At 39.8% G+C, this 72,089-nt stretch overlaps 1 long non-coding RNA gene across 1 annotated transcript; it reads left to right on the top strand.

Annotated features, from left to right (window-relative positions):
* The first annotated feature begins 14,153 nt into the window (after positions 1 to 14,153).
* On the top strand, positions 14,154 to 68,887 carry LOC131380892 (uncharacterized). Its single transcript, XR_009209168.1, has 3 exons — positions 14,154 to 15,200; positions 61,572 to 61,696; positions 68,838 to 68,887. It is a non-coding gene; the product is annotated as an uncharacterized LOC131380892 (long non-coding RNA).
* The last annotated feature ends 3,202 nt before the right edge of the window (positions 68,888 to 72,089 follow it).

Genomic DNA, 72,089 nt, shown 5'->3' with positions numbered 1-72,089 from the left:
AAAACGAAACTAAAAGGCTAAAAAAAGATGAATAGGGCAACAAGGAAAAAAAAAGAAAAGATAAAGTAGTTTGAGAAAAAGACACAGAAAATAAAACCCATCTTTGCTAAAATCTATAATAAAAATTTATGTAAAAAGATGAGAATTATTAAAATCCAAGATCTAACTAAAACAAAATCAAAATATGTTCCAATATATTTTTTATATGGTATACTTCAGAGACAAAAAGCAATTCTATTCATGGTCATAAACTCAAGGTTATAAAAATAAATTAGCACAGCCCCTAAGAAAATTCACCCACTGACATACATTGCAGCCACATAACTTACCATTAAACCAGATAATGTAGTGACACTTCTGGCATGCATTAAATCAGATAATATGGCAACACTTCTAGGGTGCATTAAATCAGATAGTATGGTAACACTTCGAGGATGCATTAAACCAGACAAAATAGTGACATTTCTAGGATGCACCTTGCCCTCCCACCAGCCTGATCATTGCACAGAGGAGACTCAGAGAGTTCTTACCTTTAATGTAGATTCCAAACCTTATATTGGGGGGACCTTGTACATGCTCTGTAACTCTCTCAGCCTCAGTTTCCTCATATGCAAAATGAAGGAAAAATATCTTTCCAACCGAATTCTAATGTTGATTACATAAGCCAATATGGTATAGTAAATCCTATACATTAAATCTTATACATTAAATTATATGCCCTAAATTATAATGTTTGGACTATAGTAAGGACCTTGTTATTTAATGTGTGGGATTTACTATAAGATTAAGTATATACTATATTATAATATGAAATATGATATGCATTTATATAAAATATTTTACACTATATGTTTTATAAGTATTGGGTTGGTGCAAAAGTAATTGTGGTTTTTGCCATTGAAAGTAATGGCTTTTATTACTGGGCAATACATGTAATATATAATTTATAAGTAGGATTTTATACAGTAATTAAATAGTATTAAAATATTATTAAATAGTACTGAAATATTAAATGCAAATAGTATTAAAATATTAAATGAAATTATCAAAATTTTCCTTGTCCTGAAGTCACATAAAGAAAAGCCTCATGGAAATGGAATGTCTTGGATTATAGACAAGTCATCTTCTCCAGAAATGGCAGTTGCCATGTGCGTTTGGCAGCACTTGGCAAGGCGGGGATGGTCAGAGAAGATCTGTTGGAGAAGGATCCACCTACTGTAGTGGGCAGGAGAGGAAATTTCCAGGAGGAGGGAACCAACCATATGTTATAGTCATGGATGCAAGTGTGAAACCATAGTAGACAGCTCTGGAAGGTAGGTGGCCAGAGATTGCATGCTCAGCCTCTGAAGGAAGATGTTCAGCACTCCAATGGCTCTACTAATGGTATGAGGAGGCAGCTCCTTCCAGCATATGACTGTCAATTGTTAAATTTTCAGGGAATTTATGAGCCAGTCATTAAAGCCAACAATTATTAGAAATTAATGGTTATCAACTTATAACTATATAAATCACATTTAAAAAGTAAGAAACGCTCAAAACTCCTCACATTCTAATTATTTTTAGTGCATCGAATTACTGCCAGCTCTAGAGGTTGTTTGTGACTAATGTATCTGTACACTGGGAATCCTGTAAGACCATGTGCTAATGTGAAGCGCATTCTCTTCCCAGTCCCGTATTCCGTGATGTCAAGTTAGTAGTTTAAAGTCAGCCATAGTCGTAGCATTTGCATAGTATCGATACTATAAGAAGTTTCGATTTAACAAATATAATTTGTATGAAGCTAAGAAAGACTCCTACAGGAGAGCACATGGATGTACCTTGAAAACATTGTGCTAAGTAAAAGAAGCCAGATAAAAAGGTCACACCATTGTACAATGCTACGTATGCACAATGTCCAGAATAGGCAAATCCATAGAGACAAAAAGCAGATTAGCAATGCCAGAAGTGAGAAAAGGAAGGATGGGGAATGAGTTGCTCACAGGTACAGAGTTCCCTTTGGGGTGATGAAATCATCTGGAATTAGATAGATGTGATGGGTTGCCCAACTCTTTGAACATAATAAAGACCACAGAACTATACACTTTTTTAAAATTATACTTTAAGTTCCAGGGTACATGTGCACAACATGCAGGTTTGTTACATATGTATACATGTGCCATGTTGGTGTGCTGCACCCATTAACTCATCATTTACATTAGGTATATCTCCTAATGCTATCCCTCCCCCGTCCCCCCACCCCATGACAGGCCACGGTGTATGATGTTCCCCATCCTGTGTCCAAGTGTTCTCATTGTTCAATTCTCACCTATGAGTGAGAACATGCGGTGTTTGGTTTTCTGTCCTTGCGATAGTTTGCTCAGAATGATGGTTTCCAGCTTTATCCATGTCCCTGCAAAGGACAGGAACTCATCATTTTTTATGGCTGCATAGTATTCCATGGTGTATATGTGCCACATTTTCTTAATCCAGTCTATCATTAATGGACATTTGGCTTGGTTCCTAGTCTTTGCTATTGTGAATAGTGCCGCAATAAACAACGTGTGCATGTGTCTTTATAGCAGCATGATTTATAGTCCTTTGGGTATATACCCAGTAATGGGATGGCTGGGTCAAATGGTATTTATAGTTCTAGATCCCTGAGGAATTGCCACACTGTCTTCCACAATGGTGGAACTAGTATACAGTCCCACCAACAGTGCAAAAGTGTTCCTATTTCTCCACATCCTCTCCAGCACCTGTTGTTTCCTGACTTTTTAATGATCGCCATTCTAACTGGTGTGAGATGGTATCTCATTGTGGTTTGATTTGCATTTCTACGATGGCCAGTGATGATGAGCATTTTTTCATGTGTCTGTTGGCTGCATAAATGTCTTCTTGCTCATGGATAGGAAGAATCAATATTGTGAAAATGGCCATATTGCCCAAGGTAATTTATAGATTCAATGCCATCCCCATCAAGCTACCAATGACTTTCTTCACAGAATTGGAAAAAACTACTTTAAACTTCATATGGAGCCAAAAAAGGGCCCACATTGCCAAGACAATCCTAAGCCAAAAGAACAAAGCTGGAGGCATCACGCTACCTGACTTCAAACTATACTACAAGGCTACAGTAACCAAAACAGCATGGTACTGGTACCAAAACAGAGATATAGACCAATGGAACAGAACAGAGCCCTCAGAAATAATACCACATATCTACAACCATCTGATCTTTGACAAACCTGACAAAAACAAGAAATGGGGAAAGGATTCCCTATTTAATAAATGGTGCTGGGAAAACTGGCTAGCCATATGCAGAAAGCTGAAACTGGCTCCCTTCCTTACACCTTATACAAAAATTAATTCAAGATGGATTAAAGACTTAAATGTTAGACCTAAAACCATAAAAATCCTAGAAGAAAGCCTAGGCAATACCATTCAGGACATAGGCATGGGCAAGGACTTCATGTCTAAAACATCAAAAGCAATGGCAACAAAAGTCAAAATTGACAAATGGGATCTAATTAAACTAAACAGCTTCTGCACAGCAAAAGAAACTACCATCAGAGTGAACAGGCAACCACAGAATGGGAGAAAATTTTTGCAATCTACCCATCTGACAAAGGGCTAATATCCAGAATCTACAAAGAACTCAAACAAATTTACAAAATCAACCCCATTAAAAATTGGGCTAAGGATAATAACTATATACTTTTAAATGACGAATATTATGATATGTGAATTATATCTCAATAAAGCCGTTATGAACAAACTATTCCTTCTGAACTTCCTTAACTATCTTGCCTACCTGGAAATGCAGTGAGCATCTGGGTAAATTTTAGAGAAATAGGGAGTATGAAAAAGGAACAAAATATAAAGTGGCCACCTTTTCCTAAAAAGAGGAGTTAATAAGTTATTTCATCTAATTTACTTTTATCACAATAAAGATACCATGAATGTGTCTTTGAATTTTTAATGATTAATTGTGTCCAGATAAAGGCTAAAATGCTATTTAGAAAGCAATTTAAACAATAAAAACCCCAAAGGCATGATTTCAGAGCAAGTTAAAGCAGCCATGGAGTCAGGGAGAACTTTTACCTTATGTTTGTATATTCATTGTCTTTGGTTGTATAAATCATTGGTCCCTGAACTTGACAAAAAAGATATTATAGGATGTTATTGTTCTTAACAATACAATTCAAAGGTAGACATTATATATGTTATATATAATAATATTTATATATTATGTATGTAATATAATATATATATACTATACTATATTATACTTATATACTGTAATATATATAAAATGTGTATATATACATTATATATATATAATGACTCTCTCAGAAAACAGATTTAAGTCAAATATTGCAACACATCTTAGGTTTCCATTGATTTGTAAACATTTGTACCAGCACCAGCTGTTGAATGCCTTTCCAAGGGCTGCCACGCACATAGCTAAATTTGGCAGTTTAAAACAACAGAAATGTATCCTCTTTCCAATCTGGAGACCTGAATTCCTCAATCAAGATAAACAGAAGTTGAATTCTACCAGCCTATAGTTGATGCTTATTTCCTTTTCTGTGGATCAGAGAAACTTCAATGGTTGCATGATTTCTATGTTTTTCTATGTCTGTGAAGCCATGCTCAGTGTGTAAACCAAGAATTATTGAAAAACCTAGAGCAGGGGTCCCCAACCCCTAGGCCATGGACCAATACCAGTTCGTGGCCTGTTAGGAGCTGGGCCTCACAGCAGAAGGTTAGTGACAGGCAAGCATGACACAAAGCTTTATCTGTATTTACAGCCACTCCCCATTGCTCTCATTACCACCTGAGCTCTGTCTCCTGTCAGATCAGCAGTGGCAATAGATTCTCATAGGAGTGCGAACCCTACTGTGAACTGTGCTTGCATATGAGAGATCCAGATTGTGTGCTTCTTATGAGAATCAAATGCCTGATGATCTGTCACTGTCTTCCATCACCCCCAGATGGGACTATTTAGCTGCAGGACAATGAGCTCAGGGCTCACACTGATCCTGCATTATGCTGAGTATGTAATCATAGTAGAAATAAAGAGCACAATAAATGTAAATGCACTTGAATCATCCCCAAACCATTCCCTGTCCATGGAAAAATTGTCTTCCATTAAACTGGTCCCTGGTACCAAAAAGGTGGGGACTGCTAACCTACAGTACTAAGAATTCATTTGTTGCCTTCTAGTTTTCAGGCATCTGAGTAAGAAAAACATTTTCATCTTGTGATCCTGGTTAGGAGATATGCACTCAGAGGAGAGGTGAACAGACGCACAGGGTCAAAAGCACAACAGTAACCTGTGTTCCCTTTGCCCACTGAGGTGCCTTAGTGCACACTGTGCTGAGTGGGATTGTGTTGAGCAGCAGCTGGAAATATGCTGGACTCATATGAGGACCACAGGCCTGTGGCAACGGGACTTAGAGCTCATCTGAGACTGGGAAATTAAGAAAGGAACCAGAACAGTCAGTTTGTCCAAGTCCCTGGAAAATTATGTTTTCGCAAAATGTCACTAAATTACCATAGCCCAAACATTCCCACAATTACATAAAATAAGTATGTTAACTCAAACTAGTAAAGTAGTTTCATGCAAGATATATGCAATGAATAAAAGATGAGCCTTCTTCTTCAGCTATACTGGTTCTTTCAAATCCTAATAATATGTATTGCTTTTATTCAAATGAAAGTTTTTATTCCAGTTTTAAAATTATAATCATGATTTGTTGGGACTTCTGGAATGGTAGAAGGAAGAAATCCTCTCTCCAACAGGAAAGAAAAGACAGACAAAGCCATAAAAAAAAACAACTCTTTCAGAAGCCTCAAAGCTCATAACCCATTGTTGAATGAGAATGCTGATCACATGTCTTCAGTTTTGGTTTGCACAGCTTCTTATTAAAATAAATTTATTATTAAAATAAAATTTTTTACCAGAGTCAAAAAAAGCACCATCTGCTCATCACATACTTGTTAAGTCTATTTCCACAATACCAACCATTGTTTCTGCAAAATATCATTACTTCCTCTATGATTAGGAAGCTAGGTCTGCATGATGTGAATATAGAAACAACATCAGGAAAGAAGAAATACACGCTATTTTCTTAACGGCTTTGTCAACTTTTTGATATGCACTGGAAACATAATGAAAGCAGCCACAATGCATTGAAAACAGTCTCTGTAGAGATTTAGGGATTGTGTTTGTTTTTCCTCTCTTTTCTTGTTGCCTTTTTTTTTTTTTTTTTAACACTGCATTTGCTTGGCCAGATGCAAAGTTCTTAAATACCCACCAGCACTGAATCCTCGCAGGGAACTCAGTGTAAGGAAGCATGTGGGAAGCCCCTGGGTAGAGGACAGTGCAGGTTGTGCAAAGATTATTTATAATGAATAAAAGCCCTAGCAGAGGCAGATGGTTTATCTGTGGCATTTGTACAGTATACACTGAGTGCACTTAAATGTAACAAGGGAGCTATAATATGCTAGTCAATTTCCATCTAGTTAAAAAATCATGTGCAATTAATTCCATCGAAATATTCTCTCTAGCTTTATAATTCTCAGTGCAATGCTATGTGCAAAAGGCTCACCAGTGAATTTTCTCTTACTGTATTTCCCCAGGGAACATGCTTAGGAGTTTTCTCCCTACTGTTATTGGGTCTCTGTTCCTTCCCGCCCCCCTTGTGAGTAATCAATGACTAATAAGAATTATAGACAAAGGACTGAGTTTTTCTCTCATGTAAAGAGAATAATGGGAAAAACACACGTTTTTATTGCCTTTTCAGTATAGATCTGCCTGAGTCACCAGGAAATTACACAGAGGCCTGTAGGTATAAAGCCAAGACAAGGTGTGGGCTGCTTGGTTGCTAACAAGTGAAGTCAGGTCACTTATATGGCATTGAAGATACAGAATAAAGTCATTGAGGCCACAAGATGCAAGTTAGTTATCACAAAGTTGAGGGTATAAACAACCTCCCATCACAAACATGATTTCCACCATAGGTGACAAGCCATTTGGCCATGTAAGTTTCCTTATTCAACTACTATCTCAGCTTTTCAGTTTCCGTCTTCAACTATAATTTCTTGCCTAGCCTACAGGCTATAATCGTCCGCATGCTGAGACAGCCTAGAACTACAGCAAGAGAGGAAGGACGGACAGGAAGGTCACTAGATTTTAAAGACTCATGTCCTTTTTGCAGTGCAAATAGAAAAGTTATGATGTCTGGCCACAAAAGCAAATTCAACAGAAATGAATAAATATAATAAAAATTCCAGCTAGATGCTCATCCCTGAGCCAGAATGGGTTCTCCATTTGTTAGAGAGGGGGATTAAAAAGTTAAAAAAACACACCTTCACCAAACAGATTTTCTGCTTCATGCAACCAGGCAGGCTAAAGGAGAATTATAATGGGAAATGGTTTTTCACCATATGGTTTAATATCATTTAATATGGAGGCTGGTGCCACCTAAAATCACCTCTCATTGCAGCTGAGGCACACACTGTCTACCTAGGGGCACAAGCAAGCTCTAATGGCTTCATTTTACTAAGAGAAGTGATTTATCCAAGATATACGGAAGATGAGAACACACGACGCTAATCTCCAAGTTGATGGTGGTTCTGCCATATTAATCATCTTTAAAAACACCAAGACATTTAGGAATTTTAAGTATTAGTACCCAGAATACCAACTACTTGGAGTATGCAACGACATACGCATTTGAGTGCTAGCTATGAGCTCAAGATTCAGGGGAGATATTGGTTTATAGAATAAGTATGATACCTGCAGTTTTGGAGTTTTAAACTTTGTGTTTGATTAAACAGAAAACAATAGCAACAACAACAAAGCCCAATTTGAAGGCAAAGCAAAAGCATGCAATTTTCTTCAAATACAGTAAGACTCAATTTGTTACTGAGAACAGTTCTTGCCTTCATCAATTCATAGATCTCATTCACTGAAAACACATGGTCCCTCAATTTGACTCAATCCCTTCATGATGAAACTGCATCATTTACATATGTTGAGTATGTCATCATTTAATTGAACAGGCAGAGGATAGTAGTACTTGATTTTTAACAATATAGTAAAAACACATTTAATTGCCCCCTTTTGACCTATAGAAAATCAATGTAATTTTACATTAAACTTGATTTCAATTCTGTTAGATTGCTAAACACATTTCCAAGAGTATGGTTAAGGATCTGAAACAACACATGCAATATTAAAATGTATCCAGACAGGGATCATCTCGCCCAGATCCCAGGACACCATTTGCACGTGGAACTCTCATTTGCTTAATGGGAAAGATGCCCCTGCAACAGTGAGGAAGCTGCCTGCAGGAAGGAGGAAGGTAGGAGGAAGGGTTACAATTATGTTTTCCCTATCATTAGTCTTCATTCTTGAATTCATAAGTCAAAGCCGAGGTTTACATTCCTCACAATGCTGAGACATTAGTGGAGTGTGGAAAAACATCCCTCCTCTTAGACTGATAATGTCCTTAATGTGCCAGGAGGCTTTGTGTGCTGTGTCTCACGGCCAATTATACAAGTTCATTCTTCCACGCCCGCCTCTAGGTTCAGACGTGAAGTCCGTGTTGTGAATGTAAAAGCAGACCCCTATGACCTTCATGAGATGGGTTTCTAAACATACTTATAAGCAAGCCCCCACCCCCACAATCCTCACTGTACACACAGAAAACAGACAGCTCTCCTGGGATAATTCAGTATAGCCCAAATCCTAAACCAATCCCCAAAACTAGAGGTTTAAACTGATAGCTCGAGGCCATATTAGCCCCCCATGATTGGTGTCTCAATCCTTTTGTGTTGGCTTGTTCAAAGTTTAAAAAAACTTAATTACCTATTTAAAATGAGGAGTGGGGTGAAAACATCGTATCAAATTCTAGGTTTCTGCCTTCTCTTGTGAAATAAAAACAAAAACATAATATTTGCTCATGATACTACATTGCTGCCTGGAAACTACTAAGAAAAAAAAAGAGTATTTATTACCTTTGCACAGGGCTTAGACTGTTCCTATTCCCACTGTCTCCAGTCTGCATGATTCCTTTAAATCAATTGATCAATCAATCAGAAGATCACAAACATGCATATTTTTCATATACTTCCTTCTTACATGACTACATAAGTCCTTCTACTTATCTCATTTATTTTATTTATTCAATTTGAGCTGTCTCCTTGGAACACTCTTCATGGTTAAGCATGGAAGCTCTACAGTTCAGTGGCCTGGGTTTGAGTCCTGACCTTGATTTGTATCTACGGCATGACCTTGGGGAAGGTCCAGAAGTTTGGGGAGCCTATTTCTTGAACGGTAACATGGGGATAATAATAGTAGCTACCTCTTTGGGCCACTGTGAGAAGCAATGAGATACTGTGTAGGAAACAGCACCAGGCCCGGGGAAATCCTGCAGTGTCTGCTGCTGCTGCTGATGTGGCTACTGTCCCTGTTGCCATTCATTCTCTCATAAAGTCGGTTTCAAAAGGAAGGCTCAAATGCACTATTGTCCTTCCCTCTGCCTTCATCAAGCACAGAAACAGAGGGAGACCGACAGCCACACCTTATGTTTACCATCCTGACACTGTCTTCCCCGCAGCCTTGGGCTCTAAGCCGGAGGAAACCGGCAGTGTTTTCTTGTGGGGAAGATGGGGCAGGACTGCCAGGCAAAAGGGTTTTAATATAGCAGCCTAAAAATAAGGTTTCTCAAAAATTATGATGGAGAAAAGGAGAGATTCTGTATTAGGTTAGTACAAAGGTAGCTGTGGTTTTTGCCATTATTTATTTTATTGTTATTATTATTTTTTGAGAGGGAGTTTTGCTCGTTGCCCAGGCTGGAGTGCAGTGGTGTGATCTCGGCTCACTGCAACCTCCGCCTCCCAGTTTCAAGCGATTCTCGTGCCTCAGCCTCCTGAGTAGCTGGGACTGCAGGCGCCCACTACCACGCCTGGCTAATTTTTTGTATTTTTAGCAGAGACGGGGTTTCACCATGTTGTCCGGGCTGGTCTCGAACTCCTGACCTCAGGTGATCCACCTACTTCGGCCTCCCAAAGTCCTGGGATTACAGGCGTGAGCCACTATGCCTGGCCTATTTATTTATTTAGAGACAGAGTCTCCCTCTGTCCCCTAGGCTGGAGTTGAGTGGCGCTATCTTGGTTCACGGCAACCTTGCCTCCTGGGTTCAAGCCATTCTCCCACCTCCACCTCCTGAGTAGCTGGGATTATAGGCATGCACCACCACACCCAGCTACTTTTTGTCTTTTTAGTAGAGACGGGGTTTCATCATGTTGGCCAGGCCGGTCTCAAACTCCTGACCTTGCTTGAAACTGGGAGGCGGAGGTTGCAGTGAGCCGAGATCACGCCACTGATGCTCAGGGGAGGTCATTCTAGGGGCAAGGAGACTGCAATAAGCAAATAAACTAATGATATTTCAGATACTGGTGAATATTATTACAAAAATAAACTCCAGACAATAGTTTTTAAAGATTCTTGGTGAAGGTCTCCCTAAGGAGGGAAATCTGAATGAAGAGTTAGTCAGCCATGGAAAGACCTGGAAGATGAGACTCTAAGCAGGTGACCCAGTGCAGAGGCCCTGGGGTTGGCACCAGGTCCCATGTTCACTGATCAGATGGGCCTGCGTGGAAGATGCCAAGCACACATTATCTCATGCAATTGTTCCAACAACCCAGTGAGATGGATAAACTATTATCCCCATTTTGAGGATGAAGAAACAGAGGTATGGGGAGGTTAATAGTTCCCCTGTAAGTGAGGGAAAGAGAAATTCAACTTAGGTAGTGTGTTCTTCCTTTCAGAAGCGGGATGTTCAGTTACTCAGCTCTGCAGGTCAGCTTCGTATTCAGCTTCCTGCTGGGCTTCTGTGAGCCTAGCATCCCCACCTGACTGACCCACCGTCAGCTCAGCCCTTTCCATGTCCACCTCAGTTCCAATTGCTCCATGTCTGGCGACCCCCATGAAACTCACCAGTTCTGATTTCTGTTCAAATAACCTTGGACAGCAAAGGGACTGCTACTGGAGAATGAAACCATGCTGAGCGCAGACTTCAATAAAAGATGGATCTCATGTTTGTGCAAGAATATTCCAAAGAGGTACACGGGGGCTATTTCTATTTTTTTTTTTTTTCTGTTCAGCCTTCATGGTGTTTCCCCCAACTCTGCGCATGAAGACTGTAGTTAGCTTTTATAAAGCCTAAATATGCCATAGCTATACAAACTTCTTTTTCCCTTAAAACATGGGAAGCCTTAGATGTAAAAATAGCCGTTAAATCTTTATTATTTCTACTACTTGGAAGAGGAGCTTGCATAATCCATGCATGTGTATACATGATCACCACCCCTGCTTAGTTGTGAATTGTCTCAAGAAGAAAATATTGGATACTACCCACTAATCACCCATTAACAAGCACATATGGGTTGTGATACAAAGAGCTCTTTAAGTGGATTAATTGAAAGCGTCGCAGAATGAGCTGGAGGATTTCAGCTAATGACTTTGAAAAAGCACTTGAAACAATTAATGGTGACTAATGAAACTAAATAGTATAATAAATACTACTGTTGACATTTTGATAGGAAAAGTCACCAGACAGAGGTCGTCCTTATTTCAGAAAGTAGAAGCAGCACCCAGGAGAAGCTTAGTCAGGACAGTCTAACAAAATGATCTAATTCTTGCTTACTTAGTCCCAAAAAGGCAGGCTTTCATGGTCTGGATAAAAAAGTGTGGGGTACACATCCTAGACCCCAGTCAAGTCCGTTCCTAGCCTACAACCTTTGTTCTGTTGTCTTGCACAGTTGGGAAAGGCATCTTCAGTCTCTGAGCTTCCCACGCACGTTTTCTGGAATTGTCTTTCAAGGCACAGAAGCCTAAAAATCTGTGATGATTGGCCAGGCTTGGTGGCTCACGCCTGTAAACCTAACACTTTGGGAGGCCGAGGAGGGCGGATCAATTGAACTTAGGAGTTCGAGACCAGCCTGGCCAACATGTCGAAACCCCTTCTCTACTAAAAATACAAGAATTAGCTGGGTGTGGTGGCAGGTGCCTATAGTTCCAGCTACTCAAGAGGCTGAGGCAGGAGAATTGCTCAAACCTGGGAGGTGGAGGGTGCAGTGAGCCAAGATTGTGCCACTGCACTCCAGCCTGGGCAACAGAGCAAGACTCCATCTCAAATAAATAAATAAATAAATAAATAAATAAAGCAAAACAACCTGTGATGCTCTAGTAGGGTCTCCTTAATCCTCTGGAGCCTGACATGGAGTTCCTCTTAATGTCTTAGATCTCGTTTAGACTTATAAAATATTTTAGTTTTGTTTTTATCTTTTTTTTTTTTCAAAACAAGATCTCACTCTGTCACCCAGGCTGGAGTGCAGTGGCAAGATCTCGGCTCACTGCAACCTCTACCTCCAGCAGAGGATTCTCCTGCCTCAGCCTCCTGAGTAGCTGAGACTACAGGCATGCGCTGCCACTCTGCCTGGCTAATTTTCGTATTTTTGGTAGAGATGGGGTTTCACCATGTTGGCCAGGCTGGTCTGGAACTCCTGACCTCAAGTGATCTGCCCACCCCTCAGCCTCTCAAAGTGCTAGGATTACAGGTGTGAGCCAGCATGCCCAGTCCCGCCCCTGCTTTTTTTAAAATTTAGCTTTTATTTTAAGTTCACAGGTCATGTGCAGGTTTGTCCTATAAGTAAACTTATGTCATGGGGGTTTGTTTTATATGTTAGTTTTTTTTATTTCATTAATTTTTGTCCATCTTATTTCCAATTGTGTTCAGTAGGAGTTTTGGTTCTCTGAGAATTACAATTTAAAAAAAAATATCCAGTTATTCATATGCTTATTAGCTATTTCATCTATTTCCTGATAATTAAATTTTTGAATATGCCCTCAAGTTGAAATTAATAAATCCAGTAGCATATTCCAACTACCTCTTACCTCTTTATCATCTCTGAGTCAGTACAAATACATATCTGGGCCATGAGAGTAATGGGTGAGTGTGAAATACAAATTGAAGCTCATTTTCACAATGATACAAATAATAATAAGGCCAGCCCGTCCTGTCTCAAACATTTTCCCCAGGTCCTGAGGATGCCACCTATTTCCAAAGTAGACTGGCCAGTTCAGAACAGAACAGATATTTTTCAGTCACTGCAGTTGTTGGGGCACTGATGTAGGGAAGATTAATAAAATCCATAGATTAAAAAGCCACTGCCTTTTTTTTTTTCGTTTTGCCATAACTACTGAAAGAGTTACTAACAATCACCAGTATTTCATGTTTCGGGTTTTGTTTCCTCCTTAAAAGTTGACAGATTTTAAAGCTCAGAGAAGTGACAGAGCAGACAAAAGGAGTAGAATCTTAAAAACAAACAAACAAACAAACAAACAAAAGTCTTGTGATGAGAAAGCAGAGTTTGAGTCCACTTTAAAAAAAGGAAATTCAGGGCCGGGCGCGGTGGCTCACGCCTGTAATCCCAGCACTTTGGGAGGCTGAGGCGGGCGGATCACGAGGTCAGGAGATTGAGACCATCCTGGCTAACACGGTGAAACCCCAGCTCTACTAAAAAAAAATGCAAAAATTTAGCTGCGTGCGGTGGCGGGCGCCTGTAGTCCCAGCTACTCGGAGAGGCTGAGGCAGGAAAATGGCGTGAACCCGGGAGGCGGAGCTTGCAGTGAGCTGAGATAGCGCCACTGCACTCCTGCCTGGGCAAAAGGGCGAGATTCCGTCTCAAAAAAAAAGGAAATTCAGATTACCTTGAATAAGCAGCTTCAGCAGTATTTACATATCAGCAGCTGATCTCCGCACAGTTTTCCTAAGTGCTCTCTGAAAGGGGCCGGGCGGAGACCAAACTACACCGGTCGCCGTCAAGAGATCTTTATTGGAGGTATCGAGCGGCACCACGCAAGGAGAAGGAAGAGAAGAGAGAGAGGGCTGCTGCTGTGCTGGGTTTTATATCCCTTGGGCCTAGGTGGATTGGGCTAGGGGCGGGCCCAAGGGAAGGCGGGAGATGCTTCTTTCTGATTGGCCCTCCTTTGGCGGGTTCAGACAGTGCCCGGTCAAGGAGGGGAGAAGAACCCCGAACCGGCCCCATCTTAAGGTACCGCGCCATTTTAAGGTACCCCATGTTACCTAACACTCTCGCCTACGTTTTTGACTGTGATAATTACCACTACCCTAGAAAACACCTACCTCTATTTCAGGATGGACAACTTGAGTCCTAAAGCGAATATACAGTAGAGGGGACTGACGGCCTCCGCACTTGTCCTGCAGACTGTGCTCATCCCGCTGCACCCCTGGGCTGTCTGGGGGAGAGGAGCTGCAAGCGGCCATTTCCGCTCTCTTCCTTCCGCTTCTCTGGTGGATAATTCCTGCCGGCCATTTAACGCTCAAGCGGGAGTGCTGGGAAAGGAAGAGCACGGTCCCTTTAAATGATACGGAAGCGGGAAGGAAAGATCTGGGTAGAGGAGGGCGGGGTCCCTGGCTAGGCCTCTAGCCCCAGGGACCTAGGTGAGGCCCGGCACTCCTGCTTTTCCAAGACCACCCTGGCCCGCCACGCCCCCACCCTGGGCCTATAAAAACCCAACACCCTAGCAAGGCAGAGACAGAAGCTGCTGGAGGGCGAGAGGAACGCCTCAGTGGAAGAAGACAAGCGGCTGGTCACGGAGAGCACGTCAGCAGAAGAACACAGCTACAGACGCCGGCTCGCCCGCCGGCTCCCCGGCAGGCCATCGACCGGTGGGACGAGGTGGAGTTAGGCCTGGGCAGTAGGAGGACAGCCCGGGCACCCAGCGGCCCAACTCCAGGGGAAAGCCATCTCCCTTCTGGAGCCGCCCAACTCCAGGGGAAAACCATCTCCTTTCTGACGCCCCTATCGGCGGAGAGTTACTTCCACTCAAGACAATTTTGCAGTCATTCTCCAAGCCCACGTGTGATCCGATGCTTCCGGTACACCAGGGCAAGAACCCGGGATACAGAAAGCCCTCTGGCCTTATGACAGGGTGGAGGGTCTCGTTGAGCTATAGACGATGAACTAAGAGCGCACTCTGGAACACACGCCCTCTGGGACTTCAGCTGTAAACATCCACCCCTCGACACTGCCATGGGGTCGGAGCCCCACAACCTGCCCTTCTGTATGCCCCGCTAGAGGTTTGAGCAACGGGGCACTGAAGAAGCGAGCACACCCCATGGGTAAGTGGGGAAAAGGAGTCTTTTTATTTATACTTGTTTGTTCTCTAGATGTTTCAGAAGATGTGTAAGATGACAGTGAACCAATGGTATTACGTCCCCCTCGACTTAGTTTTTACTAAAGTATTCCTCCTTCATATCATCTCAGAAAATACATAGTGATAGGATTACGGTGAGAGTTCCCTTTGGTCATGAGAGCAAAACGCAGAGCAGTGGAATTAAAGGACACCTGGAACTAAAGGCCTCTAATCAGGCCATGGAGATACAGGATGGTACATTTGGGGACATTCTTCAACCAGGTTTTTAAGGAAAAAATCACATTATTTTCGAGGACATACACAGAGGCATTGTAAACAGATAAACAGTTTCCAATAAATGGCTCTTTGGGGACCCAGTTTTAATGGTAAAATCAGTATGATGTTTATTTAACCAATGTTGTGCGTAAACCAGATGCCCTGCCTCTGGTATCCCTCAGATTCTCTTTCTCTTCTGTGTCCAAACACAGGGCTCCAGCCCTCCCCCTCCTTACACAGTGGGGATGTCAGCACCACAGACTCCCTTTGCTTCTGTGCCTGGGAGGAGGGAAGCTGCCTGCTCTTGTTCCTATCCCTGCCTCTCCCTCCATCTCTGGGTTCCTGTACCTCCCATCATAGTATTGTTTTGTTTTGTTTGTGTCATAATAGACACCACCCTGATCTCATTTAATCACCTAAAGGAGAGCCTTAAGCAATGCAGGTGTCACAGATTTACTTTAAGGATGCAAGGGTAAAGAAAGGGACTAAAACAAGAAGAGTAAATACAATAAAAATCCTGCTAATAGGGTATAACTGTATCTCCTTTATTAGAGGGCAAGGTGGGGGGGAGCGGGAGGTAACTCAGAGACAGAAAGTTAAGGGTGCAGACTCTAAGAAAGGCTCTTTCTCCCCACTCCCTCCTTCCATCCATCCCCTCCCCTTCCTCTCTCTTCCCTGCTACTCCATCTCTCATCTCTGTTCCTAGAAGCTGCAACTTCAAATCCACCATTTCTCCTTTATTTCTTTCAAGATATAAATTAATTGTTTTGCTAAACCACTTTTCACCATACCCAAAGCTTTATATGTTTTTCAACAACGTATATTCAAGTGGTTCCCTAAATAAGAGAGTTCGGAAAGTCTAAGATGAATGGAAATCTTCCCATAACATATGGAAGTAGGACAAAAATGCTGCTTTACGATAACAAAACAAACACAAAAATAAAATGTCCCATTCCTACGGGAACTAGTGCTCCTAGGTGTCATCAGAAAGCCGGCTCTATTAAGTAGGCTCCCCATTTCCCTTTCCTTTTTATATCATATTTAAAAAGCATGAAGTATTGCTAAATTGGAGTCAGCTTGGCAAAGTCTTACACTGTCCCAGGAGTTATAGGTATGGTATGCCGTGAATATTTTAGACCGTAAAAGACATTTTCTACTTTAGGAAATTACCGTAGGTGTGAATTATGGTCCTAATATTCTGTGAGTAGCAGTTGTGCTTTTCAGGTATCTCTATTTCTCTATAAAATGGGTACACGTCACATTTTCAAGTGGTGTTTATAAATCGCCATGTTCTGGTTTGCACAAACCCTCCCGGGCTGCAGTCGACCTGATTTACTCATTTGTTTTTGTCACTTCTCTGTTGATGCGGCCCCTGGAAAATTGCACAAATTCTGTTTTAATTGAATCCATGATCAGCGCTACAAAGGGGGGAAAAAGGGAAGGCCTGTTATGTACCAGATGAGTGTTACCTGGTTTCCTAGTTTCAGCCCTGAACGTGTCTCGAGTCAGGTTGGAGGCGTAAACAATGGATAGGGCAGGCAGGTGAAACCCATCTTCCCGCCGAGCTTTACAGACTAAAGTAATTTCAAGCTCCATTAAATCATGATTCATCTTTGCTTGGTGATGGACATATTATTCTGACTAAATACGTTTGTTTCGAGGAGCTGATATGCTTCGGAAATTGTGTGCACAAGGGCTGGACAGGACATTCTAGTTATTGTGAGGGTTGTAAAACTGGTGAAAAATGTGCCCATGGCTAAGAATAATGTAAATCCTGATGTGTTAACTTTAAGCAACACGCTGAGCCGTGACAGTATTTAATTATTTAGCTGTGGTAAGGCAAAACGTTTCCAGGTCGGACATACTGCTTGACTTGACATTCAGAAATTTAATACTGCCTTTCCATAGAGTGACACCATTTGACAAGGCCAGGACTCATGTCACCCAGCCTGCTCCTGCCTGCCCTGACCTCCTCCATTAATGCCCTTATTACTGATATAAAAGGGACACTTTAAATGTTTCACGAAGAAAAAGCTCCTGAAGCTTTCAGGAAACATACTCCAAGGTCAAGGAAGTTTGTATTCAGAACAATCTGACCTCTCTTTCATCCTTTTTTATTTTTTTTAATTCCAAAAAATTACTTCATTTTTAGTATGCTTCTTTAAGTCTATAGTTGCTTCTCAGCTAAGTTAGATATCTCAGTATTTTTATGAAAGCAAAGAAACAAGGCAGAGAGGGTCCTACGGTTTCTCTGCATAAAGCCACATGCTCTGTTATAGCTCACAAGTAAGATCTCTTTTTAAACAACAATAAACACCGTTGATTAGGCACCTACCTTCTGTGTGCTAGGCTCTAGGCTGTATACCAAGTACTTTAGGGATTTTGTCTCATTTACTTCTCAACTTTGTAATGAATTATATAGCTAACGTTGATGGAGAATTTATTATCTGCCAGGCACGCTTCTAAGACACGTGACTTGGCTGGTGCTGTGGTTTATGCCTGTAATTCCAGTACTTTGGGAGGCCAAGTTTGGTAGATCACTTGAGGTTACGAATTTGAAACCAGTCTGGTCAATACAGAGAAACCCTTTCTTTACTAAAAATACAAAAAGTAGCCTGGCGTGGTGATGTGTGCCTGTAATTCCAGCTACTTGGGAGGCTGAGGAGGAGAATTGCTTGAACCTGGCAGGCGAAGGTTGCAGTGAGCTGAGGTCATACCACTGCACACCAGCCTGGGCAACAGAGAGAGACACTGTCTCAAGAAAAAAAAAGGGGGTGGGGAGGAAAAAGAAAAATAAATATATGTGATTCATTTTTTAATCTTGTGAAGTAGATGACACATTTTGGTTTCCTATTGTTGCTTTAAAAATTACTATAAACATAGATGCTTAAGAGAACACAAATATATCCTCTCACAGTTTTATAGGCTAGAAGTCCAACACAGGCCTCCCCAAACTGAAACCAAGACCTTGGCAGTCTTGAGCTTCTGAAGCTCTGGGATGAATCAGCTTTGAACTTAATTTAGGCTTTTGGCATCATTGAGTTCCTTGAGACTGTAGGGTCGAGGTTCCGTTTTCTTGCTGGCTGTCTTCTGGGAGTCTTTCTGAGCATTTAGAGGCCACCCATATTCCTCGGTTCATAGCATGGCCTCCTTCCTCCATCTCCATGGCAAGTCCAGACCTTCTCACACTTGTAAAATCTCCACTTTCTCATCTGTCTCATTTGAACTCTGCTTTCCTCTTCTGCTACATATCTTTGACTTACAACCAGAGGAAGTTCCCTGCTTGTAAGAGCTCATCGATTATGTTGGGACTACCCAGATAATCCAAGATAATCCTTCCGTTTCAAGTTCCGTAACCTTAATCACATCCCCAAAGTCTTCTTAGTGGTGTCACAGATCCTGGGGATTAGGACCTGGACATCTTTGGCCCCCAGTATGCTGCCAATGCACCATTAGTCTTCCAGTTCTAACAAGGTTAGAACTGAGGCTAGCTATAAAACAATTGTTTGCCCATGAAAAAAGAGCTTATAAATGGTAGCACCAGAACAACACAGATCTCCCTTACCTCCTCACATATACATCAGTAACCTGCAGCCCACACAGTTTATTCAGTGCCTCAGTTCTCCATGAAATGCATGTTTATATTCCGTTTCAAACATGGTTTCCGTTCCTGAGAAATCATCAGTCATCAAACACAGGAGGTGAATGGGCATCCAGTAGAAATATAGTCAGGTGTTGGGTAATGCAAACACACTATTATTTTTGACCAACATTTCTATCATTTAAAAATATTTGTAGAATTTCTTTTACAATAAGTTTTTTTTTTGCCACATTTGTTCATTTTAGACATTTTAAACCAGCTCACAATGGCTGACGCAACATTAGCCTCCATGGGGCTTCACCAACTGTATTTATTATATTTGAAGACATATATGTGCTTTCAGTGGTTTTAATCTTTATAGCATTTAAATACTCTTCTGAAAAAGTAAAAATCTTAAGCTACTTGAATTCATTGTGCAGATAGATTAAGAGCAAGAGTTGTGATAAGACTGCTTGGGCTCAAACCCAGATTCTGTCACCTATTGGATATGAGACTGTGAGCAGCTTACTTAGTCTCTTTTTATCTTTGTTTATCCATCTAGAAAAGGAGTGCAGTAAATAGTACCCAGCCCATAAGGTCATTATGAGAATTAATTGAATTTAGACAGATAGCATTTAGAATACTGCTTAACATGTGGCAAGTCACATGTAGGTGTTTGGTACTTTAGATGGGAAGGGGTTATTTTTACAATATTATTTTGTTCCCTAGCTCTACTGATTATTTTTAAAATTTCTAATCATGACTCAATATAATAATTATAGATAGACATTTTGATATTGTGTAGACATATGGAGGCAAATGTCGGGGTGATTGAAGTCATTTGAGCTATTTGTTTCTATAATTAGAGACTAAAATGGACGCTTTTGTAAGCTCTTGTTTTTGCTGTGTGTGTGTATATATATTTCATTTTATTATAGTGTTTATTTTTATTTGCTGTCACATCACCTACCTGTTGCTCATTCCTGTTTCTTGATTTGCTGTTAACTTATCTTCTGTGGGTTTAGACACCAAATAGCCAATCGCACAATATTAATATTAATGTGCAAAATAACTTCTAAGTTAGTAAGGTGCTAAGGGGCCTTCCTATATGTATGGAACATGAGCTTCATGAGATTGGCTACTTTTGTTAGTTTTGTTTTATTTGGGCAGGTATTTCCACACTGTAAAAGAAGAGGCAGGAGAGGAGATTTGAAAGAATTTCCCCCTGAATCTGCATGTGATGGGAAATAGGAACACTCAAATTAATGATTCCTTCACAGAGCGATTGTCCATGATGCTAGCCAAGAAAGCTCAAGTCTCACCGCACTAACCTGTATCGTCATTCTCTTTCTGAGCCCCTATCCTGATCGCTTGCCGTAATTTGGATGGTATTAAGCAGTGCTCACCACAGTGTAGTATGTGCAGAATTTTTGTTAACCTCATTGATTTCACTAAGGCATGACTGAGTTATTGACATGTATGTGAATTTACTAATTGGTCTGCAACCAGAGGCCAGAACTAGACTGGAAGAGAAATGGATTCTGGATAACACTTTACATAGACTAACGTGTCTATCTCAAAGACCCAGTGACTGGCAAATGTCAAAGATCCTGGGGTTTAATGATCTTAGAGGTTTCGTGGTTTACTAATCTCACTTTAATCCTTTGGAAAAAGTCTAAATCAAGGTAAAAGATAATTAGAAAGATTATGGAGTACTTGGCAGTTACGTTCTCAGTTCTACAATTTCCATTTTATTTTTACTCTATAATTCATATTTTGTCAAATATATTAATCATGTTTCCTAATCAATATTTACAAAATAAAATTTAATGAGTCTACTTCTATTGATTGTTTTTTCTCTTAGTCTAGTATATCAGAATTACTTTGGTGTTCTTATATCCTGTAATAAAATTTTGAACATTTATATAAAAAAATTGAGACTCTGGGTGTCATATTTTTCCAGAGAGATTTTATTTTAGCTTTGACCTGCAGTTAGATTAGGTGCAGTTAACCTTCATCCAACCATGGATTGAGTTGATTTGGGGTCTTACATCCAGTAGGTGATGGAATCTGAGCTTGAACCCAATGTTCATTTTTGTCTTTATTGTTTCTGGTTGACTGTTAACCGTAGGCCATAGCCATTCATTGCTCCCAATAGAGAGCCAAGGTTGTTTGTATAAAGGCCCAACTTCTGGGTAGGCCTCTACACTAATGTTTGACTATGTTGTAAGCACAACCTAAGCTCAGCTTCTCAGCCTTATAGAGGCTGCTTTCTGGTTGTGTTCTTACCACCTTACCCTGATGAGTTTAAGAGATGGTAGATGTCTTACAGGCAAACAGAGGCTCAGTTTTAACTTATTCCCTATATTCTCCTTGTCTCTGGGATCACTGTCTGTCAAGAGTTGGTTGCCTTGGAAGGTCAGAACACCAATTCCTGTCTCTCAATCCTCTGAGGCTTCCAGAAGCTCTGCTGAGCTGTCACTTTAGGCTGAGCTTCTGCTCAGCCTCAGGGTCCTTCCCTCTTGCAGTCACAGTGAGAAAATGCTTCAAGGAGAAGAGTTTGGGCTTCATATCAATGAGTTTTTCTTTTCCAAAAGATCTTGTCTAAATCTTAGCTACCTTGATATCTTCCTGACACCTTGAAACACTATTATTATTATTGTTGTTGTTGTTGTTGTTGTTGTTGTTGTTGTTGTGATTATTTGAGACGGAGTCTTGCTCTGTTGCCAGGCCTGAGTGCAGTGATGCGATCTCAGCTCACTGCAACCTCTATCTCCTGGGTTCTAGCAATTCTCCTGCCTCAGCCTCCCAAGTAGCTGGGACTACAGGCGCACACCACCATGCCTGGCTAATTTTTGTATTTTTAGTAGAGATGGGGTTTCACCATGTTGGCCAGGCTGATCTCAATATCTTGACCTCGTGATCCACCTGCCTTGACCTCCCAAAGTGCTGGGATTACAGGCATGAGCCACCGTGCCTGGCCAAAACATCATTATTTTTAAATTCAGCTTTTGTAGTTGTTCCCAGTGGCAGATTTGGTTCTCTGCAAATAAATCCATCAAACTGAAAAAGAAAACTTCTCTCCCTACAATTGCAGTAAACGTTTTCTCTCATCCAATACCTAGCTCATTTATTCTTTTATTTTTATTTTTATTTATTTGTTTGTTTTTCACATTTCTCTGGTTTAGTTAGACTGAGGCATATGCCTCCCAGCCTCTCAAAGGTTAATTCTGAGCAGAGAGTCTCAGAATCAGTATTGGACGCACATCTGAAAAAGAAAAAAATGCTTTCTCAATCATCTCATTCCAAATACAGTCATAGCGTTTGGAACTACATGTTTATTTCAGCTCCTTCAATGAGTCTATAAGAAGCTAATTTTCACTTTGATTTTAGGGCAATAAAACACATCAAGTAACTTTTCCATCTTCAACAGAAGGTTTTTCATTAACATCTGCAAGAAACATTTCATTGGCATCTAAAGTGGTCCTTAAACCAGGGCCTAGTGAAAGGCAGGAAAATTCTTCAGTGATTAACATTAGCATTTTTTTCTCAACTGAAACACTCCTGGAATTGGAGAAAATGCCATTTAAATTTTAAGGGTTTGTTTCTGATAAAGTGGTGCAGGAACAGCAACTCAAAACCTGCAATGCCGCATGTTTTCTAATTCATGTCACAGCAGTCACCCTCTTCAAGTAGCTGTGCCCATGACTTCATAAAAGGAGCCAAAAATGCTGATTCCCCATTACGTTCGGTTTATCTTTTCAAAACCCAGAATCTAGAGTCAAATAAAGTCAAGTAGAGGCATCAATTTTGTTTTCCATTCAGAGACGCTGTTTGCAAACTACAGTTGTGAATGCATTTATATCCAGTTGGAACACTTGATGTTAAAGAGCTAGATTTGGTACACTGAGTTGGATTTTGGCGCAGATAATTTCCATATTCCCTGCATCCAGTTTCCCCTATTCATTTATCATTTTTGAGGCAGGGTCTTGTCTTGCTCTGTCACCAAACTGGGTCTTGCTCTGTTGCCCAGGCTTCCGTGCAGTGGTGTGATCATGGCTCACTGTAGACTGGACCTCCCAGGCTCTGGTTTTTCTCCCATCTCAACCCCCTGAGTATCTGGGACTATAGGCATGCACCACAATGCCCAGCTAATTTTTGTATTCTTTTGTAGAGACAGGGTTTGTCATGTTGCCCAGGCTGGTCTCAAACTCCTGAGCTCAAGCGATTCACCCGTCTTGGCCTCCCAAAGTTCCAGGATTAAAGGCATGAGCCACCGCACCTGACCTGGTTTCCGCTATTCTAATTGCCTTTTTAACTAATGACATCTGATTGTACTTCTGCCCCTGTATCATTTTTTTCAAGTGGAGGAAATAAAATATTTTAAAATGATAAAAACTGGAATTGAAATATAAAATGTCTAATGAATATTTGAGTTCTCGATACTTAAAAACCTTTTATTATATAAATTAAACAGAAACTGTCAATTAGTTCAGGTTTCAGTCATCACTAAAATTATACCTGGGCATTAGTTCTGTTTTGGAGCAGATTTAATGCTTTGGAGCTGCCTGATGAGAGAAATGATTGCTTCATTCTCTCATTCCAGCACTTTGAAGCATTATTAACTCTCCCCGAAAATGACCGCAGTCCTTCTTTTTTGCTGGTAGAAAGATCAATGTCAAATTTTTATTTTATTATTATTATACTTTAAGTTTTAGGGTACATGTACACAATGTGCAGGTTTGTTACATATGTATACATGTGCCATGTTGGTGTGCTGCACCCATTAACTCGTCATTTAGCATTAGGTATATCTCCTAATGCTATCCGTCCCCCCTACCCCCACCCCACAACAGTCCCCGGAGTGTGATGTTCCGCTTCCTGTGTCCATGTGTTCTCATTGTTCAATTCCCACCTATGAGTGAGAACATGAGGTGTTTGGTTTTTTGTCCTTGTGACAGTTTACTGAGAATGATAATTTCCAGTTTCATCCATGTCCCTACAAAGGACATGAACTCATCATTTTTTATGGCTGCATAGTATTCCATGGTGTATATGTGCCACATTTTCTTAATCCAGTCTATCGTTGTTGGACATTTGGGTTGGTTCCAAGTCTTTGCTATTGTGAATAGTGCCACAGTAAACATACGTGTGCATGTGTCTTTATAGCAGCATGATTTATAGTCCTTTGGTATATACCCAGTAATGGGATGGCTGGGTCAAATGGTATTTCTAGTTCTAGATCCCTGAGGAATCGCCGCACTGTCTTCCACGATGGTTGAACTAGTTTACAGTCCCACCAACAGTGTAAAAGTGTTCCTATTTCTCCACATCCTCTCCAGGACCTGTTGTTTCCTGACTTTTTAATGATCGCCATTCTAACTGATGTGAGATGGTATCTCATTGTGGTTTTGATTTGCATTTCTCTGATGGCCAGTGATGATGAGCATTTTTTCATGTGTTTTTTGGCTGCATAAATGTCTTCTTTTGAGAAGTGTCTGTTCATGTCCTTCGCCCACTTTTTGATGGGGTTGTTTGCTTTTTTCTTGTAAATTTGTTTGAGTTCATTGTAGATTCTGGGTATTAGCCCTTTGTCAGATAAGTAGGTTGCAAAAATTTTCTCCCATTCTGTGGTTGCCTGTTCACTCTGATGGTAGTTTCTTTTGCTGTGCAGAAGCCCTTTAGTTTAATTAGATCCTATTTGTCAATTTTGGCTTTTGTTGCCATTGCTTTTGGTGTTTTAGACATGAAGTCCTTGCCCATGCCTATGTCCTGAATGGTAATGCCTAGGTTTTCTTCTAGGGTTTTTATGGTTTTAGGTCTAACATGTAAGTCTTTAATCCATCTTGAATTAATTTTAGTATAAGATGTAAGGAAGGGATCCAGTTTCAGCTTTCTACATATGGCTAGCCAGTTTTCCCAGCACCATTTATTAAATAGGGAATCCTTTCCCCATTTCTTGTTTTTGTCAGGTTTGTCAAAGATCAGATAGTTATAGATACGCGGCGTCATTTCTGAGGGCTCTGTTCTGTTCCATTGATCTATGTCTCTGTTTTGGTACCAGTACCATGCTGTTTTGGTTACTGTGGCCTTGTAGTGTAGTTTGAAGTCAGGTAGCATGATGCCTCCAGCTTTGTTCTTTTGGTTTAGGATCGACTTGGCGATGCGGGCTCTTTTTTGGTTCCATATGAACTTTAAAGTAGTTTTATCCAATTCTGTGAAGAAAGTCATTGGTAGCTTGATGGGGATGGCATTGAATCTATAAATTACCTTGGGCAGTATGGCCATTTTCATGATATTGATTCTTCCAACCCATGAGCATGGAATGTTCTTCCATTTGTTTGTATCCTCTTTTATTTCATTGAGCAGTGGTTTGTAGTTCTCCTTGAAGAGGTCTTTCACATCCCTTGTAAGTTGGATTCCTAGGTATTTTATTCTCTTTGAAGCAATTGTGAATGGGAGTTCACTCATGATTTGGCTCTCCGTTTGTCTGTTATTGGTGTATAAGAATGCTTGTGATTTTTGTACATCGATTTTGTATCCTGAGGCTTTGCTGAAGTTGCTTATCAGCTTAAGGAGATTTTGGACTGAGACAATGGGGTTTTCTAGATATACAATCATGTCATCTGCAAACTGGGACAATTTGACTTCCTCTTTTCCTAATTGAATACCCTTTATTTCCTTCTCCTGCCTGATTGTCCTGGCCAGAACTTCCAGCACTATGTTGAATAGGAGTGGTGAGAGAGGGCATCCCTGTCTTGTGCCAGTTTTCAAAGGGAATGCTTCCAGATTTTGCCCATTCAGTATGATATTAGCTGTGGGTTTGTCATAGATAGCTCATATTATTTTGAGATATGTCCCATCAATACCTAATTTATTGAGAGTTTTTAGCATGAAGGGTTGTTGAATTTTGTCAAAGGCCTTTTCTGCATCTATTGAGATAATCATGTGGTTTTTGTCTTTGGTTCTGTTTATATGCTGGATTACATTTATTGATTTGTGTATGTTGAACCAGCCTTGCATCCCAGGGATGAAGCCCACTTGATCATGGTGGATAAGCTTTTTGATGTGCTGCTGGATTTGGTTTGCCAGTATTTTATTGAGGATTTTTGCATCAATGTTCATGAAGGATATTGGTCTAAAATTCTCTTTTTTGGTTGTGTCTCTGCCTAGCTTTGGTATCAGGATGATGCTGGCCTCATAAAATGAGTTAGGGAGGATTTCCTCTTTTTCTATTGATTGGAATAGTTTCAGAAGGAATGGTACCAGTTCCTCCTTGTACCTCTGGTAGAATTCAGCTGTGAATCCATCAGGTCCTGGACTCTTTTTGGTTGGTAAGCTATTGATTATTGCCACAATTTCAGAACCTGTTATTGGTCTATTCAGAGATTCAACTTCTTCCTGGTTTAGTCTTGGGATGGTGTATGTGTCGAGGAATTTATCCATTTCTTCTAGATTTTCTAGTTTATTTGCGTAGAGGTGTTTGTAGTATTTTCTGTTGGTAGTTTGTATTTCTGTGGGATTGGTGGTGATATCCCCTTTATCATTTTTTATTGCATCTATTTGATTCTTCTCTCTTTTCTTCTTTATTAGTCTTGCTAGCAGTCTATCAATTTTGTTGATCTTTTCAAAAAACCAGCTCCTGGATTCATTAATTTTTTGAAGGGTTTTTTGTGTCTCTATTTCCTTCAGTTCTTCTCTGATTTTAGTTATTTCTTGCCTTCTGCTAGCTTTTGAATGTGTTTGCTCTTGCTTTTCTAGTTCTTTTAATTGTGATGTTAGGGTGTCAATTTTGGATCTGTCCTGCTTTCTCTTGTGGGCATTTAGTGCTATAAATTTCCCTCTACACACTGCTTTGAATGTGTCCCAGAGATTCTGGTATGTTGTGTCTTTGTTCTCGTTGGTTTCAAAGAACATCTTTATTTCTGCCTTCGTTTCGTTATGTACCCAGTAGTCATTGTTCAGTTTCCATGTCGTTGAGCAGTTTTGAGTGAGTTTCTTAATCCTGAGTTCTAGTTTGATTGCACTGTGGTCTGAGAGACAGTTTGTTATAATTTCTGTTCTTTTACATTTGCTGAGGAGAGCTTTACTTCCACGTATGTGGTCAATTTTGGAATAGGTGTGGTGTGGTGCTGAAAAAAATATATATTCTGTTGATTTGGGGTGGAGAGTTCTGTAGATGTCTATTAGGTCCGCTTGGTGCAGAGCTGAGTTCAATTCCTGGATATCCTTGTTAACTTTCTGTCTCGTTGATCTGTCTAATGTTGACAGTGGGGTGTTAAAGTCTCCCATTATTATTGTGTCGGAGTCTAAGTCTCTTTGTAGGTCACTCAAGAGTTGCTTTATGAATCTGGGTGCTCCTGTATTGGGTGCATATATATTTAGGATAGTTAGCTCTTCTTGTTGAGTTGATCCCTTTACCATTATGTAATGGCCTTCTTTGTCTCTTTTAATCTTTGTTGGTTTAAAGTCTGTTTTATCAAAGACTAGGATTGCAACCCCTGCCTTTTTTTATTTTCCATTTGCTTGGTAGATCTTCCTCCATCCTTTTAGTCAATTTTTAAAAATGCCTTATCAAAATTATAGAGGCCAATAAATAAAAGACATCATGGGTTCAAATTGGAAAATAATACTAGAAGCAGACAGGAAAAAAAGCACAGATTGTTTTGATGAAAAATTTACCAAAGTGATACATGATAGAACATTCGTATTATCAGGTTTTCAAACTATTCCATTTTTATGAGCTTCCAAAAGCACTGTTCCATCCCAGAGCTATCTGTGCTTTGTAATATCCCGGTTTATGAAACTGGTCACTAGGTGGTGTCTCTGGGGCAGCACTCTCATTCACTGTGTCCTCTTTGAACTTGGGTGCAAAGGGAAAAGCATGGGTTCTCCTCCTGGAAGGATTCTCAGCCTCTGCCTTGCAACTGATGCAGGATTGCTGGTACTCCAGTGCCTCCTCCAAAGTGATGGATGGCACTTACCATCCTGTAAGACCCAGTTTGCAGGTGTCACCTGCACCAGCCCATCCACTATTAGTCATATTTATCTTATCCCTTAACTTGGAACCTCTGCATAGCTCCTGAATGTGCCTGTGTTTCCATGGCAACCACAACAGAAAATCAGGGCAGGAGCAAGGGATTCAGGGTCCATTTGTTTATGATGATTTTACCTAACTCACTGAAACGTGGAAACACAAGTGTTTGTTTGCAAAAAAAAATAGCTTTTTTTCCTTTTAAAAAATATTGCCCAAAAATGTTTCCTGTTGGTCACAGGAAAACAAGACTGGTAAGTGTCTACTCAGCCAGTCCCATGACTCATTGCATTGAGTCTAAGGTAGTGTGTATGTGATGAACAGAAAAAATAAGTAATTTAATGCATCTAATATACAAGCATGATGTGATTGTTGGAAAATAATTAAATATAATAAAAATGTGTATGTAGTATTATTCACCAATAACACAACCACAAAATGATCCTCTTTTTCCACTATCCCACTCCCTCAGGATGACTACTGCTAGCATGTCAATGTCAGTGCCCAGCCTTCCAGACCCAAATTAACAGTTAAAACTTGAAGCATATAGTGAACAGGTCCAAGAAAGGAGCACTTGCAAAGCGTCACACTAAAGACACTGAAGACATCTGCAGTCAGTTTTCCCTCTGCCTGGAACATATTCTCTCATGCCTTTGCTTCACTGAAATCTCTGCTAAAATATTGTTTTCACAGAAAGAACTTTCCTGACCGTCCTAACTAAAACAGCAACTCTTCACCCTCTAGTTAATTTGTATGTTTTTTTTCTGTTTCTCATTCCTTCAGAGCACGATCGTTTCTGAAAAAGTTATTACATCATTGTTTATGTATTTGTTTCATTAACCAGCTTTCCCTAATTGAATATAAGCTTCAGAAGAACAGAGACTTTGCCCCTTGGGGTCAGAGATATATCACAATGCCACTGTATCCGTCACAGACTAGGACCTCAAAATACATTTATTAAATGAATGAATAGATGGATAAATGGTAATCACCTGCTAAGTGAGTCTCTTCTCTCATATCCTGTGCTTACATTACAGCAGACATTTCCAATCACTTGCAGCATTTTGCTTTTCCCACTTGGTCAGCCCAGCATTTGGGAACTCTTCTCTACCTATCACTCCAAGAAGCTACTGGCAGGTATTGGAACTGCTGCTCTATAAGAAAACACCTGTTCTCCTGATCTGTGGCCTAACTTTGCAAACTACAGATCCTTGATATCAATAGATCACATGCTAATAATATTGTTAAAGCAATTTCTATTTTCTTTCATTGCTTTCCAAAGCAGACTCACCTTCAGTCTCCATGAGATGAAGAAGGAACAGTGCAAAGGTGCATGGGGTGATAATGGACCCGTTGCCAGTTTTAGAATCTGGTTCCCCAACTTGCTAGCATCTTTTTGCTTAAGTTTACTCTAAAATTGGGATGATAGAACTTCATACAGTTGAGTTGTGAGAATTTAATGTTAATAAATGTAAAGCACTTGGAAGTCTGTCACATGGTAATTTTATATGTTTATTATTATTATTATTTTGAGACAGGGTTTTGCTCTTTTGCCTAGGCTGGAGTGCAGTGGCACGATCTCTGCTCAGTGCAACCTCTGCCCACCAGGTTCAAGCAATTTTCCTGCCTCAGCCTCCCAAGTAGCTGGGATTATAGGCACCTGTCACCACACCCGACTAATTTTTGTATTTTTAGTAGAGATGGGGTTTCGCCATGTTGGCCAGGCTGGTCTCGAACTCCTGAACTCTGGTGATCTGCCGGCCTTGGCCTCCCAAAGTCCTAGGATTACAGGTGTGAGCCACTGCACCGGGCCTATTATTATTATTATTGATGTTGTCTGTGTTGCTATTTTTATTGTGTTTTAATGTTCGGTAACAAGGATCTGTATTATTTCTTCATCCACATCACCCAATACATAGCTTTTCTCTGTTGTTAATATGAACATCAAGTGTTACAGTTGTAAGTTCTAAAGAAGTAGATTTCAAATGTTTTGAACACAACTCACATAGAGAAATACATTTTATACCTTGACCAATACATATGTGCACATAGCCATGTGTACACACACATATACTAAAGCAAAATTTCTCAAATCTACATTTACCCTCCTTACCTGCTGCAATGTTGTCAAATATTTTCCATTCCATTCTATTCTGTTTGGCTCTGTTATCTTTTATTCTGACATAGCATATTCCATCTGATTTACAAAATAAATGTTGGTTTCAACCCATTAACTTTATTTCACACCACTGCTGTGCTGTGACCTGTAGTTTGAAAGATGCTACCTTAAAAGCAGACCTGGACTTTTAGAGAGGAAACACTGATTAGATGTTTATCTGGTCCCCCTTCCCTGCTTTCTAAAGCCTTCATCAAACTTCCTATATTCAATTTTTATTTTTCCCCTCTGATTTCAGATTATTATGTTATATTTCTATAAACTTATTGGTTAATTTTAAAATTCTAACAGATTCTTAGGTTTATCCTAGAAAATTTCACGCATAAAATGCATATATGTATTTTTAATTTGTTTTCTGATTTCAGGATATGTTCTTATTGATAAATTCTGATATTCAAAGTGTCTTTTAGAATCACTCTTACAGAAAAAAAAAAAACCCTCAATTCTCGGACTTAGATAATGTTTTCTGAAAAAAAATGGATAGAACAAATGGTCATTAGAACTTTCCACCAGGGAAGCGTATTAGACATGACAAATACAATTTATTTCAAACATTTCTAAGGTTAGGCAAAAATAATAGTTGTGGTTATTGTTTTTTATTTGAGAAATGCATTAAAAGACATAAAATATGCAAGATATATTAATATATGGAAACTAATTCACACAATTAAAATGATTCCTGTTTAAATCCAGTTCTGCATATGCAATTGAATGATTTTGGACAAGTCTTTGAAGCTTTCATTATCTCAGAATCATGATATTCAAAATAAAGATGTGATTTCTACTAAAGTTATTATAACAATTAATATAATTTTATTGGCTGTATTGCAGAGAACATAGTGTTCTCGGGAGAAAGAAGACATTCACATAAAAGCTTCATGAATCATCTAATTAGTTTTTAAAACTAAAGGGCCTGAAATATTTTATTTCCACAAAAGTGTTTATCTAGGACTTCAAGTTTTGAGCCATGCTAAGTAGTTTACAAGATGAATTGTTAAACAAAGCATCTGCCCTCCGAAAATTTTAGACTTTTAATATCAATTTGGTCATGTTATACAATAAAAAATAGATCTCACTTTCACCTGGTTTTTATGTAAATTATTACATTATTATTATTGAATAAAACATAACAATTAGGTTGTTTCAGAAATATATTAGCTTTTACTACGAGTTATTCTCTGTCAAGTACAATTTAGAATATGAGGACAGGTTGTATCAGTAAGGAGACCTATTCATTTAATATTGAAAGAAACTTATACTGATGCACCATAACTTGGGCTCCAAGAATAACATTTCACTGAGGCTGTCCTTTATATTTCTATATTTTTGGTACTAAGGAGAAGAACCACATTGTAATTCTACCTTCATGAAGGAGAACTCCATTAGGAAACAGCATTCAACATAAGAAATTTCACTTTACAACCAGATTTCGTATAACTCATTAACTTTTATTGAAAATGCCTAAGGAATCCTTATATTTAAATGTAAAAAGAAAAAAAAATAAAAGCAGAATTGATAAAATCTTAATGAGGCATCCACAAAAGAAAGACATTTCCCTGGAGCAATTTAAAAGCAATTATTTTTTGAGCGGCAGAACTCTAAGAACATTAATTTCCAATGGTGAAAATTCTATGACTAGTCATAAAGGTCAGGGGATTGTTTTGCTGCTGAAGGTCACAAACAAAAATTTATTTTAAAATAGTCGTAGAAAAGCCTTCACTGTGTTTCACTTCGACAATGACTTCTGCTCCACTTTGACTCTAGCGTTCTCTTCCAAGTGAGAAGAGGCATTGGTTTAAATCCAGGAAGACTCCCTAGTATTTGGGCTGAGATCAAATGCTCAGCGGAAAGGGTGACAAGTTGTGGGTATTGCAATGGAAATGCATTAGAGAAGTATGTTAGCAGAATAACGTACTCTGTATCTGTCCAAGTTTTAATCCCCAGAATATACTAATATACTGTGTTACATGTCAAGGGGGAAATTAAGGGAAATGGAATTAAGCCTGCTGTAGAAAGTAAAAAGTTTCCTCTTCAATGTTCCCCTTCTTGTTAAAGAATAAATCATAATTGTTAGAAATAATAGTTTCTTTTAAAGTCTAACTTTCTTCAAGCCTCCTTGCTTTGTGCTACGAACTCTTTGTTAAGCCCTATCCTATGTAACTGTTGGACATGCTCACAGGCACGTTCCAGCTCACATCCTGTGCCCCTTCCTTACTTCACAATGTTATTGCTTCCTTAAAACTGTAGTAAGCGGCCGGGCGCGGTGGCTCACGCTTGTAATCCCAGCACTTTGGGAGGCCGAGGCGGGCGAATCACGAGGTCAGGAGATCGAGACCACGGTGAAACCCCGTCTCTACTAAAAAATATAAAAAATTAGCCGGGCATGGTGGCGGGCGCCTGTAGTCCCAGCTACTCGGAGAGGCTGAGGCAGGAGAATGGCGTGAACCCGGGAGGCGGAGCTTGCAGTGAGCCGAGATTGCGCCACTGAACTCCAGCCTGGGTGACAGAGCGAGACTCTGTCTCAAAAAAAAAAAAAAAAAAAAAAACTGTAGTAAGCAACTTCCTCTCTTTTGTTCTTTCTTGCACTTACCTATGTAGGAAAGTTTTAGGCTATTAGCAAATTGGGTATCAGTTTAAGACTGTGAGGTCCCGCTCCAGCCAATGGATGCAGGACACAGCAGTAAGGACGACCCAAATGCATAAGGGATAAATATGTCTGCTTTTCCTTTGTTTAGGTGTGTTCTCGCCATGGTTCCATCTGCGAATGAGCACCCTTTCTGTAGAAAGTAAAGATGGCCTTGCTGAGAGATCTTTTGTCTCCGTGCTGACTTTTCTTCGTGGCACCAATTATCTATTTCTAACAATTTTCGTATTTCTAACACCTGCTAATCAGCTGATACTAAAACAGAAAGATTATCCTGAATTATCTGGGTGAACTTAGCATAATGACCATGGTCAAATAACTCTTTGAAAGAAAATTAAAATAATGTGGACGGGAGAGGGTGCAGAGTTGGGTCAGAGTGAGGAAATATAAGAAGGCGTTGAGTGCCTGTGGCTGGCTTTGAAAGTGGACAGGACCACAAGCAACGAAATGCAGGCAGCTTGTAGAAGCTGAAAAACACACAAGAAAAGCATTCTCCCTTGAATCCTCCATAAGTTTCACAGGCTGTCTGACACTTTGATTTTAGGGCAAAGAAATTCATGATGAATTCCAAGCTGAAAGATTTACCTTTAGCCTCAGAGATGCATGATTTACTCAGCTAACAATGCTCTCAGCCTATTAGTCCTCTGGCGCTGGAGTGTACTCTGGCACTGGAGCATTTCCTGGGGAAGGAAATCATATTTTGCTTTCACAATTAGCTGATTTGGAGCCCAGGCAATGGGAGAAATAAGAAAATAATGGAGAGAATTGATGCAGGCAAGCAAGCCCCAAAATTGGGGCTTAGCCCAGGAAGGTTATTGGCTTCACCCAGAAATAATTCAAGGGTGAGCCAGTGGTGTGAGACAGCAACATTTATTGAAGTAGCAGAGGTGTTGCTCCTTGCAGAGCAGGGCTCCCCCATAGGCAGTGTGCCCAGAATATCAGCTCAGGGGCAGCTCTGCAGTCATATATGTACCCATTTTAATTAAATGCAAATTAAGGGACAGATTATACAGAAATTTCTAGAAAACAGGTGGTAACTTCTGGGTGGGTCATTGCCATAGAAAGGGACTGTAATTTCAGGGTGTTGCCATGGCAATGGTAAACTCACATAGGCACACTGGTGGGTGTGTCTTATGGAAAGGTGCCTCTGCCTCGACCTGTTTGAGTTAGTCCTCAATTTGGTCCAGTGTCCAAGCCCCGCCTCCTGAGTCCAGTCCTGCCTCCAACCTCAGTATGACCATGGTTGTTTCCTGGATGTCTTTAGGATTAACAAGGAGCACATGGGGAGTCACTGCTTCATCACTGTAAACCACACTCAGCTGGAAAACTGAGCTCTAGAACACATGTGTTTGTGTTCTGGAAAAATACAGGTGATGGCACTTGAAACAAAAGATATTTGAAAACTACTAGGAAGACAGGCTGGAATAAAATTCATTTTCCAATTCTGCTCTATCTTAATACATATATTAGGTTTCCTAATAAGATAGGAATTTTTATTCCTATTTAAATTTTTTTTATTATGTATGCACTTTTTTGAGAAACTATCAGCAACTCAGAAGATCTTGGGAAAAAAATCCAGTCAATCAAAGATATTTATCAACTGAAGAATGTATAGAGTGTTTTTTATTTGATTTTTTAATACAAATTTTATTCTTTTTTAATGTTCTATGATGTTAAAACAGAAACGCAGACACATGCAGAAAAGAGACATTTCTCCTGGATCAGTGATTCTCAAACTTTGCTACATATTAGAAACACCTTGTGGAGAGGCTGCAAATTCTGGTTCCCAGACCAAACTCCGCAACAATTGTCAGAATCTCTAGGGGTGGGAAGAGGCAACAGTGGTTTTTGTTTTCTGTTTTTTAAAAGCCTCCCAGGTAATGCCAGTGTGCAACCTATTTGAGAATCAGAGTCCTGGATGTGAGGCTCTGGAGAAGTGCTTCTCCAACTTTTGTATATAGTGTCAGAATCACCTTGAAAGCTACCAGAAAATATGCATGCCTCCCCCTCTTTGAAGCAGGTTGAGGCTCAGGGTCCCACAGTCTCACCAAGTTCCCGGATGATTTGATACATACCAAGTTTGAGGGCCGTCGTCACAAGTGATCAAAACCTGGATTCACATCAGAGCCAACTGTGGAGATTTTGAAATAGAGTCATCTCCCGTCCTGGAGGATTCTAATTTAATTGAGCAGGATGGAGCCCAGGAATATTTAAGTATCATCTTTTTTATTGAAACAAGATACGTTTTTCAGACAGGTACATAAATCAAATTATATACGTACTATGATAAATTTATACAAGCAAACCCAACCGTATATCCACCACCAAGACCAGGAAACATCATAAGAACTAACCAAGTCCCCCAGTGAGTGTCTCCAAAAGAGTAACGACTATTCTGACTTCTAGCACCAAGTGACTTGGCTTGCCATTAGCTTTATGCAAACAGTAACATGCAGTGTGCACTCATTGTTACCAGGCCTCTTTTGTTCAACGTTAATTTTTCAAAATTCTTCTAAGTATTGCAGGTGACAGTACTTCAGTAATTCTCGTGATAGAACCACATCTCATATTATGAATGCTCCCTATCATCATTGGACATTGGGTTGTTTCTTGTTTGGGGCTCTAGTGAATGTTGCAAAGGAATGGTTTTGTACATGTAGTCACAATATTCACTATGAATGTTTTTGTACATGTCTTTTGTACATGGTTTTGTGCATGTAGTCAAAGCATTCACTTATGAATGGCACCTGTCTTTTGATTCACATGTGTAAGCATTTTTGTAAAGTGGAGTCAAATTCCACTAAAGAGTTGACTTTCTGAGTCATGGTGCATGCTCATTTTTGGCCATAGTAGATGCTGACAGAGAGCTTTCCAAAACACACCAGCCGTCTATGAGAGTTCCAGTGGCTCTATGTCATCACCAACACTTGGCATTTGTAATCTCTTCGTTTTAGCAACTCTGGTGGGATGCACATTGGCACCACCCCCTCACTGAGGTTTTTATCAAACATTATTGACATTTTGGATATAGTCTCTCTTGCAATCTGCAAACAGTGGCAGAGTTATCTCTTTCTTTCCAACTGTTGTATCTGTTAGTTCTTATAACTCTGGGAAAATACTGAGTAAAGTCGTGATATCAGGCATCCTTCTCTCATTCCTCATAACATGCAGAACAATGTCAATATTTCCTCAATTGAGTAAGATTCTGTTTCATACGTTTTGAACAAGTTTTTTATACATTTAAGGAAATTTCCTTCTGTTCCCAGATAGCTCTGAGTAACTGATCATACTGGGTTAAATTTTATTAAATTTTTTTTCTCCTTCAGTGAAAGAATCATGTTCTATTTGTTTGCTTAATTCTGTTACTGCAGTGATTATATTGACAGGCTTTTTAAACATAAACTAACCTACCATTTATATAATAAAGCCAACCTATTCTGTTGCCCAGGCTAAAGTGCAATGGCACAATCTCAGCTTACTGCGACCTCCCTCTCCCAGGCTCGAGCTGTTCTCATGCCTCAGCCTCCCCTCCCGAGGAGCTGGGATTACAGGTGTGCGCCACCATGCCTGGCCAATTTTTTATTTGTGCCTTTAGTAGAGATGGGGTTTTACCATGTTGGCCAGGCTGGTCTCGAACTCCTGAGCTCAAGTGATTTGCCACCTCGGCCTCCCAAAGTGCAGGGATTACAGGCGTGAGCCACTGCACCTGGCCCTGTAACTCTTTTTATAGTGTTTTTGCCATGTTTTGGGACCAAGATTATGCTGGACGATAGAGAAACTGTGTACGTTTTTCCTCTTTTACTGTGGAAGAGTTGATGTGACATTGATGTATTTTTTTTTCTACTATCTGGAAGCTTTCTAAGCCTGGGTATATTTGTGGAAGAGTGTCATAAGACACTCTCATTTTTTAATATAATGTTTATTTTTCTTTCTTCTGTTTTTTTCTTTCCACATTTTTATTCTGATTAGCCTAGCTGCCAAGTTATTTGTATTTATTTTCCTTGCCATTGTAGGATTTATTAAAATTGAAGCAAAATTTATGTAATAAGTTTGGGGAGACTCTCAGGATCTCTAATATTCTTCTCTGTTCTCTTTTCTAATTTTGACACTGATTACACACATTTGTCAGGCCATTTCTCCATTCCAAAAATGTTTTTATATGTTTAATGTCCATTTAACCTATGTTTTTATGTTTGATTCCTCTCTGTTTATATTTCCATCTGACCATTTTCTACTGGCCTGTATTTCTAATCATGAATCATCATCTCGGTTTTGCCAAATACGCTGTTAAGCCCACATATTTGTTTATTAATTCAAATCTTGTAGATTTTAGTGATAGAATTTCATTTGAATAATTGTACAGAGTGCTCTTTTCTGTTAAAATTTTTCATCTTATATATTTTACTGAATATGTTTATGAGGGTTTTTAAATAATATTTTATTTTTCTTGTGTTTGGTAATTTCCTTTGGTAAACCTCATAGTTTTTAAAACAAATCTTTAATAAGACATTTTTTTTTTGAAACGGCTTTGCATGAGCTTAGCTTCTGGGAAGCAGTGTGTATGTATGTATGCAGGCTGTATTTGTTTTCTGTTATCTGATTAAGGAGACTTGAGGCTTGTGTTCAGTTTTTGTGAGTCTTGAGGGATTATTTTTTTTTGCTTATAGGATGCAATCTTTTAGTATAAAGCTTGAGCCATTTACCGGGGCTATGTTTCTTGCTGAGTTCTGAACCCAGCTGTTTTTCCTTCCACATTTAGGGATTACAGAGGCTCTGCTGACTCCTCAGCCTCCTAACTGCTGCTTCCTACTTGATTCTTTTGCCTCTTGGTCTTTATTTATTTATATAAATTTTATATTTTATTTATTTATTATATATAAGGAAGTATCTTGAGAGCCAAAGGAGTTTAGAGATTTCCAGGTTCACTTTTCCTTCCTAACTGATAGGTTGGCTCCCCTTAACTGTACATTCAGCCTTCCCGGAACTGTAAGATCAGTAAAAGCTCTGCCTGGCATTTGCTGCATTTTAGTATCACTTTCTATTTAGCATCTCAGGTTTCTACTCTTCACTGCTTATGAGTCAGCAAATATCTCAATGATAAGGCAGAATTAAAGGCTGGGCTCACCTTGAAGTGCTTCCTTTCTCTCCTAGGGACAATGTTTCTCAAAACCTGATGAAACAGATAGCTTTGCAACGCTTTAAACAAACGTTATTTCCTTTGGTATTTTATCAGTTAATTAATTTAGTTGTTCTAAATGGGAGGGTTGATCTACTATAAACTGACCCATCATAGCAAAACTTATGTTTTCTGAGAACTGTAATTTTCTAAATCTCCACAAATAAAAATTCCCTTATTTGAATGCTTCTCTGCATTATTTTGTCTTCTTTGTGTTCAATTATGGAGCTAGAAACCTCCAATGAGTTTAATTAAAGTTAATCTGAACTTATTTGGGTGTAAGGGACAGCTCACAGATGAGAGGATAAAGCGAGAGTACAAAGGACACCAAAAAGCATTTTTCAATTCTATTTTGGGAAAGAAAGCTTACTCATATGCTCTGCATTATTCCATACTAAGTTCAAAGACCTACGCCATTCCATAGAAACAAACTATGTCGCATCCACACAATTGAATATTATTTAGCAATAAGAATGAGTTTTCAGGCCACAAAAAAGATATAGAGGAAACTTAGATGCATGTTGCTAAGTAAAATGAGTCAATCTGAAAGGCTGTATACTGTCCGATTCCAACTATATGGCATTCTTCAAAAGACAAAACTGAAGGCAAAATGACTAGTGGTTCCCAGGGTTGGGGGTGGGGAAGGATAAACAAATGGAACACAGGGAATTTTTAGGGCAGTGAAACTATTCTGTATCATGCTATAGTGGTGGATACATGACATTATGTAGTTGTCAAAACCTGTAGAATGTACAACACAAAGTGGGAATCCTACCGTAATGACGGACTTGAGTTAATAATAATGTATGATTATTGGCTCACCCATTGTTAACAAATGTACCATATCAATGCAAGACATTTATAACAGGGGGATCTGGGAGGGGTGAGGGAGTCTATGGAAACTTTCTTTATATTCTACTCAACTTTTCTATAAACCTATAACTGCTCTTAAAATAGTATGTTTAGAAAGGAAGAAAAAAACTCCCCAAAACAATAAGTACTATACTCATAGTATTGCACTATGCAATTAGTCATAACGATATAATTAAATCTTTTCAAGCTTGGCATTTTATAAAATTCCTCTGGATTTATCTGTTAGGTTTGTATTATGCCACTCAAAGTGGTTTTTTTTTCTCTATTTTTTTTAACAACAGCATTAGCTAGGCAAACAATGAAACACATCCTGGTATTTTAGGTAAAAGAGCACATCTGCATGTATTAAACACTCCTGGGATGTCAATCAAGATATATCAGGAAACCACTTGAGATGGAAGAGATGGAATAAAATGATTTTCACAGGCATCCTCAATTATCTGCAGCTTTATTGGAACCTAGTTTTGATTGCTGGGATTACCCTGAGCAATTAATTGCTTCTTTTTGATATAAATACCTTGCCTCCATTGGTTCATTCTTACAGTAGAGCTCCACCATTTTTCACATGATGAGTAGCGTGCTTGAAGTGATTGTTCTAGCATCTATTTCCAGGGAAGTATAATTTATCTGAAGCAGAGAGCTGACCTGACCACCAGCAGGAAAACCTTGTGGTGAGCTGCAAGGTCGGAAGTAGCAATATCTATCAATGAGGGAAAATAACATCCTCTTCTGGGAAAATTCAGTCCCTTGTAGCACAGACAGTGATCCCTAACTCTGGCTAAGCATTGGCATCATCTGTGGAGAACTTTTTGCAGTTATCAACTTCTGGGGGATTCTGATGCAGTAGTTATAAATCTGTGTGCTGCACACACTTCCCAGGTAACTCAAATCACGAAGGTTTGGGAGCCACTGGATGGATATGTGAGCTCTCAATAAGCCCTGTAACTTTATTGGTCCAACCTTGTTGGCATGTGATAGCTATAATATAAGCGAACATATATGCTGAGAGATTTTCACCAACACCATATTTCTGTCTGATAAAAGGGAGGTATTTTACATGAGAGTTCTTACAAAGTCTTTTGTGTTACTGAGCTCACAGAGACTTGCTTTGAGTGACAATGAAAAAAAATATTGTTTGAAGAAGACACATTAAACCTGCAGAGACCTAAATCAATGCAGTTTGAGATGCTTAGACATCACATAACATAATTGGGTAAAGAATAGGAGGAGAAGGATTAGAGAAAGATGGAAAAGAAGAAAGAAGAGGAAACAAGGAAAGGAAGGAAAGAAGTAGTGAGAATCCTGGGTCACAGTTTGAAGAATACATGAAAATGGATTCCATCCAGTAGAAGGCAGGGTGGAAAACTCCAGACACAGTCTAAGTAATAATTATTATTGAGAACAGATCCATTTTATTTCAAGTTTAGATTCTAAAGAAAATAGTAGCTTTCCACCAAGATCTGGTTATTCACACCCTTCTCAATCTAGACAAAGGCAGATGTCTGTGTTCCCTCAGCAGAAGGCAATCTATGAATTATTTTATAGGCCTCCCCATTCCATGGGATAAAATGTAACAGATCCATCCACACTCACTTCTGGTCCACAGGTAATTCCCACAGAGCTCGCCAACTTGGTGAGACATGCTCTTCCCTGGATGGCCACTGACATCCAGTCACACAACCTCCTCCACTTCCTAAACACTCATCGTTCACTGGCATATCCAATTATTTTTTAAAGCAACTTTTGTCACAAAAAAAGAAATGAGACTCAGGCCCATATGAAATTGATGTGAGAGCGCCCAGAAGACAAAGATAGAAATGCCGCGGAAACAACCCAATCAATAGATGTACTCATAATAATGGGTTGAAAAAACTTTCAGTTATTTAAGTCACTGAATGTTTATTAAGCACATATTACATGAAAGGCACTATCATGGGCACATAGTAAAGACCAAGACAGACAAATTCTATTTTCCTGGTAGTTCAGCTTCTGAAACAAGCAGCACAACCTTGGGTTTATCTCCTCTACACTCTAAACTAGGATGATCAAAGTCAGAGTCATGATTCACTAAGGGTACTGATGAGTTATTGTCAATCCCTGCCACAAACTCTCCACCAACACACACACAGCTCGAAAGAGTTAAAAATATTTTTTATAGAAGATTAGAGAAGTTTTAGGTATCCTTAATTGTCAAAAGTCTATTGCTCATATTTACTGAAAATCTACCACCTATCTTATTATTATTTTCCATATTATTTTCACTGTTCATCAGACTTTTAACATTTTCAAAATCCTGGAAAATCATGGGCAGTGTGTTTGTTTCTTCTATGAATGCTTAATTAATACTCCATTGACTGGGCTGGGCCTGGTGCCAGATGCTAGACAACCCAATAGCTTCATTTTAGACTCTCCCTAGGAGAGAATTTAACACAGCAACTCCTGACCCAGGTGAAACTGCTACCGTAGGTCCACGGGTGTCTTCTCTGCAACTCTGTATTACACCATACGGGTACAAACCTGCATCAAAACACAGATGCTGTCCAGATTGCCCTTAGACTTTCTTCTGTGAAAGAATAATTCACACCTGCAAAATTTAAAGGCACCATGTAAGGGTTGCAATATTTTCAACAAATGCAAGATGTTTCTCATTCATTACAATTAGTGCTGGGTGGGGAAGGCGGTTGGGACAAGAGCCACAATCAGTGAAAAAACAAAACTAAGCCTGCTCTATTGTGTCTTTATAACCTGCCTTGCACTTTGTGTGCATCCTCACACATGCCAGAGTCAGGGGATTCCATCATTATCCTCTTTAGAGATGATGAAAAGGAGGCTCAGACAGGTTGTCTATTCAGGGCAATGCTTGTGTCTCAGGCTTCCTTGTAAGATGCTTCCTATAGACAGGATCCTACAGATACCTTGTGCCTAGGGACTTCTCCATAACTCGTTACTTATTTGCAGAAATAAATGCGCATAAGAAATTATTTTTATTAAGGTCAGGAGCAAGGAGGAAGAAAATGTCACTTTTTTGTGAAATCTTGTCCATGTTTAGATTTAAACGACTTTGCTGAAGGAAAGTCATCTGAAGTCCTTTTATCAATAGGAGACATAATGACTTGTGTACTTTATTCCCTCTTCTATAATAAGGCATTTTCCTGACTCAATCATGGAGCATCCCAAGTTGAAAAATATAAATAACATTTTGCCGGCTCCGTGTCTGAGATAAAAATTCCACATTTAACAGTAAGTAACCATTTCTCCTGCCTGGGTTATAACATAGATTAGGAAACCAGGTGTTTAAGTTCAGAGGCCCCACGTGTCACTGTGCCTTGAATTTCAAGGAAGTGAAAATAAAAGGCTGCCTGAGCCACTCTCAGAAGGCCGCGGTGCCAGAAGGTAATTATCACCTCCAGGCACCCAGGTTTGCTTTGCTGTGGACAGATGACCTTTTATGTAAAAATCTCAAACTAGCATGCCGATTTCTACTTTCTACCTTAGAAAAAATGTTACTGAAGCTCTGAGCGGAAAAAGGCAATTATTGTGTTCAGGGTTCTTTCTCTGTCATCTGACAGCTGAAGGTAAGAATTTTGGGTGATGCATGTCAATCCGTTTTGCTCCATCCTTATCAATGCTGCTAACCCATGAGCCTCCTCCACTCAGGTGCCTTTTGCTAGACTGGTTTCAGGGACCACAGATAACAGGAAGAAAAGCCAAAAGCCACAAATGAGACTTTATTTTCCACTGACCAGATAGTGGGACTCAGTTTCAAAGCTTGACTTGGGATTTTATAAAAGTACACTCAACTACAACAGACTTCCCAGGATTCTTGAAACGTGATATTGATAACCGTGATCCAGCCACTGTATTAATTAACCTCTTTCTAGCAATGAAAAATACGTACTTAGGTTTCAAATAATTTCCATTAGGGAGAATGCAACATCATGAACAGTGTGATTTATATCTTTTCTTCAGGGAGGAAATAAATTGCAATAGTGTTACTAGTGGCAAAGATCCGAGTCACCCCAAGTTACCGGCAGCCTATCCTTACGGGTCCACGGCAACTTCGGTCCTTGCCTCCTCAGAAGAAAGAATTTGACTGAGGGGCATAAAGCTGGGAAAGAGACCGAGGCAAGTTCCAGAGCAGGAATGGAAGTTTATTTTAATTTTCCTTTGGAAAAGGAAGAAAAGACAGTGCCCTTGGAAGAGACCCAAATGGGCACGGGAAGGTTTAAAAGAGAAGGTCAAATGCTCCATTTAATTGGGATCCTAGGACTTTCATAAGCGGGCCTCTTTCCCATGATTCCTCCCAGGGTGGGCTGCCGGCATGCGCAGAGCCCTCCTGACCCTTTGGAACTGAGCATGCGCAGTGTGTGTAGGGAGTCACATGCGTGCCCATAGGAGGTTTTCTTTTTTCCAGTGGATTGTACCCGGGAGAGCATACTCCGCCATTTTTGTCTCTAATATGCATGCCCAGGAAGCTGTTTCTCCCTGGGGCGTGCATTCAATTAACACTTTAAATGTTAACAGGTGTGGACCATCAGGACATTATCTCTCCCTGGCTGCTGGATTATCTTTATTTATTTATTTTATTTATTTATTTATTTTGAGACAGAGTTTTACTCTTGTCGCCCAGGCTGGAGTGCAATGGTACGATCTCGGCTCACTGCAACCTCCGCCTCCCACGTTCAAGCGATTCTCCTGCCTCAGCCTCCCAAGTAGCTGAGATTACAGGCATGCACCACCACGTCCAGCTAATTTTTGTATTTTTAGTAGAGACGGGGTTTCATCATGTTGGCCAGGCTGGTCTTGAACTTCTGACCTCAGGCGATCTGCCCGCCTCAGCCTTCCAAAGTGCTGGGATTACAGTTGTGAGCCACCGTGACCGCCGGAATTACCATTTTTAGAGAGCCAATTCGAAAACTGCCCAACCATCCCCTGACATTTCTAGTGGGTCGGGGGAGAGCCTTCTCCTGCCCAGCTCAGGCCTACCTACCTGTAACCTTCGGGTTTGGTTGCAAGACCAAAATTAAGACAGACTCACTGGGACCAAATTGGTTTCTGGATGGGCTGATAAATCTAGATGTGTTTCTGAATTTTGGAATATCCCTTAATTACATGCTTCAGTAGGCTTTTATCCAGTTCTCCAGCAGCTAGTGACTTTCCCTTCACTGGGACCAGGAAATTTTAGTTTTTATTATTGTTTTAAATGATTGATCGGTGCCATGGTAAGTCAACCACTGGTATATTTTACTGTCAAATGTGTAAGTTATTTATACATAGCAATAACAAAATAGAAGGCCGGGCATGGTGGCTGGGGTCTGTAATCCCAGCACTTTGGGAGGCTGAGGCGGCTGGATCACCTGAGGTCAGGAGTTCGAGACCAGCCTGGCCAACATGGTGAAACCCTGCCTCTACTAAAAATACAAAAAATTAGCGGGACCTGGTGGCATGCACCTGTAATCTGAGCTGCTTGGGAGGCTGAGGCAGGAGAATCGCTTGAACCCGGGAGGTGGAGGTTGCAGTGGGCCAAGATCATGCCATTGCACTCCATCCTGGACAACAAAAGTGAAACTCCGTCTCAAAAAAAAAGACACACAAACACGCACACACACTAATAAAACAGAAATATAACTAACATGGCGTAGAGTCAAGATTCTATTTTTCAAATAGATCATAAAGGGAAGCGTGCTTGCATAAATGCAAAAAGAATAAATAAAAAAAAAAGACATTTCAACCTAAAATGTTTTTTAAATTACCACCCCCAAAACAATTGTGGCCTCAGATCAATAGTTGCAAATACTTTATTACAAAAATAATAACTTTCATATACTCTTTTGTGAATATAAAAGATACCATCATTGTCAAAAATTTACAAAATAAAAAGGGAAGTAAATATTTCAATATCAATTATACACTCACCAAGAAGAACCTTTTTTACTCTATATTCTATTATGCTTATGTTACTTCTTATAAATATGTACCTGTAATTATCAGGCTAGACAGGCCGATTGTAGCCTGTTTCCATTCAACAATAACTCATGAACCCTCCTGTGTATTAAATACTTTTCTACACATCTGTTTTAATGCATTTATTGAATTTCATCATATGAATCGATTCTATTTTGTGTATCTAGTTTCCTATTGCATACATTTAGACTAATTACTATTCTTGCTATTGTATATATGTATTTGATAATTGCATTGTTTGTAGTCTTTGAATATTTTTTGAATATTTAAATCCACATATACCCTAGGATAATTTGGAGAAATAGCATTGCTGGGGTTTCACACATTTGCTCACATAATTGTATGTTAAGAGTGGTCCATTTCTCCACACCCACCCATATTGCCCTGGGCAGAAATTTCCTTCTCTAATTGTTCACTTGGTTCCAGATTAACACCACAGGCTTTTTGCAGCCTGTGGCTTTATGGCTGATGGCTCCATGGGGAGGGGCCTCCCACCCTTTTCTGAAGATTGGCTCAGAGTCAGTCTCTGCAGGACACTGAGGGCTCCTAACGGAATGGAGCAGCACCACTAGGATGGCCTATCCTCCAGGGGCCTGGAGAGAAGGAGAAACCATTCCAATTTCTTCCAACCCAGCACCCGACACACCTGAGTTTACCTCAATAAAAGCACAAACATAATTCGAAGAGAATAATTACTCTATCATCATGAAATAAAAACAAAAAACATGTTTTCCTGAGGAGATGGAATTCTCATCTGTCTGTATCTAGCTAGCTAGCCAGCCATCTATTGTTTGTCTGTATCTATCTGTCTGTCTGTCTATCTATCTATCCTTCCATCTATCATCTGTTTCTATTTTGAAACAGAGCATTGTTCTGTCACCCAGGCAGGACTGCAGTGTTGCAATCACGGCTCTCTGCAGCCTCCATCCCCTGAGCTCTAGCCATCCTCCCACCTCAGCCTCCCTGGTAGCTGAGACTATAGGCATTCGCCACCACACCGAGCTAATTTTTAAATTTTTTTGTAGAGATGAGATCTTACTATTGCCGAGGCTAGTCTCAAACTCCTGGCCTCAAGTGATCCTCCCACCTCAGCCTCCCAAAGTGCTGGGATTATAAGCATGAGCCACCACCACAGCCAGCCTATATATTTTTGTTTTACATATAAATGAATTAATGTCATTATTAAATAAATATACATTTACTATGGATTTTACTTATATGTTATTTGTATGCATATATGCATTCATATAAACATTTCATACATTACATATAAAATTATATACTTACATAAATTTTTATATATTTTATATTTATATATACACATATAAAATGTATGTGTATATACAATTATATATATATATATATATGAAAAACTTGGACATCACAGATGTGCCAAATGGAAAAAAATATCTAAAGCTTAAGTAGCAAATGCAATATTGAATTCAGGCCAAATTAATTAAAGTATAACAGGTGTAGAAAGCTTGATGCTTACTCACAAAGCGATCACACCTGGTCCGCAGCTCCAGTTCAGGAGGCAACTGAGGACCGGGCTGACCCATGCTCCTTCCTGTTCTTATCCTCTCAAAGGGACTCACCATCCTGACTGCAAACAACACGAATTAATTTTGCCTGTGTTTGCATTTTATGTAAGTGGAGTCATACAGTATATACTATATATTTATTTCTTCACCATTTTGTGACATGCAAAAGACTTGCAGCATATATTGCTTTGTGCCTGACTTCCTTTGCATAGCATTGTGGTACATGTAGTTATGGATAATTTATTCTTGTTTTTGTAGAGTGTTTTTGTGTATGATTATACTACAATTTATCCATCCATTCTGCTCTTAGTGGTTATTTTCCTTTCCTTCATATCATTCTCACAAATGCTACTGGAGGGTCTACTGTGGGCCAGCAGTATTCTAGGTTCTGAAACTTCTGTACTGACCAGGACAGATTAAACTCAGTTTTGCTGGAAGAGACAGACACAAGTGTTATAATAATTTTGGAAAAAGACAAATACTATGTGACAATAGTGCAGCTGGGTATGGAGGAATGCAACATGGTGGGTAGGGAATATGAGTGGTCATGGTAAATTTTTCCAGAGAGGGAGGATTCGAGCTGACACCCAGATGAAGACCAAGAGGCAAGCAAAGGTGGAATGGAAGATCATGCCAAGAAAATGAATGATCACCCCAAAGGGCCTGAGTTAAGAAGAAACCCAGCCTGCGTGAGGAACAGAGCAAAGGCCAGTGTGACTGGAACAAAATGAGAATGGGGAGAGAATGGGGAACGAGGTGATTTAATTGGGGCTAAATGAGGAAGATTCCCGATGGTCATGGTGAAAAGTGGGGCTTCTATGATAAGGTCAGTAGGAGGCCATTGGGTTGCTTTTGAGCAGGGGAGTGACTTAATCTTATGTACTAGGGAATGTAATTCATTTTCTGTACTCTCTGCCATCTTAACCACTGGCTATCAATAAATGACAAACTAGGAATATTAAGAGAATAAGCATATTTTATTGGATAATGGGAATGGGAATTTAGAATAAGCTCCTTTCAAGAATTCTCATTTCTACCTTAGCAAGGACACTGAACACTGATTAAATTTCTCTGGAAGTGCTGGAAAGTGTACAGACTCCTGTCTCTGCCCATAGCATTTATTCCCCAAATTGGCCACTTCTTGTCACTCAGAGCGTGTTACACGAGTCTAAAGTCGAGCTCATTGTTACTATACTTACAACTTTACTAAACACAAAATGCATTTATTGGAGATTAGATCAGACTTCTGAATTGCCTTTTGTTTTTTGGGGGTGAGGGAGAAAAAAAGATTCATAAGGGATTTGTTTCAAATAGAAGTCATTCTTGTCAAGCTATGTCTTTAAAAATTAGTTCTACAATAGATTTGCCAAAAAATCAATTACTTGCCTAGAGACAGAGTGAATACATTTTTTTCTTGTAACCAAATTCCAAGAATTGTCTTACAGGTAGTGTTTCTTATCTAACTCTGAACATCCTCTTCTGCTATCTGTGAATTTCTTATTAGAATACTTGGGGCTGGGCGCGGTGGCTCACGCCTGTAATCCCAGCACTTTGGGAGGCCTAGGCAGGCGGATCACGAGGTCAGGAGATCGAGACCATCCTGGCTAACACGGTGAAACCTTGTCTCTACTAAAAATACAAAAAAAATTAGCCGGGCATGGTGGCGGGCGCCTGTAGTCCCAGCTACTCAGGAGGCTGAGGCAGGAGAATGGCGTGAACCCGGGAGGCAGAGCTTGCAGTGAGCTGAGATCGCGCCACGGCACTCCAGCCTGGGCGACAGAGCAAGACTCCTCTTAAAAAAAAAAAAAAAAAAAGAATACTTGGAATTGTTTATTTCCAACTTGGTACTCTTTTTTAAGTAATGCTATATTATAATTCCTCCTTATATTTGTGTGTCACATACTAATATTGATTTATAAATAATTGTTTCCTGGGATGCTGCTTTTGAATCAATTAAGAGGTAATATAGGAAAAAGGAGTGTCTTCCTGCTCAAATTAGTTGAAGAAGCTGCCTTCAACTGGTGATGTTAATGACAGATTTCTCTGTTAACTAGTGGTTAGTGTTTTGGAGGGGATGCTTAAAACAACATATTTGAATAGACTGCCCCTGAATTTACTCATTGATATATCCGGTCAACAAATATTATTGATGACTTTTATGGTCTACATCCTGACCTAGGCAATAAAGTTAAAGAGATAAATTAGAAAAACCAGTTCCTCCTTTTAAAAAACTTAGAAATAAATGGGAATGTTCCATGTAATCTATCCAGTGATGCAATTTTTTCAATTATTAATAAAAGGAAAAGCATTAAAAAATAAAAAGAAATGAATAGGAATGTAAAATCATCAATTTATTACAACTGTTGCAGTTGATACAAAGAAGAATTAAGGGGTTATCCTAGCTCACATCAAAATGTATGCCAGATGCCCTCTTTATAGTGTCAGAATTTTATTTGAAAAACTGTCTATTTTATAGCCTGCATTTTCACCCTGGTATTTTAAGAATGCATTTAAATATTTTATTTCACCTTACTTGTTTTGCATATGTAGTCCTTTTAATCTTAGGTATTAAACATATAAAAAAGACTTTTACAACTAGTTAAAGAATTTTCAAAGGGCAGATAAAATATGTAATTTTCATCTTTCCAAACTGGTGCTATGTAACATACGAAGCAAAATTAATGGTCATAATAACATGTTGAAAGACCAAACCAAAAGAATGCATCTGGAGTTATTAACTAGGAAACTAAATGAGAAAAAAAAAAGTATGTATGTGTGTATGTGTATGTGAGTGTGTGTGTGTGTCTATGTGTGTGTGCTATAGTGAGATGCAATGTAATTTTTTTTTCCAAGTAAAATATAGGCAGGAGTTTCTCTTGAGGAAGTAGTAGGAAATGGTTCACCCTCCTTCAGGAAAAAAAAAAAAAAAACTGGACAAATATATAAAACAGTTTTAAATACATAGATATAGGCAAAAAGTAGTGATTTATGAGAGAAGGGAAAATAATGAAGTAAACTCCTTGAGAAAGTTTTCAGGCCACAGAAAGGGGTGGGGGTGAGGGGGAACTCAGAGAGGAGCCATCTGACTGCAGAGAGCTGGAGAGGAGAGAGATCCAGAGAGAAATCTCCGGAGGCCCCTCCAGCTGTTCAGCCGGCTGTTAATCAGCACAGTGATGCAGAAACTGACTGTGGCCCGGGGAAACATTATGTGGAAGAATTCGAGGGGACAGCACCATGATACCACATGCAAGCTTAGCATGGTTGGCCCGTCACCTAAACACAGAGACCTCATAATTCAATGAGAAATAAGGTAGGATTCTCTGAAAAGGTCTTCACTCCCTACTGAATTACGATGAACTCTTAGCTTTAAATTAATGCTGCTCTATTTCTGTCTAATAAATCTTAAAAGCCTTACACAAACGGATTAAATTATTTCAAATACCTGTGTTCCACAACAAAACTCAATATCTATATAAATTACATAATTTTATATAGCATATATATGTATATATCCCCCAAAAGGATACATTCCAAAATATCTTGCATCCAATCAAAAATTACCAGGCATGCCTATAATGAGAATAAACTTCAATCGAAACATCTAAAACTGACACATATGATTAGAAGAAAGGGACATTGTAACAGTCATTCAGTGTGTGCAGAAAGTGGAGAGAAGTGTTAAAATGTGGCATGGAGACAAAACATAAAAAGGACACAAGTTGGCCGGGCCTGGTGGCCCACACCTGTAATCCCAGCACTTTGGGAGGTCGAGGTGGGAGGATCACGAGGTCAGGAGATCGAGACCATCTTGGCGAAACCTCTTCACTACTAAAACACAAAAAATTAGCCAGACGTGGTGGCACGTGCCTGTGGTCCCAGCTACTTGGGAGGCTGAGGCAGGGGAATCACTTGAACCTGGGAGCTTGAGCTTGCACTGAGCTGAGATCACGCCACTGCACTCCAGCCTGGAGACAGAGAAAGACTCCATCTCAAAAAAAAAAAAAAAAGAAAAAAAAAAGGATACAAGTTAAAATTGTATGGATGACGCTGGATGCAGTGGCTCACACCTGTAATCCCAGCACTTTGGGAGGCTGAGGCAGGAGGATCACGAGGTCAAGAGATCGAGACCATCCTAGTCAATATGGTGAAACCCCATCTCTACTAAAAATACAAAAATTAGCCAGGCACCTGTAGTCCCAGCTACTCAAGAGGCTGAGGCAGGAGAATCGCTTGAACCCGGGAGGCGGAGGTTGCAGTGAGCTGAGACCTGGTGACAGAATGAGACTACATCTCAAGAAAAAAAAAAAAAAAATGTATAGATTGTGTGAAATGAACAATTTTGTTGGGTATGGTAGGCAACAGATTAGACAATGCAGAAGAAGATATTAGTGAATATGACAAATTAATAAAAAACTAGCCATGCTGAACCAGAGAGAGAGAGGGAGAGAGATGAAAACAAAAACAAAAAAGAAGAGAGATTTACTGTGCTTAGAAGTAGCCTAATAATTGTGTAACTGTAGTTCCCCAAATAAGGAGGTACAAAAAACATTTGAATGAATAATGTAATGAAATGATAAACACACAGATCTAAGAAGCTTAATAAAACCCAAGCCCAAGAACCATAACAAATACACAAAGAAATATTATAACCAAATTGTCCAAAACAGTTTACAAAGAAAAAAATCTGAAAAACAAAGTAAAAATAAATGTTATATAGAGAGGAAGAATTCTAAGAGTTGCAATATATTTCTTGTCAAAAGCAATGCAAATAAGAAGATAGAAAGATACCATTTTCACATGAAAGAAAAAAAAAATAGCCAAGCTAGAATTCTGTGTGCACTCATATATGCTTATTTTTTAATACAGAAGGATGTTTTCAGATTTACAAAAGCCAAAAGCTGGAGGAATTTATTACTGGAAGACTTCACTACAAGAAATGATAATTCAATAGAAGAAAAAATAATACAAGATGAAAACATGGACCAATCAAAAAAATAAAGAGGACTTGAAATGGTAATCACTTTGGTAAATCTGTGAGTATTACCTTATTTCAATCACCCTAAAAGATGATGAACCAGAATTAATTCATGGAGCAAATACTTCTTAAGCACCTATTAGATCACGGCACTTAAGGTGGCTATTGGGATACTACATCAGACAGCTGTGTGAAAATACCTTGAAGGAACTATGTAAACGCTGTATTCTAAAATAATATGCAATGTATGTTCTTTACAACTTGTTTTATTGGAAATACAATTATAAACAACCAAATTTCAAGTTATTAACCAGTACTAATTTATAATCACTGTGTATTACAGCAAACTGAATGCTTCAGTGACTTCCCAATCTACTAAGATATAAGAATTAATATGTACTGATGAACTTAGTTAGGACTTTTAAAATTGTTCTTGGTTTGAGGAAAAGCTATATTTAGAATGATTTCCAGGCCAACTGTGGTGGCTCACTCCTGTGATCCTAGCACTTTGGGAGGCCAAGGTGGGTGGATCACTTAAGGTCAGGAGTTTGAGACCAGCTTGGCCAACATGGCAAAACCCCGTCTCTACTAAGAAAACAAAAATTAGCCAGGCGTGGTGGCGCATGCCGATAATCCCAGCTACTCTAGAGGCTGAGGCATAAGAATCCTTTGAACCTGGGAGGCAGAGGTTGCAGTGAGCGCTCTAGCCTAGGCGACAGAGTGAGACCCTGTCCCCCGCTCCCCACCGCCCCACAAAAAACAAACAAACAAACAAAAAAACAGATTTCCCTTTGCATGTACTTAGGATCTCCAGCTGCTGAAAATTTCAAAGGAATTTTAAAATATACTTGCAAAAATTCTATATAGGCATTGACATAACTTCTGGAGTATTCAAAAATAGTATTTTATAGTATTCAACTTTTATAGTATTCTGAATTTACTATTCATTTTCCAACCTGCCTATAAGACACTGGAGTACAGACATCACATTTTGGCTTGTTTTAAAGGCCCCACATCTAACCATCACAGTGAATGCATATAGCAAGTCTTGATGGGAGCACGTTCAACAAAAAGGCAGAGTTGTTCAGCAGATGAGACTCAGGCTTTGGGGTTATATGAATCCACATGTTATTTACTTCTCGACTACTTACTGGTTTTATGCCTGTACTAGTTCCCTAGACCTGCCATAACCAAGAGTCACAAACTGGGTGGCTTAAACTACAGAAGTTCTAGAGTCTGGAAGTGCAAAATTGAAGTGTAGGCAGTCGTCATGCTTCCATCAAAGCCTCTAGGGAGGGTTCCTCTAGGGAGGGTTCCTCTAGGGAGAGTTCCTCTAGGGAGGGTTCCTCTAGGGAGGGTTCCTCCAGGGAGGATTCCTCTAGGGAGAGTTCCTCTAGGGAGGGTTCCTCTAGGGAGGGTTCCTCTTCACTTCTCCCACCTTAGGGTAGCTCAAGGAGCCTTCACTTGTGGCTGCATCGCTGTCATCCTGCCTTCGTCATTGGCATATGGCCGTTTTCTCTCAGTGTCCTTACGTTGTCTTCCCTCTGTGTTATTTCTGTCTCTGTATCCAAATTCCCCCTTTTTATAAGGACACCTGTCATATTGGATTAAGGCTCATCCTCATGACCTCATCCTAACTTGACATCTGTAAACATCCTATTTCTAAATAAGGTGATAGTCACAGATACTAGAGGTTAGGACCTCAACATGTCTTTTTGGGGAGACAATTCAACCCATAAAAATGACCTCGAGCCAGGTCCTGATTCCTCTAGGCCTTGGATCATCAACGAAATAGAAAAAAAAAAATCAGCAGCAGTGAATGAATTATTTTGACAAGAAAATGAGATGGGGGTGTATAGTGCATCACTCTGAAGTGTTGGTTCTTTGCAGAGAAAGGAGCTTAATATTAGAAAGTCTTTTTCCTTATTTAAGGTGGAAAAAATTGTAGTGCCGGGAGGGAAAGTGGAGGATGATGATGGAATGGGAGTGAAGAAAACCATTTCACTATTTTTGTTTTGATTTGTTTTGAGACGGAGTTTCACTCTTTTTGCCCAGACTGGAGTGCAATGGCATGATCTTGGCTCACTGCAACCTCCACCTCCTGGGTTCAAGTGATTCTCCTGCCTCAGCCTCCCGAGTAGCTGGGATTACAGGCACGGGCCACCACACCCGGCTAATTTTGTATTTTTAGTAGAGATGGAATTTCTCCATGTTGGTCAGGCTGGTCTCGATCTCTCAACCTCAGGTGATCTGCCTGCCTTGGCCTCCCAAAATGCTGGGATTACAGGCGTGAGCCACCATGCCTAGCCCATTTCACTCTTAAGGTTCTACTGAAAATCCACAATGAAATGGGGATTATTTATTTATTTATTTATTTATTTGAGACAGGGTCTCCCAGGCTGGAGTGCAGGAGCTGTGATCATGCCTCACTGCAGCCTTGATTTCCCAGGCTCAAGCAATCCTCCCACCTCAGCTTCCTGAGTGGCAGAGACTACAGGCACATACCATCATGCCCAGCTAATTTTTGTATTATTTGTAGAGACAAGGTTTTGCCATGTTATCCAGGCTAGTCTTGAACTCCTGAGCTCAAGAGATCCACCCGCCTGAGTCTCCCAGGGTGCTGGGATTGCAAGCATGAGCCACCACACCAGGCTGAAACAAGATATTCTTAATCTGAGTTGGAGAATCTTAGCATTTCAGGTCTTTGAAGAAATTGAAATGCTACTAAATTAGAGCAGAATATGAGATAATATTGTATGAAAACTATAAATTTTATAAAATCAGATAATTATTACTGAGTGATCTTAGCAAACCTATGGAAATAATCTTATCTATCTACATAGTAAGCAAATACAATTCATATCTATATTAACATGTCTAAATGATTTTTTTAATATCTATGTTAACATATCTAAATGAATTTTTTAATGTTTTGATATACCCCTCGGTCCCAATAACACGATTTTTGCTTAGGGAGAAAACACTTTTTTGAGTCTCCTGATCATCACTATAGCAGCACTTTTACCTTTGGGATCGTCTCAGAATTCGCCTAATTCAAAGCTTCCATGCAATTACATTGCCACAGTTCCCAATTTAGAAATTCTAATGGCCCCCAGTGGATATTTTCACAGGTTGAATTTCAGAGACAGCTTAACTATCACATGTTTTGTTCTAAATACCCTTATCCAACTTCCAATTTGCCAGCCAGCCACCAATATACATTGCCTGAGAAAGCACAAATGTGCTTCATGAACAGCATGAGATTCTAACTCTAACACATTTAACCCCCAGGCTCACCACTTGTGCACCTGTTAGAGTTGCATATTATTTCTGCTAATAGCTTTCAAACTATTTAGCAGGTGACAGCCACACCTAGAAGAACACATCCAGAAGAACATTAACAAGACGCTGTAATGTGAAATGCCAGACACATTAAAATAGCATGCTGTGAATAGGAGATACAGGCTTCGCTCTCTGAAAGGCATGGTCCAAGGGGCTCAAGTTCTAAGGGGGAAAAATTCTCTCTATGCTGCTGCATGAATAAAGGAAACAAGAACATACCAGAAGGAAAAGTTCTGAGAGTAGGAAACTGACTGAGGTTGCAGGCTTGCTTTTCTAAAAGAACTGTTTATAGCAGGAATTTCTAGGAAGTTTGGAGAAATGTCTGAATTTTTGGGACTCATTTGCAGCACCTGCTTAACAATAAACATTGCCTTCTTTTCTGTGCCTTTTCCCATGCTGAGGTATCTCTGGAGATTGGGGTATGTTACTGAGACTTTGGCATTGCTGAGTTTTGTCTGTGCTGTTTCCAGAATCCTTTTATGCTCATGTTGCATTTGTGTGTGTGATAGTGTGGTAGATGGGCAAGCAACGGCTAAACCAACATATTTATTTCAGTTTCTTCATCCATTTCAGAGACAATCTTTTATTTGAACAATGAAAAGTAAATAGAAACCAGGCAACTTTTTTGGAGCCACATTAATATATTTTTTCTCATGAGGTTTCATTGTGAGTCTAATAACTGTGTAGAGATTCACGACTCCAGCAATTAGCTTCTGGCTATTTCTTTCAATCTGATAGTGTAGTTTGCCTGGCGGTCAGATCGATAGCTTGGGGGTTGAATGCAGCCTTCAATTACTTCTGCCTGAAGACCTGATCTTCAATTCTACAGTGCTGATAAGTGTATGTATCTTATTAGAACATTAGTGCTTAAAATTCACATTCATCACAGCAGTGCCCGGCTGTCCACAGGTTAAGAAGGGGAACAGAAGGCAAAGCTTAGAGGCCGGGCGCGGTGGCTCAAGCCTGTAATCCCAGCACTTTGGGAGGCCGGGGCGGGCGGATCACGAGGTCAGGAGATCGACACCATCCTAGCTAACACGGTGAAACAAAAAATTAGCCGGGCGTGTTGGCGGGCGCCTGTAGTCCCAGCTACTCGGGAGGCTGAGGCAGGAGAATGGCGTGAACCCAGGAGGCGGAGCTTGCAGTGAGCCGAGATCGCGCCACTGCACTCCAGCCTGGGGGACAGAGCAAGACTCCGTCTCAAAAAAAAAAAAAAAAAAAAGCTTAGAAAGAAACACTTATCTTGACTTTACTTGAATCCACATCTCTCAACTGTCTTCCATGTGTTTTTTTTTTTTTGAGACGGAGTCTCGCTCTGTCACCCAGTCTGGAGTGCAGTGGCGTGATCTCGGCTCACTGCAAGCTCCGCCTTCTGGGTTCAAGCCATTCTCCTGCCTCAGCCTCCCGAGTAACTGGGACTACAGGCGCCTGCCCCGACGCCAGGCTAGTTTTTGTATTTTTAGTAGAGACGGGGTTTCACCATGTTAGCCAGGATGGTCTCGATCTCCTGACCCCGTGATCGGCCTGCCTCGGCCTCCCAAAGTGCTGGGATTACAGGCATGAGCCACCGGACCTGGCCTTTCCATGGTTTTCAGTACATCCATCTGATCACTGATATTTAAGTCCCACAATACATTCTCTGTGGAGTTGCTGGAGGGATCACTTAGAAAAATAAATCAAGCATCATCTCTCCTCCACTTAAAACCCTCCAGAGCCTTCTCCTTTTGATTAGAACAAAATTCAAACACCAGCCACAACCTCCCAGGCCTTGGGGCATGAGCTGACTTGTTCTTTCATCTTGTATCACCGTCTTCCCCTTTGCTCCTTACCTCTCAGCACACTGGCAACTTCATGTGTCCAAACACAATGAGTCATTTTAGACTGGGATTAGAATAAAACTGCAATGACGGCCCAGCTCCCCTCTCAGCACAGAAGTCCTCTGGGCACAGGTGTAAAATTTTACTTTCTTTTTTCTCTTTTCTGGCATGTTTCCTAGTCTTGCACCTTACACAAGTTTTTAAAATTCAGAATACAAGTGGAATACATCATGTAGCAAAATTGCCCTTGAAAACCTCTTAGAATAACTCTAAAGTATATGGTCCACAGGGTTTTGTTGCATACACAAGATGTTCCCTATAATAACTATGCCTCATAAGGGATGAAAGTTACCAAGATACAACAAAGAAAACAGAAAAGCTATAAGCAGACATTTGTAAAATCAAACCATTCTTCCTTTCACATCACTATCAAATCTTTAGCTGTCAATGAGTGATGGTAAAAATCCCCAGGGGTCCAGCCTGCTTTCAGGATTTACTTCCTTTAACACTTTTAGAGCCTAAGTACATGTTCATAGATTTCCTTGTTGTTAGTATTAAATGAGATCCCAAGGTAACACCTCACCCACGGATTAAGTATTCATTCCAGCTAATAAATGCACTTGTGATGTTGCAATACGCTCTATAGAAGATGCTCAACACAGGTGGAGCAGGAAGTTTTGGCCAAACATCAGGATTTTCAAAATAAAGTAACAGACCAAAATGCAAATTTTTAAAGCAATGTCTGAAAATTTGTTCAGTAATGCCTAATGCCCTTCAACCTTTTTAAAAACATAAAAAGAGTCAGGAGGAGGGAGCAGATGGGGAAATTATGGGTTTCAAAAGAGAGGAGATATTACCACCAGGTGGCAGGAGCGCACCCGTTGTTATCTGCTGAACTCTCTAGCATAGCTACAGACAGAGGAAGTCCCTCACAGCACCAGCTGGTCCAGAGGCTGTGGTGTGTGGCCCATCACCCAGATAAAAACGAGGAGAAGGGAACTCCTGGGTTAGGTGAGACTCATCTGTCCAGGTGATGTTGTCCTGCAGCCCAGTAGGGAGTCTCTGGGTCAGAGACCTCCAAAGGGCAAGAGCCATCTGGGGGCCTTTAGCGCTCCTAAGTTTGTCTTACTATGGCTAGCAGATATTGGATGCAGTTTGCAAAGTATACAAAGCAGGACAGCTCTAAATGGTTAAATACTAGCTATGTTGGAAACAGTTGGATGTGTAAAAATTTGAATCTGGCTCTGGTATGCTTTTAAATGCTAGTGTGTCCCAGCCTGCTGTGAAGATGGGCACAACCTAGGGGCCAATATCCAGAGACCATTGTAAAAAAAATGGAGGAGATTGTAAAGAAAAAAACAAACAACTCTTCGATGAGATCTGTAGTTCCTAAGGTGGGGAGAAAGGGGAGATGCTACGTGCTTTATTTACTGCTTGGTGGACCCTTGAAGAGCTCGAAACAGGAAGACACCATGGATTGTGATATGAGCCCTGCCCCAGAAATATGCAGGTCTAAGGAGGCCTCGTTACCTGTCTGGTGGCAGAGCTGTCTGGGGGCTGCCCTGTGAGGAGAGACCTGGGTGCTCAGAGTGCCCCAAAACTAAGAAGGCCGTGTGTACCTGCGCTCCAGGTGTGCCCAGGTCTAAGGAAGCCAAGTCTCTTATTGCCCAAATAGGGAGACTTTTGAAAGTGAACAGGAGAATATTAATAATTATGCCAAGACACCAGAAATTGCCTGAGACGGTTTTGGGAAAACTGGAATGGATGTCACCCTGCGCATGCAGCATGGAAAACCAACCTGGAGCCTTTGTGAGCGAGCATCTATGTGGAGTGGTTGGCAGGATGAATAGAAGTAGGCAAAGAATTAGGGGGCAGTAAAAGCAAAGTATTCCTGAACCAGAGGAATTATCACTGGGGTCCAGCAGGGAACCATTGAGAAATATGTGAAAGTACCCATAAGAGAAAGCGGCAATCTCTACTAAGGCCAGAGACTAAAGCCTGCTTGGGAAGTTAGTGATACCTCTAGGATCTTTACTGTCCTCTCCCCCTTTTCTCTCTTATTCAACCCCTGGAAAGTATGAAACTGACGGACAGTTTCACCCACCCTGATGGAAGGGTGGGTGTGGGAAGAGTAGAAGAAAGAATGGTTATCTTAATACATGCTGAAAAACACACATCATTGTCCAAAAAAATGTTGAGAAAATAAAAACGGTGGGTACAGACTTTAATTTTTTTTTTTTTTTTGGGATGGAGTCTCTCTCTGTCATGCAGGCTGGAGTGCAGTGGTGTGATCTTGGCTCACTGCAATCTCTGTCTCCCAGGTTCAAGCAATTCTTCTGCCTCAGCCTCCCGAGTAGCTGGGACTACAGGCGCACGCCACCACACCTGGCTAATTTTTGTATTTTTAGTAAAGACAGGGTTTCACCATGTTGGCCTGGCTGGTCTTGAACTCCTGACCTCGTGATCCACCCGCCTTGGCCTACCGAAGTGCTGTGATTACAGATGTGAGCCACCGCGCCCAGCCATAGACTTTAATATTAAAAGCCAATAGTTTACGTAATGAGGGGACCCTAGAAGGACCTCCACCAAGATTGTTAACAAAGCAAGAATATGAACAAATTTCACTATTATTTCACAATGTTCTTGAGGAACTAGTAAGGGGAATTAGACAAAAGGAAACTATTTGGACATAAAGACTGAGATGAAGATATAAAACTCCATAAGCAGAGAACCTGATCATACATCTAGAGGCTCAGTGATAAAACTAACAAAAACACTAAAGGATTTCAGCAAGAGAGCAATGTACAACATTAACATACAAAAATCAATAGCATTTGTAGACACAAATATTCACCAGTTAGAAGATAAAATGAATCCATGGATCTCATTTATTACAACAACAAGAAACAAACAATACATTTAAAGATAAATACACCAGAAATGTTTGAAGCCAACAAGCAGAAAATTATAAAACTCTCCTGAAGATAAGAGGAGGTTTGAATAGCTATGTTCTTCCTTGTTCTAGGTAGGGCATCTTTACATCATTGATATTTCAATTCTCTCTGACTTAATGTATAACTTTTATGCAACCCCAATAAAAATTGTAATGAACATTTTCTTGGAGCTATACAAGCTGATGTTAAAATTTATATAGCAAAAGAAATAAACCAGAATAACCAGAAAAGTCCTGAAATGCAAGTCTGGAAGGGAACCAGTCATACCAGGTACTAAATAAAAGGGGGCAGTGAGGAGCTGGCACAGGAACAGTCTGATCAATGGGACAGGACAGGGAGTCTCAAAATAGCCATAACTGCATATAAATATCTAGTATATGCTTATCACGGTATTCAATTCATGGGGGCAAAATAGAGACTTTTTAATAAATGGTGTTGGAATAAATTATAGTTATTTGTTCAAAGAGTTATAATTATATCCATTCCTTACACCATGCACTAGATGATCCTGCAAATGGGTTAGACTGAAATGGAAAGAAAAGGGTGAATTCCTATATCATCTAGTCTAGGTAAAATCCTTTCAACTATGACAAAGTTCCATATGTAACTGAAAAATTAAAAACTTGACTACATATATATATACACACATATACACATATATATACATATATAAATATATATATTTTACTTTCATGGCAAAAATAATCCATTATGAGGAACATAAAAAGACAAATAATAAACAGGAGAAAATATTGATGACATATATTACAAATTCCAAAATCATAAAGACATTTTAAATAATGAGAAAAAAATGTAAAATACTGTAGAAAGTTTTGCAAAAATGATGACTGGACAACTCAAAAAGTTATAAACATACCTCTTAAATGTATGTAAAGTGTTTAACTTCACACATACTAGGAAAAGTTAAAAAAAATTATTCTGAGATATATTCTACCCATCATATTGACAAAAAGCCAAAAGCTTGACAATAGACTCTTTTGACAAGGCTGTCAGGGGAAAAAAAAAAACTCTCCAACACTGGTATCAAGAATGCAAATTACTTAACTGCAGAGAAAGAGTAATTGGCAATTTCTAATAGAGCTATGTATAAATTTATATTTTGGCCTAGAAATGCCACTTCTAGGAATTCATCCTAAATACTTGCATCTAATCATACAAAAAATACATCTGCACAGATTATGCATTGCAGCATGATTTGTGATTGCAAGATATTAGAAACTGCTTAAATATTCAAGTACGGGAGAGCAGTTGAATAAACTGGGCTATCTACTGCAGTTGGGTATTCTGCAGCTGTAAAAAACATGCAGACTTTTTATTTTTTAATGAACTGATATAGAATGCTCTCCAGGAGATGTTATTTTAAAAAAATTTAAAAGGTAAGTGCAAAAGAGGTTATAAATTATTCAGCTTTAAAAGGAAACAGCATTATGAGAAATGCCGCAACATGGCAGTAGCTTAAGGACATTATGCTAATTGACATAAGCCAGACACAAAAGGACACATATTGTATGATTATACGCATATGAGGTACCTAGAATAAGCAAATTCTTGGAGACAGAACGTAGAATGGCATTTGTCTGGGGCTGGGGAGAAGGGAGGAATGGGGCGCTATTGTTTAATGAGTACAGCGTTTCAATCTGGAATGATGAAAAGGTTCTGAAAATGGATGGTGGCGATGGTTGCAAACAATGTGAATGTAGTTAATGCCACAGAACTGTACACTTAAAAATAATTAAAATGATAACTTTGTTATGCATTGTACCACATTTAAAAAATAATAAAAAGAACATATATAGCATGCTACATTTTATGTAAGATAAAAGAAAAAAATAGGAGAATACGCATATATCTGCACATATTTACAGAAATAATTACAGAAATGTATTAGGGCTCTCCAGAGAAGCAGAATCAACAGAATATATCTGGAAATATATATATACATATATATATATATATATATTTTTTTTTTTTTTTTTTGAGACAGAGTTACACTCTTGTTGTCCAAGCTGGAGTGCAATGGCATGATCTCGGCTCACCTCCATCTCCACCTCCACCTCCTGGGTTCAAGCGATTCTCCTGCCTCAGCCTCCCGAGTAGCTGGGATTACAGGTATGCACCACTACACCAGGCTAACTTTGTATTTTAGTAGAGATGGGGTTTCTCCATTTTGGTCAGGCTGGTCTCAAACTCCAGGCCTCAGGTGATCCACCCACCTGGGTCTCCCAAAATGCTGGGATTACAGGTGTGAGCCACCGTGCCCAGCCTATATCTGGATATTTAAGAGGAGATTTATTATGGGAATTGGCTCATGCAGTTTTGAAGTTAAGTCCCATAATATGTGTCTGAAAGCTGGAGAATCAGGAAAGCCAGAGGTGTAGTTAAGTCTGAGTGGGGCTGAAGGCCTGGGAACTAGGGGAGAAGATAGTGTAACTTTCAATCGAGGCCAAAGGGCTGGGAGGCAGAAGGAGGTTGGGGTGCAGGTGCGACACATATCTGCTGATGAGAGACTCTGGTCTGAGTCTGAAGGGCCAATACTAGGAGTTCCAATGTCCAAGAATGGAATAAAGATCTTACAACTCAAGAAGACTGAATTCATGCTTCCTCCACCTTTTTGTTCTATCTAGGCCCTCAGTGGATTGTGTAGTATCACCCCCACTGATGAGGGCAACTTTTCTTAGTCTGCTGATTCAAATGCAAATTTCTTCTGGAAATATCTTCACACATGTACCCAGCATAATGTTTTACCAGCTATCTGGGATCCCTTAGCACAGTCAAGTTGACACATAAAATTAACCATCATGAGAAAGAATAAACCAGAAAACGAGCTGATTACCTAAGAGAACTGGGGAGAATGAGGTAGAAGTAACATCATACATATTCAAAAATTAATGTTATATGTATTCAAAAGTAAAATTAAATCTATAGGAATGATAAAGGGAAAAACAACATTTCAAGCAGGCTAAAACAAATGAACCTAATTACACTTCAAAAGAATACTGTCATTACAGGGAAACTGGGGGAAAGGGAGGGAAGGAAGAGGAGAGGAAGGAGACATAGGAATCAAATTAAGCAAAATATTAATGATAGGTGAATCTGGGCAAAAGTGTACAGTTAGGATTTTTGTATATCATTTCCTTTTGAATATTTTTATTAATCCAAAGTATTTTCCCAATTAGAAAGGTAAAAAAGAAAAAAAATTTAAAAGACTAACAACTAAAACAAAACAATGCTGCCGAGACCTGGCTTCTGCTCTTGCTCTCAGCCTGGGGTTTCGCCTGGCAGCAGGGCTGCTTTTGTGTTTGAAATCCTAGCCAGGCTTATCTGATGAGACCCGCCCACATTGCTACTGCAGGAGACCTCCACTTTTAGCAATGACTGTTATTACAGAAAAATGCCTGGAGACATTTAGACTTCTAGAAATTTTGTTGTCTTTCGACAACTCAGCTCTCACTCTAAGAACAAGTGAGGCAAAGATTAAGAAACAAAGAAAATAAAAAGAAAGCAAGAAAAAACAGTCCAGATACTTTCTTGAGCTTTTGTTCCATTTCTCTGCGTAGATTACATCATTCCCATGTCCAAATCAAAGTTACTTTAACTCAAAATAAATATCAGTGAGTGATTTATGATTTTTTTTGCATATGGAAAGAAACAAAGCAATGCTTTTCCAAAATATGTCGTTTTCACTTTGTTCCACAATGCATGATAGTAATATTGCAATCTGTCTTAATACATACATTTTGAGCACCTACTTTGAAGACTTTATGTCACTTAATCTTCAGAATCACCCTATACGTTACATATTAGTAGTGTTATCCCATTTTATAGATAAAAAAACGGAAGCTAAAATATACCAACTACTTGTTCAAGGTCAAAAGCAAAACCAGGAGTGCCTCATTTGGAAGACTACACCTTCATCTACTGCACCATTTTCCCTTCCAACCACTTTAGTTAAAAGAAAAGAGCAATGTCTCACTAACTCAAACCAGTTTCCACTTCTATGGAACATTCAAGTTCTTTTGATTTGTGACATTCTGCATTTTTATCTAGATTTTGGTTCACAGAATTGCTCCCATATAAAATTTTAAAATATTAATATTGTTTAGTTAAACAGAGTGAGATTAAAGTGGATATAGAATTTCACCAATGGAGAAAACAATGTTTATTATTGTAGACCCATGGCTTGGCTCAATGTCATTTAGACTCCTTTTTTTTTTTTTTTTTTTTTTTGAGGCGGAGTCTCGCTCAGTGGCCCAGACTAGAGTGCAGTGGCGCGATCTGGGCTCACTGCAAGCTCCGCCTCCCAGGTTGATGCCATTCTCCTGCCTCAGCCTCCCAAGTAGCTGGGACTACAGGTGCCCGCCACCACGCCTGGCTAATTTTTTGTACTTTTAGTAGAGACAGGATTTCACCATGTTAGCCAGGATGGTCTGGATCTTCTGACCTCGTGATACGCCTGCCTCGGCCTCCCAAAGTGCTGGGATTACAGGCGTGAGCCACCGCACCTGGCCATTTAGGCTCCTTTCTTCCACAAAGATCACACTGATAAAATCAGAACTGAAGGTTTGCACAAGCACAATTTCAAACTGACTGAAAATAATGGGCTCCTTTGCACACCCATTGAATAAGAGCAAATATATGAAAACAGAGTGTCTTGAATTTTATAGGTGCTGGATAATTGTGAGTTGATCCCCACGATCTTCTCCTGGTAGTTTCTCTACTTGGATGATGGTCAAGTTCTGATAATATTCTGATGACAGAAGAATGGGTTTTGAGCCTGCAAATTCACCCACCTACGTCGCCCCTCTCATCTACAGGAACCTTCCATGCTTTTTCCAAAATTGTGTCCCAAATAAAGAACAGCAAAAAAAAAAAAAAAAAAAGTGTTTTTTGTTTTTTGTTTGTAAGGACATCCAAATATTTTATCCAGGAATCATAATCACCATCAGTGCAATTAGGTATATATTTAAGCTTCTGGCTGTGATAAATGACATCTGAGGTCATTTCAAGATGAGTCATCCCAAGTTGCCTACAAATACAAATCTCAAGGTGCCACCTGGAAGGGCTGTGCTGTCCAGACTGAGAGATGTGGTTTTAAAAGGCCAGCCAAGCGGTGAATCCACGCATCCATGGATCTCCACAGGGGAATAAGTCACTCAGAGCATTCCACAGGCTAGGCTGCTCAGCCACGAGCACGTTTTACTTAGAATTCTGGATGCTAGGCTTGCACTGAACAGTTAGAAAATGTACCAACGGTGTCGTGTATCTCTAATAGAGCAGAGGATCAGCTGCTTCTCTTGGAAAGGGACCCTGGTTTTCCAGTTGACCAGTAGTCACCACTCAGTGTTGTCTCACACAAGCTCACTTCACTCATTGTTGTGTGTCACCTTCCTGGCTCATGGGGGCATTTGACCTATATTTCAATGCCTTACAAAACTGATGAACAAACAGATTCCAGAAACACATATTTAGCACGTAGTATTTGCTAGGCATTCTGAGAAATAATAAAAAAGACCCTGCTCCTATGTAACAGGAAAGAAAGGTGACATATATAAATTACAACAATAGAAGATAAAAGTCAAAAAGAATGGCAAGAGAGACACAAAATTATCGGAAAACATTTTTTTTCACTAGAGAGGAATATTGGGAAAAGATTCATGCACGCAGTGCCATGCAAGTCAGGCTCTGAAAGAGGCACAAATTTGGAGATGCAGTGAGAGAGAATAGATGCACAGACTGGAGGAAGCAATCATGGAAACAATGACGAGGGTTGCTCAGGAGATACTGAGATGCTGCAGCTTTCAGAGACACAGTATATGGGAGAGACTGAAGGAAGGCAAGAGGGGGAAGCTGAGTTGGAACTGATGGTGAAGATTGTGAAATGCCACGCCAGTAGGTCCAATCTTATTCCATATGCATTGGGGGAACCTTGAGCTGGGTGTGACATGATCTGAGCTCTGTCTTAGAAAGGATTTTGTGGCAGAGAGGAGAGTAATTTAAAGGGAGACACAGAGGGCCCAGAAAGAATGATTAGGAGATGATATTAGTTTCTTATCACTGCTATACAAATGACCACAACCACAGTGGCTTAAAACACATTTATTGCTCTATCATGCTGGAGGTCAGAATTCTCAAAATGAAGGTGTCAGCAGGGCAGCATCCCCACCAGGGCTCTAGGAGAGAAATCCTTTTCCTACCTCTTCCAACTTCTAGAGGCTGCCTCCACTCCTTGGCTCAGAGTAGAGTCCTCCATCTTCAAGGCCAGAAGAGTCAAATGTCTCCCTCTCTTCCTCTTTCTCCCTCTCCCTTTCACCTCTGCATCCACTGTCACATATTTGTCTTGTTTCTCATACTCCTGTCTCCTTCTTTTGATTATATTTAGTACTTGCTTGGATAATCGATAATAATTTCCCCATCTCGAAATCCTTACCTTCAGCACACCTGCAAAGTCTCTTGTGCCAGGAGACAGGTCCCATGGATTAGGATGTAGATACTGTTGGGAGCCAAGGATTCTGTCTACCAGAGACAAAAGCCACAGACCAGAAGGAGGCAGTGCTATCCGCAGTAAGGCAAAAACAGTACACACAGGGATGGGGCTCAGCCTCACTGCCTCCTTTCCCTCTGTTCTGTACCTAGGGGTAGACAGAGGAGATGAGGGCTCACAGTTGTGTGTACTGTATCCAACAGGACTCTTGTTAAAAATAGCAGGAACACCACTCGATGCCTTCAGCAAAAAGTGGTAATTAATCCACTATTAATCAGCTCACTGTTGATTAATGAATTAATCAGAATGAATCAGTTGTCACTGGGAAGACCAGGGTTAGCACATCCCTTGGTTCCTCAATTAGATTATCAGTGAGCTTGTCTCCTATCTCAGTGTGTCTTTCCTTGTATGGGCTTCATTCTCAAGCAAACCCTCTCCATTGGTGATGTTTAGGAGCTCCATATCTACACTGACACAGCTCTACCCCCCCCAATAGAGAGGTGCCACATTCTTCCCAACAATCCCAATAGAAGGCTCCTGCTGAGCCTCATTGGATAAACTTAGGACACGTGCCCATCTCTGACCTAATCAGTCTTATCAGCAGGAGAGAATTTACTGACTGGTCAGGTCTGTCACAAGCTCACTCCTGAAGCAGGGAGGTGGGGAAGAATCACCCACTATTTACAGACACAACTTAGAGGAGGAAAGACATGCTTAGTAGAACATTATGGTGGAGTCATCAGAAGAGGAAAGGAAAGGAAGCCATAAACAGCAGATATCTACATACTGGACAACAGAAGAAACAAAACAAGATAAAGCCCTTCCCAAGCATTCTTTTCTGGGTGCTGAATTCTAATTCTTTTCTGGGTGCTGAATTCTAATTCTTTTCCACCTGTCTGTGCCTAAATAGAGAGGGGAGCCTCAGGCACATCAGCTGGTCTTGTGCCTGCATCCCACTGCCTTGTTTGGGATTACAGTTTCCTGTTAGCCTATTTAATTATCTCAGTTCATATGCTTTCGGCAGGAGTTTAAAATAAATTTACAACCGAGCACTTTCATTCCAACCAAGCCACAAGGCCTGCTGACAACTCTTTAATTGAAAAAGTGTTTTCAATTTTCGAAGAGACCTGGGATTATATTAAAAAATGATCCTGCTCTTCTGTCATTGCCATTACACTGTATCACCAGACAGGTCCATAAACATTGATTTGACGTTAAAAATGTTTGATAATGTTGGCCAGGAGCTACATTATTCATACACAAACAAATACATACTTATATCAATAATGTATACAAATAGATTTCTTCCTCTAAATTATATTTAGTGACTTAGTAGTTGGTTCATAAGACACACTCGGTCATAAAAAAATTGTAATGTTGCTGCTAAGGATGTGAGGACGTGGTTAGGTCAACAATGGTGTGCCCATTAAATGACATATTATTCAGCAGTTAAAAAGCCACTTCCCAAAGCTTACCAGAAAATGTTTCTGAGCTATATTTTATACTTAAAATGCTAATAAATATGAAAATATATGTAATAATCCATCACAAGGCTCAAAGTTAAAATGTTGAAAAGGATTTACAATGAACATTGTTCTACCACTCCTGTCATTCAGCTCCTTAGTTCCTCGCCCAAACAATTGTTTCCTTTTTTTGTGTGTCCTAACAGTGTGTTTACATAAGCAGATAGATTTATATACGGTGTATTTATGGGTACATACATTTATATATGTATGTGTATTTGTATGTTATAAAATTATATTTACGTAGAGAGGTGACCTTAAAACAACACATGGCGATGCACTGTGCAGGTCCATTTACAAGTGAGTTTTTTTCAATAAATATATTACAAAATGATCTGGAGATTTTCAGCAGTCTGGAAAAACTCACAAACCACATCACCAATAAATAGCAAAACAAAATAAGAAAAAGTTAGGTACGTCATGAATGCATAAAATATACATAGATATTGGTCTATTTATGTGTTAATCAACTGTTGATGTTATCAGTAAGGCTTTCGGTCAACAGAAGGCTGTTGGTAGTTAGGTTTTAAAAGAGTTGAAAATCATGTGCAGATTTACTGCCATGTGGGGAGTTGGTACATCTGACCCCTGCATTGGTCAAGGGTCACCTGTATCAGTATGAGTAGTTGCAAGTGTGTGCATTCTGAAACACTATGGTAATAGAAGAAAAGGAAAGTGTGGAAGAACAGATACGACAGGTTCCAATTTGTGTGAAAGAGGAAAAATCTAAATATATGTGGGTTTGTAGATATACTTCCTATTTAGAAGGACATAAAGGAATGGAATAGGCCGGGCGCAGTGGCTCACGCTTGTAATCCCAGCACTTTGGGAGGCCGAGGTGGGCGGATCACGATGTCAGGAGATCGAGACCACGGAGAAACCCCGTCTCTACTAAAAATACAAAAAATTAGCCAGGCATGGTGCCGGGCGCCTGTAGTCCCAGCTACTCAGAGAGGCTGAGGCAGGAGAATGGCGTGAACCCAGGAGGCAGAGCTTGCAGTGAGCCGAGATTGCGCCACTGCACTCCAGCCTGGGCGACAGAGCGAAACTCTATCTCAAAAAAAAAAAAAAAAAAGAAATGGAATAAGAGAGGAAAAAATACTTTTAGCTGTTTACATTTTACAATTTTTTTAAATGTCTGTTACATGCACATATGAAAGTTTTAATGAAAAATCTATTTTTCAAGGCTTTGTTATTCATGACATTTCTTCCACTTATAAACAGACAGTGTCTTTCTCTTTCCTAGAGTCTGGCTGGCCTGGAATGTGCCATGACTGTAGAATACGATAGGAGGGAGACTGTACCAGCTCCAAGCCAGCTTTTCTGATACCTGCAGCTTCTGGTTCCTCTGGAGGAGAAGTCAGCCACTAGGTAAGAAGTCAACTCACACTGAGGCCGCCATGCAGGGAGGAAGCCTAAGCCAGCCCAGTGGGGAGGCCACATGGTGGACAACTGAGGAACCCAGTGGGCAAATTGAGACCCCAGACATGAATCCAGGTGAGTCATCCCAGTCCTTTGTATGATTGCAGCCACAGCTCCCATTATTATGGCTCAGAGATGATCCATATCTCCTCTCCCCTGAGCAAATTCTCACCCAAAGAATCATGAGGAACTAAAATGGTTGTTCTTTCATGTTACTATGTTTAGAGGTGGTTTGTTCCATTACAATAGACAACTGAAGCAAGCATGCAGAACCTTACTTTCCAGAAATGGAGAAGGACAGTGGAGGGTTTGTGTGGATGAGAAGCAAGCACAAGTATTTCTGTCACCTTTGTGGCTGAAAAGTATTGCAGGTGCAATTTAAAAAGCCCCATGGATAAACAGCTCATGTAGGTCCAAGTCCAGGCTTTGAATGCATTACGTTTCCCTTGTTGGAAGCACCAGCCTCAAAGCGAATAAAGCAAATGTATTGATCACCCTGTATGCCACTGAGTGACAAGGAAGGTTTTAACAAGTGACCATCTCCTCTACCTCACTGTGAACTAAAGAAAGACAAACCACAACTCCTTGGAACTTCATTTTCCCCTAGTATGGAGACACTCTTATCCTGGGACAACTCCACTGTCTTATTGAAAGCATCAAATAAGATAACTGGGGGTGAAAGTGTTTTATACACTGTAAAGTGTGGTACAGACCTGCTGACTTTCTAGATCCTATTTTGAAGAAAAAATGATTATTCAGACCTTGAATTACAGCAGAACTAACAAATAGGAGGTAGGCTGGCATAAGACCTAAGATTGTGTGTGGCACAGAGCAACTGTCTGGGCTGACACCTTGGCTCTTCTATTTATTTTTTGCGTGGCCTGAAGAATGTGACTTTATTTTTCTGTACCTTACTTTGCTTATCTATAAAATAAGGATGATAATACCCACCTCTCATAGTGCCATAAAACTTACATAAGCAAATACCTGTGAAGTGCTTCAAACAATGCCTGGCACATAGCAATTGTGCTGCTATTTTGACTATAACGATAATTTAAAGCTTTCAATATCTTTATGGTCCTCCAAACACTTTGTTCTGACAACAGACTGGTTGAGTCATAAAATTTAAAACTTGGAATGACCTTACTATTGATTAATCTAACCCAACCCTCTCCCGGTGTCATCAGTAACCTCATCAATCACCCCTCATGCTTGCACATTTTCTGAAATGGGAACTCACTATCTCTCCCTGGTAGCCACTATCCTTGTTGTGGGGCTCTGATAATTTGCTTCAAGTAAGTGTCCAACACTGAAGTTGCTGAGTCAGATGGCATATTCACTTACAAGACTTTCAATTCTAATTCCCAATGCGTCCTTAAGAAAGGTGATATTCATATACAGTACTACTCATAAAGTGTCCAATTCAACACAACCTGAAGCAAGGAGAGTTGTATTAAAAGCCACTTTCCAGTTTGATCAACAGAACAATAACTATTCTTCCTTCCTATTTTATATTCATTATAGAACTAATGAAACTGAGTATTTTTTCTCAAATGTTTACTGCCTTACTTTTTCATTTCGACTTGCCTGTTAATGTCCTTTATCTATTTATTTTATGCATTTGCTTTTACCTTGATTAATTTATAAATTCCCTGCCTTAAGCATACTCATTCTTTGTTAAAAAGTTTGAAAATAGTTTTCCCAACATGTCATTTAAATTTTAGTTTTGATTTTGGTCTAATGTGATAAACAGGTATTTTAAACTGTTTTGTAGCTAAGTTATTTTTTATGATTTATTCTTTAGCTTGTATGATACAAAAGCCTTCCTTGCCTATACATCATATCAATATTCACTTCCCTGTTTTTCTCTGCTCATTACAGAGGATTTCATTTTGACATGACAACTAATGCATTTTGTGGCACTAAAGCCCATAGGGTTATCCTTCTCCATTCCAATAAGACCAGGGGGTATTTATTGCTTCACAAAGGAAGGGCAGTTAAAAGGGAAATAAGACAAGGAAATAAGGGAGTGTGTGTCGCTGAGAAGGGTCCCGCTTTCAGCCTTCTGTCTTCCCTCAACAATCCTCAGCCTTTACCTGGTATGTCCCAGGACAGAAACAGAGCCTTGCTGTCTTTCCCAGGGAATGTCATGGAGGGGTTCCAAGCCTTCAATAATTTGTTCTAAAAATGGCTTTGGAGAAAGGCGTCATGATGTGTTTTTAGCTAGTTGCACCGGAGACAGCTACAGACTTTAATCGCATCAAGTGCAGTGACTGGAGCAGCCAAATATTTTTCGTAAGAAAAATGGGCAAGAAATGACTGCAAGAAAGCCCAGGAGGTAGATGCTTTCTCATCAAGGCAAAGACTGAATCCTCACCACTGTCTAAGCTGTCACATAATATATAGACATAAGTCCTGGACCATTACCAGAGAGAGACACAGAGATGACTGAGAAAACTTACAATAAAAAAAAAAGATTAAAAGAGCCCCATCAGGTCAACACCTAGATGTCAGCCTTGTGAGACTGAACAGAGAACCTGGTCATGTCTGCCTGGACTTCTGGCCCCCAGAACCATGAGCTCATAAATTGTAAGCCTCTAAATTTATGGTAAGATTTTAGGCAGTACAGAAAACTAATATGTAAGTTATTTCATAATGGCTTGACAAGTTGAGGAAGCATTTGCTGTACATCTCACATGAGCTACTTTAGTAGAGCAATACACAGCACTGTCTGATCTCTCTCTCTCTTTCTCTTTTTGAAACACACACACACATAATTGATGCAATGCGTGTGTGATGTAACTCCATTATAGAAAAAGAAGGTCTACCTATTTAGAAGCAAGCCCACCCAGAAACCAGATGTTGATTTTTAATACCATTCTCCTATGAAAAGAACCACAGTTTCCTGGGAAAATGACTGATTCTAGGACTGAGACAGAGAATACATAAAATGAGGCTGGAGCGTCTTGTTGTGCCAGAAAGTAAGAAAGTGCTCAAAAGAAAAAAAAAGTCATTGTTGGGGGTATGCAAAGGTACAAACTGAAAGTGTTTTCAGTGGCCAATGCTAGACAAATTC

Source organism: Hylobates moloch, unplaced genomic scaffold, assembly GCF_009828535.3.
Source record: "Hylobates moloch isolate HMO894 unplaced genomic scaffold, HMol_V3 SCAFFOLD_12, whole genome shotgun sequence".
NCBI classification, from domain to species: Eukaryota; Metazoa; Chordata; class Mammalia; order Primates; family Hylobatidae; genus Hylobates; species Hylobates moloch.
The sequence above is the reverse complement of the archived record's forward strand: the minus strand, read 5'-3'. Positions and strand labels throughout refer to the sequence as shown.